Source organism: Rutidosis leptorrhynchoides, chromosome 2 (genome assembly GCF_046630445.1).
Source record: "Rutidosis leptorrhynchoides isolate AG116_Rl617_1_P2 chromosome 2, CSIRO_AGI_Rlap_v1, whole genome shotgun sequence".
Lineage (NCBI taxonomy): Eukaryota > Viridiplantae > Streptophyta > Magnoliopsida > Asterales > Asteraceae > Rutidosis > Rutidosis leptorrhynchoides.
In genome coordinates, this window is record NC_092334.1 from 130102451 (window position 1) to 130174539 (window position 72089).

The 72089-nt window shown below is 34.2% G+C and overlaps 3 protein-coding genes and 1 pseudogene across 7 annotated transcripts; all 4 read right to left on the minus strand.

Moving 5' to 3' along the window:
* Positions 1 to 13115: 13115 nt before the first annotated feature.
* LOC139891401 (mitochondrial import inner membrane translocase subunit TIM17-2) lies at positions 13116 to 15895 on the minus strand. 2 transcript variants are annotated; one of them, XM_071874364.1, is made up of 2 exons: positions 15843 to 15895; positions 13116 to 14087 (listed from the first exon to the last, which is right to left on the minus strand). In XM_071874364.1, exon 2 carries the CDS (start codon positions 14075 to 14077, stop codon positions 13394 to 13396), a length of 684 nt encoding a protein of 227 aa, XP_071730465.1. In that variant the 5' UTR covers positions 14078 to 14087; positions 15843 to 15895; the 3' UTR covers positions 13116 to 13393. The 2 variants fall into 2 exon arrangements, with proteins under 2 accessions (XP_071730465.1, XP_071730466.1); XM_071874365.1 differs by having other exon boundaries at positions 13116 to 14077; positions 15843 to 15886.
* A 910-nt stretch (positions 15896 to 16805) lies between these two features.
* On the minus strand, positions 16806 to 26112 carry LOC139891402 (pectin acetylesterase 8-like). 4 transcript variants are annotated; one of them, XM_071874367.1, is made up of 12 exons: positions 25951 to 26112; positions 19533 to 19615; positions 19246 to 19378; positions 19056 to 19135; positions 18887 to 18973; positions 18514 to 18638; positions 18317 to 18377; positions 18144 to 18197; positions 17631 to 17708; positions 17454 to 17559; positions 17226 to 17338; positions 16806 to 17115 (listed from the first exon to the last, which is right to left on the minus strand). In XM_071874367.1, the coding sequence occupies exons 1-12, from the start codon at positions 26084 to 26086 to the stop codon at positions 17026 to 17028; spliced, it is 1146 nt and encodes a 381-aa protein (XP_071730468.1). In that variant the 5' UTR covers positions 26087 to 26112; the 3' UTR covers positions 16806 to 17025. The 4 variants fall into 4 exon arrangements, with proteins under 4 accessions (XP_071730468.1, XP_071730467.1, XP_071730469.1 ...); XM_071874366.1 differs by having other exon boundaries at positions 17226 to 17371; XM_071874368.1 differs by having other exon boundaries at positions 16806 to 17125; positions 17226 to 17371.
* A 1745-nt stretch (positions 26113 to 27857) lies between these two features.
* Positions 27858 to 30741, minus strand: LOC139888269 (uncharacterized; annotated as a pseudogene).
* A 436-nt stretch (positions 30742 to 31177) lies between these two features.
* LOC139891403 (pectin acetylesterase 8-like) lies at positions 31178 to 40774 on the minus strand. The gene is made up of 12 exons (XM_071874370.1): positions 40610 to 40774; positions 40417 to 40499; positions 39905 to 40037; positions 39723 to 39802; positions 39539 to 39625; positions 38980 to 39104; positions 38822 to 38882; positions 38678 to 38731; positions 38500 to 38577; positions 38298 to 38403; positions 31527 to 31666; positions 31178 to 31426 (listed from the first exon to the last, which is right to left on the minus strand). Exons 1-12 carry the CDS (start codon positions 40734 to 40736, stop codon positions 31337 to 31339), a joined length of 1164 nt encoding a protein of 387 aa, XP_071730471.1. The 5' UTR covers positions 40737 to 40774; the 3' UTR covers positions 31178 to 31336.
* Between the last annotated feature and the right edge of the window lie 31315 nt (positions 40775 to 72089).

Sequence of the window (72089 nt, forward strand, 5' to 3'; positions counted from 1 at the left end):
TCTGTAGAATTTCAAATAGATCTAGTACCAGGGGCGGCACTAGTGGCTCGTGCTCCATACAGACTTGCACCATCTGAGATGAAAGAGTTACAAAGCCAGTTACAAGAATTACTAGACCGTGGTTTCATTCGACCGAGCACTTCACCGTGGGGAGCTCCGATTTTATTCGTCAAGAAGAAAGATGGATCCTTCCGAATGTGTATAGATTACCGTGAATTAAATAAGTTAACTATCAAGAATCGGTATCCACTACCGAGAATTGACTACTTATTTGATCAACTGCTAGGATCATGTGTTTATTCGAAAATCGACCTAAGATCGGGCTATCATCAACTACGCGTCAAAGAAGAAGATATTCCGAAAACTGCTTTCCGGACACGCTACGGTCATTACGAATTTTTGGTCATGTCGTTTGGATTGACGAATGCGCCAGCTGTATTCATGGACCTCATGAATCGAGTTTGTAGTCCGTATTTAGATAAGTTTGTTATCGTTTTCATTGACGATATTCTCATCTATTCCAAAAATGAGCAAGAGCATGAGCAGCATTTAAGGTTGGTATTAGAATTGTTAAGAAAAGAACAGTTATACGCCAAATTTTCTAAGTGTGCATTTTGGTTGAAAGAAGTGCAATTTCTTGGTCACGTTGTTAGTAGCAAAGGAATTTAGGTTGATCCAGCTAAAATTGAGGCCATTGAAAAGTGGGAGAGTTCTAAGACACCAACACAAATACGTCAATTTTTGGGTTTAGCCGGTTATTATAGAAGATTTATTCAAGATTTTTCCCGAATAGCTAAACCATTAACAGCGTTAACGCAAAAAGGGAAGAAGTACGAATGGACTTCTGAGCAGGAGAGTGCATTTCAATTACTGAAGAAGAAGTTGACTACGGCGCCTATTTTATCGTTACTTAAAGGGAACGATGATTTTGAGATATATTGTGACGCTTCGCGACAAGGTTTTGGTTGCGTCCTTATGCAACGAAAGAAAGTTATTGCGTACGCATCCCGACAATTGAAGATTCACGGGCGAAATTATACGACGCATGATCTAGAACTGGGAGCAGTAGTGTTTGCATTGAAGATATGGAGACACTACTTATATGGGGTTAAATGCACTGTGTTTACCGATCATAAAAGCCTTCAACATATTTTCGATCAAAAACAGCTGAACATGAGGCAACGTAGATGGGTCGAGCTGATAAACGACTACGATTGTGAGATTCGCTATCATCCCGGGAAAGCGAATGTAGTGGCCGATGCTCTAAGTAGAAAGGAATGAGAGCCAATTCGAGTACGAGCGATGAACATAAAAATTCGCATGAATCTCAACTCACAAATCAAAGAAGCTCAACGAGAAGCTCTTACTAAAGAAAACATAGGAAATGAAACAATAAAGAAGTATAAGAAGCAATTCATTATACGGGGAGATGGAATTCGATATTTTGCAAATATGGGTACCAAAGTTGGGTGGATTAAGGAAGATGATATTGAACGAGGCACATAAGACAAGATACTCGATACATCCTGGAGTTGGAAAGATGTATCAAGATCTTAAGACGCATTATTGGTGGCCTAATTTAAAGACAGACTTTGCAACATATGTCGGGGAATGTTTAACTTGTTACAAAGTCAAAGCAGAACACCAGAAGCTGTCAAGGTTACTTCAACAACCAGAAATCCCAGAATGGAAGTGGGACGGTATTACCATGGATTTTATCACGAAGTTACCCAAGACTGCATGGGGTTATGACACCATTTGGGTAATAGTTGATCGTCTCACCAAATCTGCACATTTCTTGCCTATAAAAGAAATGGATAGAATGGAGAAACTATTACGATTATACATAAAGGAAATTATTTCAAGGCATGGAATACCTATTTCCATTATATCCGATCGTGATAGTATATTTACATCAAAGTTCTGGCAATCACTACAAGAGGCCTTGGGAACTCGTTTGGATATGAGCACCGCATATCATCCACAAACTGACGGGCAGAGTGAAAGAACAATTTAGACTCTTGAAGACATGCTTAGGGCATGTGTGATCGATTTTGGAAACGGATGGGATAAATATCTACCATTAGCAGAATTCTCGTATAATAATAGTTATCATGCGAGCATTAAAGCTGCACCATTTGAAGCACTGTATGGAAGGAAGTGTAGATCCCCTATCTATTGGAATGAAGTAGGAGATCGACGATTAACTGGTCCCGAGATCATACACGAAACTACTGAGAAGATAATACAAATCAAGGAGAGATTGAAAACAGCCCGTAGTCGCCAAAAGAGCTACACCGATGTCCGAAGGAAACCATTAGAGTTTCAGATCGGTGACATGGTTATGCTAAAGGTGTCACCTTGGAAAGGTGTAATACGTTTTGGCAAAAGGGGTAAACTGAACCCAAGGTATGTAGGCCCGTTCAAGATCATCGAACGCATTGGACCGGTAGCTTATCGACTCGAGTTACCACAACAACTCGCCGGAGTACATAATACGTTTCACGTTTCAAACCTTAAGAAGTGTCTTGCAAAAGAAGACCTCACCATTCCCCTTGAATAAATCCAAGTCGACGAGAAACTACAATTCATAGAAGAACCAGTCGAAATCATGGACCGTGAAGTTAAACAGCTCAAGCAGAGCAACATACCAATCGTTAAGGTTCGTTGGAATGCTCGAAGGGGTCCAGAGTTTACTTGGGAATGAGAGGATCAGATGAAACAAAAGTACCCACATTTGTTTCCCGAGAACGCAAAATAGGTACAACTTTAAAATTTCGAGACGAAATTTATTTAACGGGTAGGTACTGTAACGACCCGGATTTTTCCGATCGTTTTATACATATAAGATTAATATTTACATAAATTAAACATTACCAACATGATAAGCAATCCAAATTGTTGAGTCTTGTGTTTTTGAAAAGAGTTTTACACAACGTTTGACCGTCCAATTTGACCGATGATATCACGAACTATATAACATACGATAATTATACGATTGTGTACATATACGTATTTATACATATTTAACATTATCTAAGGATGGTTTAACATATCATTGTGTACTAATAACAATGAGTTATAAGTATACTTTGAGACTACTAACTTAAGTTTTCAAAACGGTAACTATACGTAACGTTCTTTGACATATATACCTATAATCTATAATGCTTATACAAGTATCGTATAAATACGTATTTAATCACTTTTAAAGGGCTTAAATACATAAAACAACATAAGTATATTCATAAAAGATAGTTATATTTGAATTCTCGTTCCATTTCCTCAAGATTTCTACACGTATACTTAGGGTATATGTACCCGTATTATACGCAGCTTCTAGATGTATTTACTATTGATAAATACCAATTATTAGACCTCAATTATCTGCTCTTAGCAGCCATTGTTAGTCAACAACATGTGGGATCAATTAGGAAGACTTATGAGCTAAAAAAACAAACTTAAGGATTTTTTTTTCTATATAACAAGTAAATTCGTTTTTATGATTTCACCCCATTTTTCCATTCCATTTTCTCATACTTACACTCCAAATTCTCTCTCAAAATACTCCTAACATCATACTTGATCATCTCCAAGCATTTTCACCATCTTTTAGCTTCATAATCAAGGTAAAACTATGTTTAAACTTTGATTCAATTCATGTAAGTTATTTATCTTAAATCAAGATATAAACTTACTTACAACCTTTGTTTCTTTTCATGATTTCACTTCTTAATCTTTCAAGTCATCAAGAACAAGTTCATATCTTGTTTACTCAGTAACTTTCTTCATCATACTTGAGGTATAACATTTGTTCATCATCTTGTTCAATTATAACTATCTTATTAAGAATATACAAATCATAACAACAAGAACATAGTTTGAATGATTTTAAACTTGTTCGCAAACTAAATAGATCCTTCTAACTTGACTTTTAAAACACTTCAAGACCTGTAATATATCATAATGATATGCCAACTTAACAAGATACAACTTGATTTTACAAAGAACACCTTAAAACTGAATCTACATCGTTGGAGTGCAACCGGGGGCTGTTTTGGGTTGGATAATTAAAAACCATCTTAAACTTTGAATTGGAAGTTTATATTCTGGAAAAATGATATTTCTTATGAATATGTTAATATATAAAAATCGCATGGTGTAACTCAAAGTGTAAGTATTTTTGTAAAAATGATCATCTAGGTGTTGTTTTTACAACGGAAATGATCACTTTCATAAGATTCACCAAAGTTTGACCTATAACCTGTGATTTTGAATGCAAACTAAGGTATTTACAGTTCATATTCATAAATAATGGCTCGATCCAAGGAAGTGGCAAGTTGAACCAACAAAAACGGAGTTGTATTGAAGAAAATGCGGCTAAAACAAAATTGGGTATCCGAAGCTAGTTTAGCTACGAAATTAATTGGAGTAAAACTAAACTAATCATGTCTTTGCTAATTAATATGATATTTTATATATATTTACTTATGATTTGATTTTATATATTTCAGGACCACCCGTAAACAACACGAGAGGATTAATTATAAGACCTCATGATTGTACGCAACACGTCATTTGACAACACGGTACTTTATGTACACAACACGTCATTTAACAACATGGTACCATGGGTCGAGATTAATTCCGATCAATACGAATACGATGGGGTCTTTATTTATTTTATTGAGCAACTAATTGTGGACCACTAACATCGGACTGCTAACTACGGACTAATAGATATTAAAAGTATTATAAGTATATATGAAACGATTATTTGAAAAGAAAATATGTTGATATATTATATATATGGTTAGGTTCGTGATATCTATCGGAGACCAAGTCGTGTTAAATATCTTCAAGGCAAAAGTGAGTATATAGTCCCACTTTTAAACTCTAAATATTTCGGGATGAGAATACATGCATTTTATGATTTACGTTATGGACACAAGTGATAAAAAATATATATTCTACGTTGAGTTGTACCACTAGCATACTTCCCTGTAACTTGGTAACTACTATTTACATGCGGTATCGTAAACGCGAATTCTGTTGATAGATCTATCGGGCCTGACAACCCCAACCGGACTGGACGACCAGTATTCAACGGTTGCACAGTAATTCATTTCGGTAACTATACTTGGTACGGTGTAGTAAGATTTCATAATAAAGGGAATATGCGACGTTGATTAAATGTTAAGTATGGTTATCAAGTGCTCAACCACTTAGAATATTTTTATTAAAACGTTTGTGTATATGAAATCTTGTGGTCTATATTTATAACGCTGCTAGCATTAAACCTATATCTCACCAACTTTATGTTGACATTTTAAGCATGTTTATTCTCAGGTGATAATTAAAAGCTTCAGCTGCATTATGCCGAATTTAAGCAAGATTTGGAGTATGCAAATTTGTGTCAAAAATAAAACTGCATATCGGAAGATTTGTAATGTGAAATATGTTGGAAATCGTACTGTTATTATCAAATGTAAAGTTTGTAAGACTAAGATTATCGCTAAACGATAATCATCATTATGTTGTTTAAGTTTTTGGTTATAATAAAGTTTATGGTTTGTATCATAAAAACGTATGCAGATTTTTTTTTAAAAATGTCACATATAGAGGTCAATACCTCGCAATGACACCAATGAATACGTGACATTTATATTCGATATGAACGGGACGTCTCAACCAGGATCATATTTGTCGATATCCTCTGAGTCACTGTCGGAACTTGCACATCTCTTGCGAGATGTTTCGGATGAATGACTACTTCTGACAAGAGTAAGTTTGTTGAGTGGTTCAAGCGATGGCCCATGAGAGAGATGATGAGTGATCTTTAGATGATTGAATAACATGCTGAGATGAAGACCGTAGGGAAGTCCTCTTGTGGTTTCGGTGAGTACCTTATTCATTCTTGAAGCCATAAAAAAGCTACATTGATGAGTTCATCACATTTGACAGCCCACATGACGAAGATTTGCGTGGCATGAACATTAGCATGATTTTCTCCTCTACAGTAGATGTTGTGATCTATTATTTTGTTCCATATGTTGTATCTGTGTAATAGATCCCTTGCCATCAAGCCATGAGTAAGAATTTCAGAGTGGTCGGCGTTGGAGTTGCAGAAGTGATTTAGAAAGTCGGTTGCTTGAATGTATTCAGGTAGATTTTCTATCTTGTGTTTCCTACTGTAGAAGCAGTGTCCTTCAGTAGTAACATTCAACATTGTACCGAACTCCTTCAAGGTGAGTTCGTACCAGCGATTCCCTAGATGGAATTTTACTATACCATCTTCAAAACTGTAGTTGGCATAGAATTCTTTCACAAGCTCTGGATAGACCAATCCATCAAGGAAGAGAAATACTGTTAGTGACATATGCGAGAATTTATCTACAGCATCAGGAAAAGCTTTGCAATTGACTACTCTTCCTTCTATGATTTTCCTTTTGCAGATCCATTTCTTGTTGCAAGCAATTTTTGCCTTTGCATTTGTAGGCGGTTCATAGATCCCTTGATCTCTTGATTCGGCATCTCTAGTTCTTGCCATTTTCTAAACAAAAACACTTCAATTTAAATCAAAGTGATCGTACAAATGACACAATTGTGTTATCAGTGTTTTGCAAACTTTAGCTAATCATAAGTACACTAGTGTTCTTGTGTTAGTTTTTCTTCACATTCTTACCCTCTTTTGGTATGAATGTGTTTGCAACTATATGAACAAGTGTCTTCACATTATTCATACAATACAATGATTTGCAAACTTAATTATCATCAATACCTGGTGTTTTGATGTCAACATTCTTCACATTCTCACCCTCTTTTGGTGACAATGCGCTTGCACTTTAGATTATTAGTGGTTTTCATAATGTTTACATGAATTTGTGTTTTGCAAGTTCTAGTTTCATCACTTATCAATTGCAAACTTGATTTTTCATCAACACAAGTGTTTTGATGTTATCAGTTTCTACATTATTAATTATTCATTAGTGACAATGTGTTTGAATCATGTGAACAATTAACTTATGAAAACCTAATCTAGTTGTATGATTAACCCTAGAATTCAAAGTCTTAAATTGATACAATGTTAATCATGATTTTAAAGGTTTTTTTTTTTGAAATTTTCATGAACACAATTGATTATTAGCATCAATTTGAGTGGCAATTTCGAATTATGGTTTCTTCAAGCAATGTTTGAAGAATTCATCATACTAACACAATTGAACAAGGAGAATTCATAGGTTAATCTTGACGAGATTGAAGATTAGAGATGAGAAGGAGTAGATTCATTTGTGTGCGGTCGGAGATCTTGAGCCGTGGAGGAGAGGGAAATAAAAACAATTTTTGAATGAAAATACGGAATGAGTCAAGAACAAGGTTTAAACACCCGTCAGTACCTGTCCGGTCGAACTACGGTCGACCGTAGGGTGGACCGTGGTATTTTTTGTGGTCTGCCGTGGGTTGACAGTGCAGCAGGGAATAGTGGATTCTTGTCCGTTTCTTCACATCGAGCCCGTTTTGGCGATTTTGTCAATTTCAAAGAATACTTAAGGACAAGCTTCTTTGCTTAACATTGTATAATCACATCCAACCGATGTTTCATCATCAATGACACGTATGAAGGCATGTATATATATATTTATATATATAGTTACACATATATTATACAAATAAGGCACATTGTCCTACAACTAGCATGCAATCCATTCAAGTAAGCATCTATTCCTAAATTAAGCATAATCTTACTGAGAAATTCTTTAAACTATTTGGAGAACGTGCAATTTTGAAATTGTGACACATTGACTTAAAACATATTAAGTTTTAAATGCACAATCCTCTTTTCTTAGTTTTGATTATTGTTTCTCATTTATCTTAAGATTATCCAATCCTTGACTTATTCCTCCTATAGACTTGCTAGATTTGTTTACCCTTCCTAGGTTTTCAACTTTCTTGATAATTGACCTTGGACTTAGAGTACATTGTTTGTGTTTATTAGAATTGTGACTAGTTTTTAAAACAATTATGTCTTTAAAACAATTTTTATCAGTTAAAGGTCTTTTCAAATAATTGTTTTCATCACTTAAAATTTTGTTGAGTTGATTTATATTTTGTAATTCTTTTTCCAACAATTTTACTTTGTCACAACTTCTAGTATACACAAATTTTACCGCTTTGTACTCATCTAGCAAATATTCATAATTAGAAGGATAGAATACATGTACCTCATTGCCTTGAACGCTGAGTTTTCGCCTTCTTCTTCTTGATAGCATGAATCAATCTCATCCTCACTACGAGCATCTTGACATGGAGAATATCTTGAACCCATGAGACAAAAGTCTTCATTTTCATCTCCATCTTGATCAACCAACCAATTCTCATCAAGACATTCATGTCTTGTTACCTTTTCTTCTAACCCATTCTTCATTGACCAACTTGAGCCTTCTTCAATTGAGTACATAGTGAATCCCAACATCCCTTTGCACTTTCACATGAAAGCATTTTAACCCTTTATTCATTAGGAAGAATTCTATGAGGTAGTGTTATAACATCAATTTGCTTTTGCACTTTATTCACTACTTCACTATTTTGGAATGTTGAATTCACCATGTTTGAAGATTCTTGAGAACCAAAGTTTCCTTCCTTGATGATTCTCCACATGTCATAATCTCTTGATTTGACATAGATCTCGAATCTTCTCTTCCACACATAGACATTCCTTCTATCAAAGATTGGTGCTTATTAGCCAATCTTTCAAGATATGCCATCGTTTGAGTTGATCCCAAGAACGTTTGACTCGAGTTTTTGCCCAAAATAATTTTGACTAAATCAAAAATGTTACTAGAGCAAATGTACGAGCAACTGCTCTGATACCAATTGTAAGTAACTAGGGGGGGTGAATAGTTACTTAATGCGATTTTAAAAACTTTTTCGATGATCACTATGGTATGAACGATACTTGATCATGTTAGTCAACTCAAACTAATGTGTGGTGTGTTTACGTTTGTAATGATGCGGAAAGTAAAGTAAAGAACATAAACACAAGGATTTATAGTGGTCTGGGTGGATGTTAACTAATCCACCTTAATCCACTTCCCGATTCACTAATCGGGATTTGTTGCTTCACTAAGCACTTTTCTCCAAATTCAGTGGAGATCCGATTTACAAGCCTTGTACTTCTCCTTAAACCACAAACCTAATCCCTCTATCCCTTTGAAGGATTACCTCCAATTTAGATCAACTTGTCTTCATCTTGGACAAGTATTAATCTCCAACGAGATTAATCAACTCCCTAGTTCCCTTTAAGGAAGATGATAGCTAAGCTAGCATATGCCTCTAATTACAAAGTACAAAGACTCTCCATTTTCTAGTGATGATAATCCTAAGACAATTCTAAGAATTATTGCATCAATATGCAAACTTACAAAGATTAGAATTTGAAAGTAAGTTTACAATGACCCCTTTTATAATCTATGAGATTATAAAACTTCTCTTGCTTTAATCACAAACATACGTTGAAGTATTATGTTCTTGTGTCTGATGAATTTGAGTTATAGCATGCAAGAGGTCCAAGTCTTCAAAGTTCTTCAAGTCTTGCTATTTATATGGAGAGAAAAAAAGTCAGCCTTGTCTGCGGCTTGACTCACGGTCGACCGTGGGTCGACCGCACGTGCTCCAGTCCAAAATATGTATCCGTTGTATAGCCGTTTGAATCAGTTTTAGACATCACTTCTTGGACACTTTACTTCATTTAACACCTGCAAAAAGATAACCAACATCCTATATAAGTACTATATGCAATAAATGTCCATTTACCTTGGATGGATTGCTTTGATAGTGACGTATCATGTCCAAAGTGGAAATTCTAACATTCTTGGATACAAGACATGATAATCATTTGGGGCAATTTCAGTTTTGTCATAATCCTTTATTTGTCATTAACACATTTGCTAAATCTCTATTGGTTGGTCAACATGTCATTGATGACACAAACTCACTTTAATCACAAAGCATGCTAGTATTCAAATTCGAACTTGTTTGTAATTAATTAAGCGTGTTAATGATGTCTTGACAAATTAAGCATGTAGTAACAATTAAGCATGTTGCAAGACATCAAGTTAATCAAGTTTAAACTTATTCATAAACTTAATTTTAGACTTAAGCAAACCTATGTGTGTTAATATTTTATTGCCTTTTAAGTTTACTAGATTATGACATTTTACAATTATCCAAGTAACACATGCATATCTTGAAGTAGTTCAAATACTAGTTCCATCTAGTAACAAATAGCAAGACAAGTTTGATACATATACAAATTAACTTACTACTTATCATTTAGGACTTAGTCAAATAATCAAGTAATACACATGTACTAATAAAAAGTAGTCAAGTATGTTCATGTAATGACTAGCAAGAGATAATTAAGTAATCTTAGCATTAAGCATATAGTGATATCATAGCATTAAACTAAGACTAAGAAGTTTTACTTGAAAAGTGGCATTTGCAAGATTAATGTATAAGCACACATTAATATCCAACACATGTACAAAGAAAGAGCAAGTCTTGATTGGGACTTGGTGACCATTCTAAGAATGTCTAGATATATTTTAGATGTACATGTTTTCCTAAAAAACTTATGTGTTTTCCTTAATCTAGGCTTAATCGTCATTAAGGTGTCATTAGGCGTGATTAATCAAGATTAGTGTTCTAGTGACCAAAACTCCTTTGGAAATGAAAGAGGCAACTATCCTAAGCATGTTTGAACATGTTTCATAAATTATAGATGCCCGAAAGTGGTCAAACATTTTTCGATCAAAATCCATACAGAAGGTTTCTGCGGTCGACCCACGGTCAGCCGTGGAGTCGACCGTGCATCCCTGATTTCGTAAATCTGGGTGCAGGTCTCCACGGTGTGACCTGTGGTCGACCGTGGTTCAGCCGTGTTCCCTGTTTTTCATTTTAGGCTTTCTTTGGTTTTTGGTCTTTTGCTTGATCAAGTGTGGATTAGTGAACTTGATGATTTATGTCAAGATGTCTACCATCATCTTTAGTTATGTGCATATGTCATCATCACAACACTTATTGTTATAGGTTAAGATTAGTATAGTCATTAAGCATAATCCCATGTTAACCCACATTCTCCCCCAACAGTAGCATTTGCTGATTAGATAATCAATGCTCGGGCTTATTGTGAAAAAAAAAAAAAAACGTGATGCTGATTAGGGAATCCCTTTTTGGTTTGTTGTTTGAAGGCCTTTTTTTGCATACGTCATGATATTCGCGTCTGACGATACACTTGGCCAATTTTTTTTGTAAGTTTATTGTTAACCTGATATAATTATCTTGATGTATTTCGACATCTTACTCCATTTTCTGGTCAATTGATCGGCTCGCCGAGGCTCGTTTACTTGTGATTTGTATTCTTTTTGGATGGTGCCCCAAAAAATCCACTTGTTTGAAAGTTTCTGATCTCGTTGTTTTGAGTAGCGCGGGATCAACACTCGGTCAAAAGCTTGTTTTCGTCGTCGGACCATGCAACTTCACCATTTTTCCTTTTTTACCCTTCCGGTCAGGTTGGGTTTCTTCTACTTTTTCGGGTTCGGGTTGACCAAACAACTTTCTTATTTCACCAAATCGGGTTGGGCTGGGTTTTATCTGAAGTTGTGTGAATAGGTGTATTATAATTTGGTCGAAAAGTAGGTTGTTGGAAAAATGCGAATTGTGACTAATGTGGAAATTCCCGCTACTGTATTGTAGGTATGAATATGGATTGGTCATATGAATTATTATGCTACATGTTTCATCATTTTCGTTTTTATATTACTCCGTCCTTTTTAATTTTTTAATTGTACTCCTTTATGATATTATTATGTTTATTTAATTATTATATTATTTATGTTTATATGTTTATTCTTATGTCAATCAACTAAGCCTTTATATTTATTACTTTTTTTTATATATCTTGGTTGCTAGTAGTTTGTTGATGGTAAAAATAATTTGTAAGCTTCGTCTATACGATTTTTTTAATTTAAAACTATTATTTTATCATAAGTTATTGACATAGTTTTTTCTGTTAAATATTGCCTTGTATACATCAGATACATCATTATAGATAGATATAACTAGAAAGTTACCGACCGCGCGTTGCGGCGGTGGCGTTCGGGTCATAATGTGAGTGGCGGGAAAATTTACTCGTGGCGAGCAGGAAGAAACGGGCTGTCGTTGTGTTTAGCGTTTTTTAAAAGGTATCCGTTTCGAAACGTACCTTTTATCGTTTTGTTCATAAAATTATTTCGATTACGACGCTGCTTTCGAAAAAATTTAACTCGCGCCGAGCGGGAAGATACGGGCTGTCGTTGTGGTTAGCGTTTTTTAAAAAGTGTCCGTTTCGAACGTAGTTAGTTTCGTTTTGTTCACAAAAATATTTCGAGTTTAACAGTGTGGTCGGTGGAATTTAACTCGGAGCGAGGAGGAAGATACGGGCTGTCATAGGGGTTGGGGGAGTTTTTTATTTTAATTAAGTAAATTGACGTTTTACCCTCCTGGATTTAAGGGTAGTTTATGTAAGTTGTCGATAGTTGGAGGGTTTTTTGCATTTTTTGGGTGAAGTTTTGTCAAATGTCGTTTTGACCAAATTTTGGGCGGGGTTAGGGGTCAAACGACCAAACTTCCCACGATTATTAGTATATATGGGGTCAAACGACCAAACTTTCCACGACTATTAGTATATAACTATTAGTATATATGGGGTCAAACGACCAAACTTTCCACGACTATTAGTATATAAGGGTAATAATAATAGATAGATATGTAAATTATTAGATTACAGCTTTTAGATATCAGCTTTAAAGATATTATCTAATGGGCATCACAATCCTCGTCAACTATAATCTACTCCGTACCAAACTTTATCTTGATAAAATAATAAAAAAACGTTGGAGTCATTGACTGTAGTTTTATAGATGGGCAGTGATATCTACACAACCAATTTTTACAAATACACAACCAAACATGCTTGACAGTGTTGTACTGTACAACACTGTAAAACATGTTTGGTTGTGTATGTGTAAAAATTGATTGTGTATATATCATCACCCTAGATTTGGTTCACAGGTACATAAATTAAAATTTAAATAACTGCATATAACATATCCTACAAACTAAGCAACATAAATAATACTCGATATAGTAAGTACGAAATACGAGGGAGACGAGAGACGGCCATTCCTCTACCATAAGGCAAAGAAAGTCATCCCTCAACGTCCTACAAACAAAACTTGTTCGATTACAGTAAGGTAACCATGCACTACGGAAACCCACATATAACTTTATCGATCCCAGATTTCAAAAAACAGCAAATGCAGCATGAAAATCGTCATGAAACCTTTATCGCCGCTTATTTGTATTCAAAAGAAGGCGGGTTTGGAGCATCAAAACTTTCTAGAACCTGTGTTTTTGCATCACTGCTTGGGACATTCTCCTGTTGCTTATCACCACCAAACAGTCCTCCAAACCATGATGATGATGATGATGATGATGATGGCGATGATGTCATACCATCCATGTTCACTTGAGCTTGATTAGGTAAATGTCCCATTGAAATAGGCGGTACCCCACCCATGTTAGACGGCATGGCCTCTTCCATTGGAGGGAAATTTTGAGGTGCACTCATGATCTTATTTAACATGATTCCAGCTCCCTCAATCATAGCAAGTAACACTCCACCGAAAACTGCTGACCTGGACGCCGCACCGAGTCCCTGACGCATACTGAGGAAACCGCCTGTTGCCGCACCGGCTATAATCGAGTTCCAAGGGTCCTCTTTTTGGCGGACATAAACCATTGTGCAATCAAAAGTTGAGAAAAGGCCGCCCCAAACTGCAAAACTGCCACCAACACGTGGGGCATTCATTCGAACGGTTTGAACTCCTCCGGTTAAGCGTTCACCTTTTGGTGAGTTGTAGGTGCCTTTTATGAAGTGGAAGGCTGCACCTCCAACTGCACCCATGCCAAAGGCTCCACCTACGTCGTCAAGTATACGGTCGGGACATGGTTCACGAGAGGTTTCTGGTGTTCCCATCTGTCAAAGACTAAAGTTTGGAAATTAATAAGTGAAAATGAAAAATGATGCCAGTAGAAATATATTTATATATTTAAATCTTAATAAGATGATGAGAAGCATGAACTAGTGAAAATTGAAATTGTCCAATCATAACGGTTGTTCAATCATTTTAAACACAAGTTGATTTACTCAAGTTAAAATGTGTTCATTGTTCAACGTCAAGTATAGCTACTTGATCCAAATGAGAAAAAAAAAGTATACTATATTGTAATTCTATCTTTTTGTAATGTCAACTTGGGTAAAAGATAGCAGGATATTTGATCGCAAAGATCACCTAAACAATTAAACCTGCTTTTATTTACCGAAAAGCACTTACTTTTTGAAATGCTAAACATTGGCAGGCAAGAAAAATAGAACGTCTATAAATGTCATTTGAAATATTGCAACCATTATTATCAAAACTGTCGTAGCTTATGAGACTGACTAAGAACTTATGGTCCAACTTAGTAGACAGTTAAGGTAAAGTGTTTTTCTGGTTGTAGTTAACATTACAATCAAGAAATTGTACCGATTAAACTCGGGACAAATTTCTCAAAATCCGGTTTCGTGATTAGCATTCTCATTTTAGTTAGTTGTAAGAGGTTTCTCTTGTTACTACATACTTTGTTAGAAGACGGTTTAGTAAAACTCGTAATATACACAACTATAAGGTAGCAAGCAAAAGCTAGTTCAAGCTGCTACAACTCACTAATTATTTAATACATAACCGACCAGAACCAGTTTGATACGATTTTGTACCACACATTAATGTCATGACTAACTTAATAATCAGAACATTTCTAATATTTAAGGATTTGGATTGCAATTAGAGTTCAAACTCTTTCAATTCAATCATATCGAAGATAAGGATCGTAAATCATACAATCAACAAACCAGGTTCAATTAGTGTTGGTGTATGTAATCCCTAGTTCTTAGTCATTTATCGTTTTAATACATTTGGTCATGTAATAACGTTTTGTGACTATTGATTTGCTATGTGTATGTGCGCTTTAATATTTGTATTATCAATAGTTAAACTGCATCCACAGTCGACCGAGTGTGTTGACACTCGACCGACTGTGTCACACACTCGACCGACTGTCTAACACAGTCGACCGACTGTGTCTGATATGCAGTATATATATACGGGTCATAACCTCCTTTATGAGGTTACACATCCTAATAACCCTAAATTGTCTATTATGCGTCCCAGTTGATCCCAACACCAAATACCACCGAATAGCATCGTTTAAGTGTCATTTTAATCTAGATTAAACCCTAGGTTCGACTAATTCGACCCCAATACGACCCAATTCTCGGTTTACCTTCGTTCTAGTGATTTCCGCCACTAGATCAGATTACAGGCATCGTAAGATCAATAGAAACATCGTCTACAATTAGTCTAAAAAATACAATCTGTATATAGATTTTTTGAGAAATATGAACCCTAATTTCTTTGGATACAATAAGGGTCACCAAAGACTTGCGTGTTATACGAAACAAGAATAGAACACAACACTTAATAACTATGTATCGGATCGTGACTTAATTATCTAAAAACTTAACATAATTTTTAACACACATGAGCAAATCTATATCTAAATATTAACCTAAATCAAATCAAATCAAATCAGCATCAGCTCAAATAATAGCTAAAAGATGATAATTAGAAGCTCAAAAATCAAAAAAATATGAAAATTACATATTAAAAATATAATTAGGAAAGTGATTATGAAGAATCTACCTGCGTTTGTATGAAGGGAACGGGTTTCAGGGGAAGATGGTGTAGTGTTGGGCCAAATGCTACAAAACGCAAAGTAGTAAACCCCTAAAATGTTTCATAATTTACAACTTGTCCCCCTTAACTTTTGTTTATTTGTATTTTGACCAAATAATAATAATATTTTTTAATTTTGCATTTGAAGTTTGTTTCATCACATTATTTGGTTTAGCAGATTGTTAACAGTTATCATCTCACTAATCAAATTCTTGTTTCTCGAATTTCCACTAAAATCACCGATTGCAAGCAAGGTTGAAAAAGACGTGAACCGGATCGAGATGGTCGGGATAAACATGGAGACCGGGTCGAGACAGACATTGACTTTCATATATATATAAAAGTATATAAACACATATTTTAAAGAAAAAAACCTTCGATGACCGGTTTGTACCTATAATCGTTATTATCGTTAATATATTACAAAAATCTAACACTAAACTACGTCAATTTTGATCAATTTGCCAGACTTTTGACCGATTTTAACCGATTTTTTTACTTTTGACCGGCGTTGACCTGACCTTTCCCGCATTTGACCCGACTTTTGACCGTTGATCGACATATTAGAAGACGGGACGGGGTCAAGATGGGCTACTCACAAAAACATCGCAACGGACGTCGCAACGGATGTCGTTTACAACACTGACAGGGTTAATGTCGTTTGGGTATAAGGCCCTTAAAAATGTATAGGTGGCAAAATGAAGTGGTTTGTAAGTTGTAACTAATCAAAATCACCTCGTATTCGATATGGGTCCGGTTGTGTTGATCTCGAAACTGTTTTTGTCCAGATTCTAAAATTGACTCCTCATACTGGTCTTTTGGTTTCATCATTTGAAGTTCACCGAGCTAACTTTGTATCAAGATCAAATTCAACTTATCTAAAATCAATTTATATATAAAGGTTTATACATGTATGTAAATGTAATGCTTTAATATAAAAAGTTGTCACTATAAACCATTTGTTATGATAAGTAACAAGATAACTAACTGGTAGACCATTAAACAACTTATGTTTCACTATTAACTTCATTTTCTTTGTATCATATCCTAACATATTTTTTTCTGAATAAAAACCAAAAGCTCTGAATGAGCACTTGCCCATGCTGTCCTCATACTTGCATCGTCAATGTGATTGATCATCGAACGAAACCTAACAATAGTGAGGTGACACATTTTTGTTATCAACCTTTCGAAACTCACTTTTGTCGTAAAACCAATCACCAACTGCACCTGACATGGTCTGCAAAAATCTCATTTTAAGAAACAAAACGACGGAATATCAGTTTTTTTTTTTTTTTTTTTTTTTTTTTTTCAAGTAGCAAAATTTTACGACCAAGTAAACCACATTACCTTGTTGCCCAATTTCAAAGCAGGATCACCTAGCCATGCCGATTGGGTTTCAGATTGGCAGTGAGTGTAGCAAGTATTGATAAAAATCCCATTAGTTGCCTTTTTAGCAGTGACTGAAACCGCCTTTAAAAAATCAGACTTAAATTCTGTAGTTCAAAGAGAAACAACAAAACCTTAACGATATTCAAATCGAACAAGTCTACTAATTAAGTTAATTGCATTGATTACCTTCAAGTCGTTTGATTTGTGTCGCAGAACATTCACTCAAATTTGTCTTGCACTTGGTGAAGCCACCGTTAGGATCGGCTGCATTCGGTGACAATATGTAGTCCACCTAAACACAGTAATTCAATTAAAAATAAAAAACTACAATAAAAAGTCATGAACTATGTTTATGAAACTTACTTGCCATGTATCGTAAGCTGAGTTCAGTATGAAAATAGGTGTATTAATATAAGGCGTAACGAATTGTGGGTAGAAACACTGCAATAACAATACAAAATTCAGCATTTAAGCAGGGGCGAACTTATGAAGGAGCAGGGTGGGGCGCCCGCCCTCAGTGAATTTGCAATTTTTAGTACAAATTTTTTCGGTTTTTTGATTTTGCCCCCGGTGGATATTTTTTTGCCCCAAACCTTTCATATATTGCCCCAAAACCTTCATATTTTACCACAAAACCTTCATATTTTACACCAAAACCTTCGTATTTTGCCAAAAAACCCTCCAAAGTTTGCTGAAAAACTCTATATTTTGCCCTAAAACCTCTATATTTTGCCAAAAAATCGCTACGTTTTAATTTTTTTTTTTTGCGCCCGGTGAAAAAATTTACGGGCTCCGCCACTGCATATAAGTACTAATCTAAATCAAAATAGATATGCAAAAGATGAACAACCAAAGTAGTAGGATACGAGAGCTTACTAGACCAGGTTTCATACTTGATGTACATCCAGAAGGTAAACGTTTTGCTGATTCCTAATTAAAACCGTAACAAGTCAGTTAGTTAGTTAAGTCAGTTAGTTGTTAATAATACGTACTGTAAATTTTTTTTTTTTTTACTTGATATTATATTGTGGGAGCGAGAGAGCGTGTACATGTAATGTAACTATTCTGTCATAGTATTGTGATGTAAGATACTTTCCTGAAAGGTCTTTCCTGTTAAACCGTAACATTAATATATATAGTTAGCAACATATGCATATGGATTAGAATTAAAATTAAAATTTTGTTTAAATGGTACAATAAAAGTGCAACTTTCGATTTATTAATGAAAAAATGATGATTAACTTACACATGAGCAAAATAACCAGCATCAGGAACACATTTTACTCTAGTACTTGATGGTAAAAATCCTCTAAATTTGTCGCAGTTGAGTATTGAAGCCAACGCACCAGCCGAGCACCCAGTGAGAAGAGCCTATCGACATTTTATTGTTACTCATTTAGTATAAAAGGTTAACTTTTTTAGAAATCTGCTAACGACAGCCCTAAGAGTTGTCGTTAAGATGCATAAAAACTTGTACATGGCGGTTACGTTTGACTTTAATGTGGCACTTATTGAATTTTACTAGCTTTTTATGCACCTTAACAACAGCCTGAATTTTATGCACCTTAAAGGCTGTCGTTAGTATTTTTTTAATGAATAGAAAGAGAGGGTTAGTTTACATTCTGTGCATCCTTCATTCCAAGGGTCAAAAGCTCCTCTATTATAACATCGAATACTCTTGCACCTCGAAAATGAAGGTTATTGACCTGTAAGTATACAAACGTTAACGTTAAACTTGTGCTTTGATATCATTATGCATGGTTTATAGAGGACTGAATGAATGCTTACAGGATCGACTTTATCCACATCTCCGGTGAATGATGATCCGTCACAGTATCTCATGTATACTCTGTTCCAATTATAAAAGTCTGAAACCACAAAAGATCTTGATTTTTTAGCTTCATTTTCAATTACTGGTTCAATAATAAGCAAATATGTAAGAGTTGACTTGATGAAGTAAATATTGATGAATTCGTACTTGGATTCAGGTTTTTTTGATTGCTCAAGATCCCAGTGAAGTCGAATTCGGACATAAACTTAGATGATCCTAATCCGTTGCTCATATTTACCCTAGCGATACAATCTTGTACTGAATCACACCATCCTCCCCACTGAATACGATATCATCACACGAAAGGGGTTGAGTTACGGTTAAAGTTTGTGTTCATTAATTAACATTAACATGTTCATAATTTTTTACTATTAAGTTTATGAGTTTCTACCATTTAAAGTTTAATTAAAAGTCATGGCTAATTAATTACATACCTGTAAATCAACTAACCAACTGTTGACACCATCTCCAAACCCTTTATCAAGCTGGTAGGCTGGTGGGCTACCATCCAAACAAACTGCACCCATCAACTTCCTTATTTAGTTACAACTTTCTAAAATTAGAAATATAATATAAATACCTTTAAAAGTTTAAATTTGGAGACATTATTAATAAGGACAACTTAATGGGATTAGACTGTTATAATAATAATAATAATATAGATATGGATAGTCAATTTTGGTGTATACATATAGTCAATTTTGGTACACAAAGTATGTATTTTTATATTGAGATTTTAGGCTATAAATACTCATGAATGCAAGCATTAAAATGGCACCATTTCTCACACTTACAAAGTGTTTCTTTCTTTCTCTCCATTATCATCTTTGTTCTTACACTTCATTATTAGTATTCTAAATCAAGAATCAAACCACTAAAGGTAGTTATAAGCCTACTGAATTATAACATCAAGAATCAAACCACTAAAGGTAGTTATAAGCCTACTGAATTATAACACGTTATCAGCACGATAATCTTAATACTAAATATGGTTGGCTCTGCCACCAAAATGATATATGGTCGGTTATACCACCAAAATGATATCTGGTCGGTTATACCACCAAAATGATATATGGTCGGTTATACCACCAGAATGATATAGGTCGGTTATACCACCTGAAAAAATATATGGTCGACACTGTCGCCAAATTTTCATTTATGTTTACTAATATTTATATTTTTGTTATATAACATTTATTTATGATTGCTTACACATGGTCGACACTGTCACCTACTTATCATTTATGTTATATTAAATTTATGTTTAATGTTTATATACTTATGAATATAAATTGACTCTAATTTATCATGATGTTTGTTTTAATTTTTGATAATAGAAAATGTCGAATCTGGAAAAGCTTAAATTTACTCCTTTAGAATCAACTGGAAACAACTACATGCCATGGGTTATAAAAGTAAAAATGCATCTTAAATCAATGGGCATTCTTGAAACCATAAATGAAAACAACACTTGTTCTGAAAAAGAACAAGCTACGGCATGTTGCTTTATTCATCAACATATTGATGAATGCTTACAAAATAATTATGTGACTGTAGAAGATCCCCTTGTTTTATGGGAAGGTCTCAAAAGCAGATTCAATAATCAAAGAGAAATTTTACTTCCAGCTGCAATGGAACAATGGAGAACATTAAGGTTCCAAGACTTTAAGAAAGTAAATGAATACAGCTCAGCTCTGTATAATACATGTTCACAACTTAAATTCTGTGGACATGAAATTAGTGATGCAGACATGATGGAGAAAACTTTCTCCACAATGAATGCTGCAAACATCACAGTGCAAAGAAATTTGAGAATGCTAAAGTTCAAAACATATCCTGAACTTAATTCATATCTCTTAGTTGCAGAGCAAAATGATGAGCTATTAATGAAAAATCAGCAATCCCGTCCTACTGGTACACTTGCAATCCCTGAAGCAAATACTGCAAATAATTATAAACAGGGACAAGGACGCGGGCAAGGTCGTGGTTATAATAACCATCACCATCATCATGCCAAAAGCCATAACTATGGTAGAAACCATCCTTATGGTAATGGTAATGGGCGTGGACGTGGTCGTGGTCGTGGCCGTGGTGGTCAAAGAAATAGTAATCCACGAAAATATAAATATCAACCACAAAACAAGCCCATTAAACAAGATGTTGAAGAAAATTCTTCTAAAAATTCTGAAGAATCTTGCTACAGATGTGGTAGAATGGGCCACTGGGCTAATACTTGCCGAACATCTAAACATCTTGTTAAGATGTATCAGGATTCGCTGAAAGGTAAAGAAAAGGAAGTAAATTTTGTGGATAATATTGATCCAACAGTCACTGAGAAACCATCTGATTTATATGAAGATTTCTTGAATGTTTAAGCTGTGTGTCTTTTGAAAAATAAACGATTTAATATCGTCTGTCTTTGTCATTATGTTTGCTAAATGTTTCAGTACTATCTATTTGCGTTTAAAATATTGTGTAATATTAATGTACTCACTATTTATTTCTTATATATGAAGTTCAATATGAATTTTGCTGGAATACAACATCAATCAAGTGGTGGAGATCTCTGTATAGCAGACAGTGGAACTACACACACTATACTTAAATCCGAGAAATATTTTAATGATCTAAAACCAACGGAAGGAACTATACATACAATATCAGGACCTGCTAACTTGATAAAAGGGATAGGAAAGGCAAATTTCATACTACCAAATGGTACAAAATTTTTAATAAATGATGCCTTATTTTCTCCCAAGTCAAGCAGAAATTTATTGAGTTTCTCCGACATATACCTTAACGGGTATGATTATCAGTCAGTGACAACAGAAAATGAGAAATATTTAAGTATCACTGACAAGAGTCATGTGGTTGAAAAACTGCCAAGACTTAGTTCTGGATTACATTATACACACATAAATGTACCAGAAATACATATGGTAGTTAACGAAAAATATATTGATCCTGGTGTATTCAGTTTATGGCATAACAGATTAGGCCATCCAGGATCAACAATGATGAAAAGGATTATTGAATGTACTCATGGACATCCACTAAAGGATAGAAAAATCCATCATGATACAATGGTTCCATGTACATCTTGCTCTCTTGGAAAATTGATAACTAGACCCTCACCACTTAAGGTTGAGAAAGAATCACCAATGTTTCTTGAAAGAATTCAAGGTGATATATGTGGACCAATTCATCCACCATGTGGACCATTTAGATATTTCATGGTTCTAATAGACGCATCTAGCAGATGGTCTCATGTTTGTCTGTTATCAAGCCGTAATGTGGCATTTGCAAAATTTCTTGCCCAAATTATTAAATTGAGAGCTCATTTTCCTGATTACACCATTAAAAGGGTGAGACTTGATAATGCTGGTGAATTTACATCTCAAGCATTTAATGACTATTGCATGTCTATAGGAATTGTTGTTGAACATTCTGTTGCTCATGTGCATACACAAAATGGTTTAGCCGAGTCATTGATTAAACGTTTACAGTTAATCGCTAGACCATTGATAATGAGAACAAAACTCCCTGTATCTATATGGGGTCATGCAATTTTACATGCTGCTGCATTGATTCGCATCAGACCAAGTGCAAGTCATAAATATTCCCCCCTACAACTTGCTTTTGGTCAAGAGCCAAATATTTTCCATCTTAGAACATTTGGTTGTGCAGTGTATGTTCCAATTGCGACACCACAACGTACAAAAATGGGTCCTCAAAGGAGGTTGGGAATATATGTTGGATATGAAACATCTTCAATATTAAGGTATATTGAACCTATGACAGGTGACGTTTTTACAGCACGTTTTGCTGATTGTCATTTTAATGAAACATTGTTCCCTAGATTAGGGGGAGAAATGAAAAATAAAGAAAATGATGTTTCATGGTGTGAACCTCAATTAAAGTATCTTGATCCTCGCACAAAAGAATGCGAGACAGAAGTTCAAAAGATAATGCATATACAAGAACTTGCAAATCAATTGCCTGATGCATTTACAGATACAAAAACGGTGACAAAATCATATATACCAGCAGTAAATACTCCAGCTCGAATTGAAATTCCAAAAGCTGGCAATAACGTCACTCATGAATCTTTGCCACGTCAGAAACGTGGAAGACCAATCGGTTCAAAGGATAAAAATCCTCGAAAAAGAAAATCAGCTGATAATGAAGTAAAAGAAAGTGTTCAAGAAGAACCACAAATCAGTACTCCTACTGCAGAGGAGATTGATGATGTCAATACAGAAATTGCAATCAATTATGCATATTCAAAAATATTATGGAACCGAAATGAAATGAAAAATCTTGATGAGAAATTTTCATTTAATGTTGCATATGACATCATGAATAATGATGATGATCCAGAACCAACATCTATGGTTGAATGTCAAAATAGACATGATTGGGCTCAATGGAAAGAAGCAATACGAGCTGAATTAGAATCACTCAATAAAAGAAAAGTTTTCGGATCCATCATTCTCACTCCTAAAGATGTGAAACCTGTAGGATACAGATGGATTTTTGTCCGAAAAAGAAATGAGAAAAATGAAGTTACAAGGTATAAAGCTAGACTTGTAGCTCAAGGTTTTTCTCAAAGACCGGGAATTGATTATGAAGAAACTTATTCTCCTGTTATGGATGCAATTACTTTTAGGTACTTAATCAGTCTGGCAGTTTCTAAAAATTTAGAAATGCATCTCATGGATGTTGTGACTGCTTATCTATATGGATCACTTGATAGTGATATATATATGAAGATACCTGAAGGATTTAAGGTACCAGAAGCATCAAATGCAAAACCCAAAGAAATGTATTCGATTAAATTACAAAGATCTTTATATGGGTTAAAACAATCGGGACGTATGTGGTATAACCGATTAAGTGATTACTTGATAAGCAAAGGGTATACAAATAATCTTACTTGCCCTTGTGTTTTCATTAAGAAAACAACATCCGGATATGTGATCATAGCTGTTTATGTTGATGATCTTAACATCATAGGTACAAATAAAGAGATCCATGAAGCCATTCAACTTCTAAAGAAAGAATTTGAAATGAAAGATCTCGGAAAAACCAAGTATTGCCTTGGTTTACAAATTGAGCATATGCCTAATGGTTTACTTGTACATCAAACAACATATACTGAAAAGATTTTGAAACGTTTCAATATGGACAAGGCAAAACCATTAAGTACTCCTATGGTTGTTAGATCACTCAATGTTGAAGCTGATCCATTTCGTCCATGTGAAGATCAAGAAGACATTCTTGGACCAGAAGTACCATATCTTAGTGCAATTGGAGCTCTTATGTATCTTACAAATTGTACAAGACCTGACATTTCTTTTGCAGTTAATTTGTTGGCAAGGTTCAGCTCTGCTCCTACCAAAAGACACTGGAATGGGATCAAACACATATTTCGATACCTTCGAGGAACTACTGATTTAGGATTATTTTATTCTAACGAATCAAAACAAGATTTGGTTGGTTATGCAGATGCAGGTTATTTATCTGATCCACATAAAGCTAAATCTCAAACTGGATATGTATTCCTAAATGGAGGTACTGCAATATCATGGCGTTCTCAAAAACAAACACTTGTTGCTACATCGTCAAATCATGCCGAAGTGATTGCATTACATGAAGCTACTCGAGAATGTTTTTGGTTGAGATCAATGACACAACTCATTACTGATTCTTGTGGACTAGAACGCGATAAAAGTCCAACAACTATCTATGAAGATAATGCAGCTTGCATAGCACAGATGAAAGAAGGGTATATCAAAAGTGACCGAACAAAACACATACCACCTAGATTCTTCTCATACACTCAAAATCTCATTAAGGACAACCAGATTGAAATGAGATATGTGCAATCTAGCAAAAACTCTGCTGATCTTTTCACGAAAGCACTTCCAACTGCTATTTTCAGAACACACGTTCATAACATTGGCATGAGACATGTTCAAAAGATGTAACAGCTGAAGCGATGTCTACTTGAGGGGGAGTCAACTCCATGCTGCACTCTTTTTCCCTTAGCTAAAGTTTTTTCCCACTGGGTTTTCTTTAGCAAGGTTTTTAACGAGGCAGTAATTTATAGTTGATCTTCAACAAAATAAAATTGCTATCCAAGGGGGAGTGTTATAATAATAATAATAATATAGATATGGATAGTCAATTTTGGTGTATACATATAGTCAATTTTGGTACACAAAGTATGTATTTTTATATTGAGATTTTAGGCTATAAATACTCATGAATGCAAGCATTAAAATGGCACCATTTCTCACACTTACAAAGTGTTTCTTTCTTTCTCTCCATTATCATCTTTGTTCTTACACTTCATTATTAGTATTCTAAATCAAGAATCAAACCACTAAAGGTAGTTATAAGCCTACTGAATTATAACATCAAGAATCAAACCACTAAAGGTAGTTATAAGCCTACTGAATTATAACATAGACAAAGTTAATCAATATACTGAGAGTAATTAATTATTATGGTTACTAAAGCAATGGACCTCTGTAAACAATTTCTAAACAGGATAATAAACCACACAGAAACAGGTGTTTGATAGTTTGAAAAATAAAAATGTATATAAACAGTAAGCTACGCTTCAAGTTTGAAAAAAGATCAAACTGTTTCACATCGGTTTGATAAATAACTGTATGCATTATAAGCTTAAGGTTGTGACTAATTAATATACGATTTTTACTTGTAATATGAAGATATCCGATTAGTACATTACTTTAGCTTTGGGTGCGTTACAGTTTATGCCGGTTTAAACTAGATTCTGCACACAACAGGCCCATAAATATATAAAGGTGAATGAATAAGTACCTGCTCCTTTGGCCACAGCACTTTGAAGAATAGTTAAATTCACTGCCTCAGAACATTGTAATATTAGAAAAATCATAAAACTTAATAGTAATATTTTGTATTTAAGCAGCTCTCTTGTAGTTGATATAACAGCCATTCTTGTATGTAGTCTTCTTACACACCTCAAATGCAATATTTGAACTTCACCTTCCATCATTTTATAGCTTTGCACTATTTGTGGAGTAAAATATTGGTCTTTTGGAAGTGGCAAGTCATGTTTGACTTATTTAAGGGAGGTGATAAATATATATCAAATATCAAATATCAAATAATATTATTTATAGACCATAATTATTCTATTGTATACTTGTATTGTGAGCTTTAAATGTTGTACAATGCCTTATATAATTCAATACGGGGTATTGATAAATTCAACATCATTTTACTTCATCCACTACAACTGTACATTAACAGGTTGTATAGTACAACATGTTAATGCATGATTTATGGTGAATGAAATAAAAATGATAGTTGTATATATATCACCACTCATTTAATATATATGTTATATATATTCTCCCTTTATTATTAGACGATTAAATGATTGACTTATGTATCTACCTAATTTAGCCACTAAAAATGATAAATAATTTCTCAAATAGGTGTCATCATCAACTACAATAAATCCAAAACAATGAGAATGGCATTTTTGTCCGATTAACTTTTTTCTACTAACCTATAATTTGTTAAAACTAATTATTTGTCAAATTTATCTATAGGGTCATACAAAAAACACCCGTGCACACATAATTATCTCAAATTTTTTTATATAGTAACACAAAACATACTAAAAATCACATTAAATTCATGTTTACTTAAACAAACCTTCACCTTGATCGTGGTGGGACCATTACCCATGACGGTGAAGACGTGGATGAAGACGAAGTGATCACTCCACTGTGAGTCATCCATAGACTATGTTTAGAAATAACGTACTCCACGTCCCATGCTTGAATCATTGTTACTTTTGTTTTGGTTTTATACATGTTAGCTTCAAATATACGTATTGATAACTTACCATTCTTATAAAAGATTTATCACTTTTGATTTTCATTCATTAATTTTGTTATTGTGATATCTAAAATGTATGTGATAGTAATGAAACATCTTAATTGGTTTACCCCACTCAAAAACTCGAAAACTACTTAGTAGATTCAGATTGAAATAATTAAGTACTTCAATTAATTTCATTTCATAAATATAAAAAATAACCAAAGCACTTTGACAAATACCCATTGTTGCTCAATCTTCCTTTGTGATCGAAAATAGGAAGTCACTCTCAGGAATTCATTGATACTGATAATGACTTTGCCAAGTTCGAAGTGTCTTAGAAGTCGAGGCTCGCTATGTGAAAACTATTTGCATCCAACTCTTACGGTATGTGTTTGATGAGTTTCCATATAAAACATATGATTTAGATGTTTATTGGATCTACATCTTTGGTAAGTAAAATAAAGAAATATTTGCTCTTTTTGAATATTTTATATTTTGAATAGAAAAAGTCTTACTCATTTACTTCCATAGAATATATATTATATATTTAATATTTAATATAATAATAATAAAAATCAATTAAAGTTTAGGCTATTAAAAAAAATTCAACTTTTAATAAGGAGTGATAAAGATTCTTATTCTTAATTCTTTGGAACTTTGTTTATCAGTCCATGAACGATCGTCACGGGATACTACGAGACAGGGTCGTCTCAATGATTTTGGAGGCCCTGTTCGAGACAGTAAATTGAGCCCCATTATAGACGTTCAAATTTTTTTTTTTTCATACATATAAAAAGATAATACTTCTAAAATTCTTAAAAAAAACGTAACAATTTATTTTATTCACAAATAAGTTTTATTTCATTATACTTAAACTATTCTTTAAATAAAACTTCTCTCCTAGCATTTTTGGAAGCAAAATTATTGATCAACTCTTTATAGTCAATACTCCCTAATATATCCTTCTCAATAGCTATCATTGCCAACCCATTAAGTCTTTCGTGTGACATGGTAGACCGGAAGTAGTTTTTCAACAACTTCAATTTTGAAAAACTTCTTTCCGCAGATGCCACAGTTATTGGAATAGTCAACAACACTCGATAAGCGATTATGGCATTAGGAAAACAATCGATCTCTTTCAATTTTTTCAAAACATCAATAGGTCTCAAAGTTTCATTTGGGAAGAACGTTTGAAGCAACCTTAGCTCCATATATAGTTCATTTGCATCAATATCTGATTGTGATTGTTCATTATTCTTAAGAGCATCCTCAAGATGACTGCAACGCACCTTAAGATCTTCATCATCAATGTACTTTAATTTGTCATATGCAAACAAAAAACCAAAAATATTTTCATATTCTTCGTATTGCTCGAATCTTGTTTTAAGAGATGCAATTGCCTGATCAACAATATACAAGAAATAATTAACTTTAAATGACTCCTCAGGAGATAATGGAGTATCTTGATCCCTTAAGTTCTCATCAAATTGTTTTTTCCTGCGAATTACACGCTTTTGAGGAAACACAGGATCAATACCCAATTCAATGGCTATTTTCGTAGCTTCAGCAATTGCTTTACAAAGCCCTGTGTTTCTATATCCCTCAAAGTAAGTCATTAACCCCTTTACTTCTTTAATAGCAACATCAAGAATCATATCCTTGGTTTGTAACTTTTTGCTAATTAAGTTTACGATGAACAATATTTCATACCAAACAACCACCGACACAAAAAACTCAAAATTACCGAGCTCATTTGTTGCAAGAGATTTAGCTTCACTTTGGATTTTAGAATCATTGTCCTCTTCAGAAACTTGAAGTAAAGCTTCTCTTATATCCAAAATCTTAAATCTAATAGCTTTGACACTATCAATGCGACTTTCCCAACGTGTGATAGATAATGACTTAAGAGTCAACCCGTGAACATTATCTTTCAAAATTCTCCACCTCTTAGAAGAATTCGCAAATATTGTGTAAATGCGTTGTATGATACCAAAAAAATCTCTACCTTTCCCACAAGTATTAGCCATGTCACATAACGCGAGATTAAGACTATGACAACCACATGGTGTATAAAATGCTCTACGGTTTATATCTAGAATTTTTTTTGTACACCTATATGTTTTCCCTTCATATTTGATCCATTGTCATACCCCTGACCACGTAAATCATCAATATCAAGATCAAGATACTTCAACTCATCACAAGTAACTTTAAAAAGTCCCTGGCCAGTGGTATCATCAACTTTCAAGAATCCTAAGAAGGATTCCTCAACACTAATACACTGTGAGGAGACATTTACATATCTCAATATAAAAGACATTTGTTCTTGATGACTACTATCTGGGGTACAATCAAGTATCACAGAGTAATACTTTGCTTGCTTTATTTTATTAATGATTTGTGATTTAAGAGATTGAGCAAGTATAAGTATTACCTCATTTTGGATGTTATGACCAAGATAATGAACATGAATCTCGTCACTCGTGATACGTCGCACATGCTCCTTTATAACAGGATCAAACTCTTCAATCATTTCAATCAAACCCAAAAAGTTACCATTGTTATTTTGATACAACCTCTCGCTGCTACCACGAAATGCTAAATTATGTTTAGCAAGAAATTTAACAATTGATATAATTCTTAGTAGAACATTTTTCCAGTGATTTCTCTCTTTTTCGAATAGTGCTTGAGCCACTTTATCAATCGTCTCGTTAGCCTTCAATCTTTCACGCATATCAAACCATGAAGCCATGTTCTTCATATGATCAAAGCTAACTTCATGCTCTTTAAGCCTGTTAAGATGTCCCCAATCTGAAAAACCCTTGTTCACTAACTGACCTTGTATATCTCCTTTTTGAAAAACTTTACAACAGAAACAAAATGCTTTGTCAAGTTCTTTTGAATATACAAGCTACTCTCTATCACACTTCTCTTTATTTGCTAAAGTTCTTGTATATGCAGCTGAAGTGAATCTTCTTTTGAATTTATTTTTAGGGCCTTTTTTAATAGAGTTGTCTCTTTTGGGACCATTAGCTACCAACAACTTAATCATATCTGTACTAAGCTTATCCCATTCTCGTGGATCAAATATATCAACATTATGAAGATCAACATTTTTTGCGACATCATTATCATCATCGGGGTTGAGGTCATCGGAATTCTCACTAGAATTGTCTTCATTAATATCCACATTCTCAGTATTAGTACGATTAACAACATCATTTGTATCAACACCAAGATCATTAAGATTAACATCACTTTTATTTCCTTCACCATTAGCATCAACACCGTGATTAACATCAATATTATTATCATCACCAATATTATCAGAAGATAATTGTGGTTTCTTTTTGACAAACTTATCTAAAGCCCCACTTTGAGACTTAAGTAGTGCCTCAGCTCTTTTTCGTTTTACATGTTTTTGATATCCAGAATCACGTTTAGGAGCCATAAGTTCTGAAAAAATTAAAATAATAAGTAAAAAAAATATCTAACTAGTAACTAAACCCTAAATATTGAGGTGATTACTGATTAGCAGATTAGGTAAAACATTATATAGAATAAAGGGATCATAACTAAATAGTCTTAAATTAAATAATACAATCACACAAAATAATTATGTATAATACTTGGAATAAAGATGAAAAATACTTACGATGTAGGCTTGTAGCGGCTAGTGAATACGGTACCGACGTCAGAGAGTTTCGTAAGAGAACGATGTAAATAATAAATTGGTAATCCGTGTAGTTATTTGAGATTGAGATTGAGATTTGAGATAGTCATTACTTGGGCCAAATTTTATTGATTTGGGCCCTATCAGTTTTATTAGAGATTGGTGTAATTAACTAATGGACCAAATAATAATAGATTATTTTTTTAAACTTCTAATTGTAAACTTGCTTATTATTATTAAATTTATTTTTTTTAAATAATATTTCGCTTCTGTATATAAAAATATGTATGATTATTTTTAAAAATTTTGAGCCCCTATACAATTTTGGGCCCTGTGCGGTTGCACACTTTGCACATGCTCCGAAGACGCCGCCCCTGCTACGAGATTTAACTAGGGGTGAGAAAAACCAGATCGAAAACTCATATAAAATTACTTAAGTCGGTGTTTATTTGGTACCACTATTTGCTTGATTAATTTAATTATGACATTTTGCATTAAGTACAAGGAAACATTTACCATTTATTATCTTTGTAGAGCACAATTTATTTCACTAAGTACATGATTATTAGTGTCTATAACAATCTTACATACGTACACATTTATTTTAGAAGCTACAAGTCGCAAACAAAGTAACTATTTAAGCCATTTTTGTAGTATATATGTGATGATCTGGAACGAAGCCTAGCAATAGTGTGGCAACACATTTTGGGTATCAACTTTCATGAACTCGCTCTTGTCGTAAAACCACTCACCAACGCCTTCCGCAATAGTCTGTAGTACTTCGCGTTTTAGGACAAAAGAACAACAAACGTTTGCATATATTGTTGAGCTATATTTAGAGAAAGCGTGAAACTCGAAGAATTTTTGTTACCTTATCGTCCAACTTTGTAGATCCAAGCCACATTGATTGGGTTTCGGATTGGCAGTGAATGTAGCAAGTATTGATAAACATACCTCTTGACGAAGGCTTACCAGCTTCTGAGACCGCACCTAAAAATTCTGATCGAAATTCTATACCACAAAAAGGACGAACAAAGATTTAGTAATTTGCATAACTAGAGTAAAAAAAACTATGCTTGTTTGATTGATTTTTTAAGACCACAAATGAAAATTCATGACGCAAGATCCATGTTGTTAGATATACGAATGACAAATATTGTTAAAAGCAAAAAAGTTATATAAATAATAATCAATTAACAACAACGATAATAACCACAGTAATGCACTATAACAGAAGAAACACAAATTCTTTGAGGCACCCGTGGTTACATCATCTAGAGGTGCAATGTTGAATCCAAGGTATTTTGGTTTGTTCTGCTTACATGGTCAGTATCTGAAGTGATGTGAGTATTTGCTTATTTATTGGGTTGCTTTAGATATTGCTATTATTGATCAGAACTTAATAATTTCACTTTCGCACAACTAACGATGATAGTATTAATTGGATCGAATTGAATTGAAAAAAAATTTGTTTTGTGTGGATGAGAGCTGTGCAGAGCAGAGATAATAATAATATTTTTGGGATGCCCACAAGGTGTTTCTTAAAAGTCCTCAATGAGTTTTATCTTGGCTTCATGGTTTTAATTATATTACGGTGTATGAGATTTTTGCATCTGTCTTTTTAGCTATGTGTTGGTTTATTTTGGCTAGTAGAAGATATGTTTATCCCACATTGGTGGGAGGAAGATGTGAGGGGTGAGTGACTTGGTTATATAAGAGGGGCTAAGTCTTCATTCCAAATCGCACCAATCAATACACTTTAAGTATTTGATTATTTCTTTCTTTCTTACCCTTGTTTGATAGTTGTATTAGTTAAATATTTTAGAGAGTGTAGTTGGCTTAAGAGAGTCGTCTATATCATTGTAACAATTTGTGATATAGTGTATTTTCTCTCTTTGGGGGCCGGTGGTTTTTCTCCTGTTTTGGAGTTTCCACGTTAAATCTTGTGTTGTGTATTGTTCTTATTTCTTTACTATTATTGTTGGGCTGGGTGGTGGGAATTAGTGAGGCCGTAATTTCCCAACAACTGGTATCAGAGCGTCAGGTTTGACGGGGGTCTCGGTTATAGGAGTCGGAGTATGCTCTGTGGTTGCCACGGGAGTGGATCGTCCACATCAGAAACGAGTTCTATTGATCGTATAGGGTATCTGGTTAGACAATATTTTTTCTGATTCGTAGTAATAGTTGGATTTGTTAGTGGCCTAGTTGTGGATTTCCGATTTAAAGGGTCCTGGCTACCTGCTACATCTTTTGGCTATTCGAAACGTGAGTAAAATCAGAGAAAGTGTTGTTTATAGGATACGGATACGATGTCGAAGTTCAGTCCAATGAGGTTTGATGTAGAGAAATTTGATGGGATGATCAATTTTGGCTTATGGCAGGTTCAAGTCAAGGATGTGTTGATTGAGTCCGGTTTACACAAGGCTTTGAAGGGTAAACCCACCCTTGTTCCTGGCAGTGATTCTAGCAGTAAGTTTGATGAAGAAGAATGGGATGATATGGATTTGAGGGCAGCAAGTGCGATTCGTTTGTGTCTTGCAAAGAACGTGCTTGCAAATGTGCACGGGTTATCAACGGCAAAGGAGCTTTGGGTTAAACTAGAGCAGTTGTACCAGGGCAAGGGCATCTCAAATCGGTTGTGTCTTAAAGAACAATTTCATACTCTACGTATGGATGGGGGTTCAAAGATTTCAGATCATCTAAGTATTCTTAACGGTATTGTTTCAGAACTGGAGGCTATTGGAGTTAAAACAGATGATGAAGATAAAGCTTTGAGGTTGATATTATCTTTATCATCGTCTTATGAACACATGAAACCTATTTTGATGTATGGGAAGAAAACTCTGAAGTTTGAAGACGTTACTAGCAAGCTCCTATCCGAGGAGAAAATACTGGAAGGTAACGGGGTCTCGTCATCAGGAGATACGATAGTGTTGTGTTCGGATAGGCAGAAGAGAAACTCTAGAAAGAATCTGACATGCTAGAAGTGCGGGAAGACTGGACATGTAAGGGTTAATTGTCCCGGTGGAGCTAATCCGGCAAATGGCTCCAAAGACGCTAACATTGTCTCCGTTGTTACGGAGAGTGACGAATTCCTCTGAAGTCACGTCATCCTCATGGTGTGTCCGCGCCACCGTGGAAAGGGATGTTCGTTAGCGGTTCCACAATTACACATGGGCATTGGTTTGGCATTTATGCAGGTTGTGTGGTGGAAACTGATGTTGTAGCTGATGGGACTTTCGGAAAAGCCAAACAGGGAAGTTGCACCATAAAGTTTCAGCTGGTTGTTCAACAACATGTGCCGAGGTGAAATGCTTGGAATGTGATATTCTAAGTGCTATACTCTTAATGGTGGAGTATGATAATTCTTGTTAAGAGTTATGATTGTCTGTGATGACAATGATTGTCGGTTTAGACAATGTTTGATGAAGATGCAAGTTTTGTCTCTTGGGAGATAATGTCAACGGCATAAAGATGAGGATCTTGAAGTTGTCGTCGAGGAAGCGTCTACATCGGTTATCCTTGCAATGTGGAAGCATGGTTATCTTCTTCTATCCAAAAGGTGGAGATTTGTTGGTTTATTTTGGCTAGTAGAAGATATGTTTATCCCACATTGGTGGGAGGAAGATGTGAGGGGTGAGTGACTTGGTTATATAAGAGGGGCTAAGTCTTCATTCCAAATCGCACCAATCAATACACTTTAAGTATTTGATTATTTCTTTCTTTCTTACCCTTGTTTGAGAGTTGTATTAGTTAAATATTTTGGAGAGTGTAGTTGGCTTAAGAGAGTCGTCTATATCATTGTAACAATTTGTGATATAGTGTATTTTCTCTCTTTGGGGGCCGGTGGTTTTTCTCCTGTTTTGGAGTTTTCACGTTAAATCTTGTGTTGTGTATTGTTCTTATTTCTTTACTATTATTGTTGGGCTGGGTGGTGGGAATTAGTGAGGCCGTAATTTCCCAACACTATGCACTACAACTAAAGTTTGTATGTAGCTATGTCACATGCCGCTGTGAAGTTTCATTGTCCCTTTGTGGGTCTTAGTGGCTGTCAAAATGGGAGTGGAAATGGGCTTGTTAGAAGTTCTCTTATCAAGCATCTTAGTGTCGTCATTGTGGTATTGATGCGCGGGATATCACTCGACATTCTCTTACTTCTATTTTGGGTGTTTATACTGAGGCTGATGTTACCTTTAGGCGTATGGGGATTTGGTTATGTGGTGTTTGCTACAAAACACACACGGTACGTGCTAAGTGCCGTCATGGTAGGGGCCCAGATGTGCCTCCCCTCGATGAGGGAAATGGTGTTGTTCGTTTTGTACTTCATAATTTTACCAAGCCACTAGCCCCCTCTTCTCCTGCTCGACTTTGTATTGAGGATGGTTCGGTGCGTGATCATAACGATGGTTTTGATGTGGCTCTCCTTGATCGTTTGTTCTCTAAGGGGTTTCGCACGGTTAAGTCTATCCCTCCCAAGTGTCGTTTGGGGTTTTCTCGGATTTTGAAAGGTGCTCTTGATAAGGTGGTCTCTAAGCCTGATGACATTTCTAGTTGGGTCTCTTTGTTGGTGTTACCCCTTTGTACCCTTAAAACCTTTCGGCCACGGAGTTGTCGTGAGTCTAGGTCTTCGATAAAGCGTCGGCATCAGGAAGAGAATATTTTCCGTGCTATTTGCTCTTGGGGGACAGCGGGTGGTAGTTTACAGATTGTGAAGGAGTATTTGGCAGAGGAATCTCCTATGTTGTCAGTGGTTGATGATGAGGTCCTTGATTTGGAAGAGCTTAATATTAAGCAGTGTCGTAGGAAGATTTGTGATGGCCATTACACCGCTGCAGCTCGTGTTGTTTCTTCATCAGGCGTTGCTCCTTATAATGACGCCACGCTGGCGGACTTGCTGTCTAAGCATCCTTCTTCTATAGCTCCATCCTTGCCTGATATGCCGGTTGATCACCTACACCTCGTTACGACTTCTGCTGTTGTTTTGGGCCAGATTAAAAGTTTTCCTCGGGGCACATCATGTGGTAGGGATGGTTTACATGCACAACACCTTATGGATTGCTTGAGTGGTGCTGCTGTGGCAGTCTCAGATGAGCTGGTTGGCTCTATTACCGGGGTCGTTAATCTCTTTCTAGCTGGAAGGTGCCCTATGGAATTAGGAGAGTATATAGCTAGTGCTCCCCTCACACCGCTTGTCAAGCCCGGCGGTGGTATTCATCCTATAGCTGTGGGTACTGTTTGCCGACGTCTTGTTTCGAAGGTTGGCGCTGCTATGGTTGGCCAGTCTTTGGGAAGTTACTTCGATGGTCTTCAATTTGGTGTTGGTGTTTCTTCAGGTGGTGAGGCTATTCTTCATGCTGTGAATCGGTTGACTGAGGATCGTGGCTCTGATGTTGGCCTCTCTATGTTATTAGTTGATTTTCAAAATGCATTCAATCTTGTTGATCGTACGTTCATGTTACGTGAAGTTCGCCGCCTTTGTCCGAGCATTTCTCAGTGGGTTGAATTTTGCTACTCTAATCCAGCAAGATTGTATTATGGGAACCACACCTTATGGTCTTCTCAGGGGGTGCAACAGGGTGATCCCCTTGGTCCGCTGCTTTTTGCTTTGGTCTTACAACCCTTGGTTTCTAAAATCAGAGATAATTTTGAGGTTTGTCTTCAGGCGTGGTATTTGGATGATGGCACTATTATTGGGGACACTTTGGTGGTGGGGAAGGTTTTGCATTTGATTATGGGGGATGGGCCTCGTTTTGGGCTACATCTCAACGTTGAAAAAACAGAAATTTTCTGGCCTACGGAGGACCCTCGCAGCAGGCAAGTAGGTGTCTTTCCTCCTAATATTGCTCGACCTTTAAATGGTGTTAAGTTGCTTGGGGCCCCCGCAAGTTCCGATCTTGGTTTTAGTAGTGAACTGGTGATGCAAAGGGTGACCAAGTCCATTGCGTTTATGGATAAGGTTGCTAAGCTTGATGATCCTCAGTGTGAGTTGTTGTTGCTTAGGGCATGTACGGGAGTTTCTAAACTCTACTTTACCTTGCGTACTTGTCCTCCTAGTATATTTGAGGCAGCTCAACGCGCTTTCGATGGAGCCCTTCGATCTTCCTTAGAGCGTATTGTTACTGCTTCAGGGCCTGGGTTTGGTGATTGGCAGTGGCGGCTTGCCACCTTGCCATTTGCATTTGGAGGGCTTGGTGTTTATTCTGCGGGAGATGTTCGTCATTATGCTTTTCTGGCTTCTCGATTACAGTCTACTGGGTTGCAGACCAAGCTCCTACGTCATGCGGGTATTGTTGGTCTTGGTCGTGCTTTTGAAGATGCATTGGGTCTGTTTAATAAAACGGTTGGGTTTGATATTTTAGGTAATCAGAGTGAGGTCGCTGCCCCCATACTCATGAAGAAATTGGCAGATGTTTATTTCACAAAGGTTACCGCTTCTGCAGAATCCACTTTTTCATTATCTCCCCGACAATCGGCCTTATGGAAATCGCAGCAGGGTGATCACACCTCTGCTTGGCTAAGGGCAGTCCCTATTTTGGGGTTGGGTCAGACGATGAACGCAAAGACTTACCGATGTGTGTTGTGCTACCGGTTGGGTGTTCCATTGTTCTCTATCTCGACGGCATGCTCTGCCTGTTCAAGGGTTTTTACTGGGGATATTTTCGGGGATCACGCGGTGTCTTGTGCTGGTATGGTGGGTATTAAGCATCGACATAATGTTATTCGGGATTCCCTTGTTGATGTTTGTTATCGATCTGGGATTTCAGCGAGAAAGGAGGTTGACATTGGGTTGTTTGGAGGGAACGACAGGGCCCTCAGACCTGCAGATGTGTTACTTTATTCCTGGGATTGTGGTCGCGATGTTTGTGTTGACTTGACAGGGTCTTCTCCTTTGACACAGTCTGGGCTTTCTGACTTTGTCCCTGGACGTGCTGTGGTTGATGCGGCTCGTCGGAAGCGGGTCAAGTACGAATCTAGCTGTCAGGCGATTGGTTATGGTTTCATTCCTTTCTCATTTTCTTCCCTTGGGGAATTAGAAAAGGATGCTGTTTCTTTGCTAAAGCGGGTTCAGAAGAGTTCGATGTCGCAAGATATTAGTGCCGGTGCTGCTGCTCATATTTTTACTAGGATAAGTTTTGCTATTGCTAGAGGTGTGGGGGGCCCAGATTGTCTCTAGGCTTCCCACTAATTTTTTGTAAGTTTTAATACTTTTAAGTTTATTATTTTTATTATAATAATAATAATAATAATAATAATAATAATAATAATAATAATAATAATAATAATAATAATAATAATAATAATAATTGATACTGTAGTAATAATTGATAATGAAATTTTAATATAATAATAATAATAATAATAATAATAATAATAATAATAATAATAATAATAATAGAAGTTACACTTTTGGTCCTCAGTATATTATGTTTGCATAATTAAGTGCATATATAAATAAACTTGTTTTTTTAGGCAAAATCTAGACTTGGATCTAGAGATTCTCATGTCTCAACCATCAAACTAGCCCCTTTAGGTTTCATATGGTTGTTGTTTCACCCCCTTCATGTTTATTTACATTTTTCCAGTTGTTAAAAGAAGCAAGTTAATTCAAGCAAGAAGTAAGGTAATTGCGTTAATCGATCACCTTCAAGTCGTTTGATTTGGTCTGTCGAACATTGAGTCAAATTCGTCTTGCACTTAGTGAACTCACCATTTGGATCGGCATCACCAATTGCCAAGATGTTGGATACCTTATAATAACATAATAATTCAAAAAGATTAAACAAATGAAAATTTTATGTATTATAATCGAATCGAATATTATGAAATATAGACGTATAACTAACCTCCCATGTATCATAAGCCGAGTTCAGAATGAAGATAGGTGTACTAATATGAGGCATCGCGTATTGAGGGTAGAGACACTACAATATCAATGAAATCTTGACCTATCAATATCATTATGAACCTAAACAACGGTAACGAAACAACAAATGACCAATTCGTAAGGATATGTTCGCTTACTAAACCAGGTTTCATCTTTGAAGTGCATCCAGAAGGTAAATTTTTCGCAGATCCCTAAAATAATAGAAAAACAATTTAGTACTTTTTTGTTATTACAAAACGAAGTAAACACTTCGATAAAAGTGAGACCTAAAGAGAGCATACATGTAATGTAACAACATTCTCATAGTATTTTTCAAAGTGGTGCTCTCCAGAGAGGTCTGTCCTGTTAAAACATAACATGAATTACAAACATGTGTATTAGAAGCGTGTTCATAAGGTATAATTTCAATTTAGTGTACGAAAAATGATCATTAGCTTACACGCGGGCAAAAAAACCAGCATCGGGGACGCATTTGACTCTAGTATCTGATGGGAAGAATCTTCTAAACTTGTCGCAATTCAATATTGCAGCCAACCCGCCAGCGGAACAACCAGAGAGAAGAGCCTACGATAAACGTCTTGATTTAGTAAGAACTAAACGAAAGTAGTACTCCCTCTGTTTCAAAAAAATTGTTCACCTTACTATTACTATTTTTGTTAGTCCTAAAATTATTACCTCTTACTCTAATAATAGAAGTAATAGAAAACGATTTAGGTTCCAAATATGCCATTTTTATTATTGGAAATAATGTATTCAACGTATTACTCTTTATAACAACTTTATTTAATTAAAATTAAAATAGCTCATTAAATAAAGGGCATAATAGACAATTCGCATATATATATATATATATATATATATATATATATATATATATATATATATATATATATTTCAAAGTTAAATTAGACACTTATTCTTAGGCGAGAGAATATATATAATATTGCATAAATTATTAGTAAAATTTGTCAATAGATAGAAAAAGATTAATAGGTTACATTTTGAGCATTCTTCATTCCAATGCTCATGAGCTCCTCAACTATGACATTGAAGATCCTTGCACCTCTAAAGTAAAGGTTATTGGCCTGCATAGAAAGGGCAACAAATTATATAAATAATAAAACTTTAATAACTATGGAGTATTGTTTTCATTGAATAATAAGGTTAAGTTAATTAGCTCACAGTATCAACTTCTTCTACGTCTCCAGTAAACGATGCCCCGTCACAGTATCTCATGATAACCCTGTTCCAATTATAGAAACCTGAAATAGATAGCCTCTTTCACATTTAGATACAAAGTAAAGCGTAAAAGGTGAATATACTGTATTTGATATTAATTCGACGCTCAAATATGTGATTCGTACTTGGATTCTGATCTTGTTGATTGCTCAAAATACCGCCGAAGTACAATTCTGGCATCAACTTGGATGATCCTAGTCCGTTGTCCATAGTTTTCCTGTAAACGCAATCTTCTATCGAATGGCACCATCCCCCTCCCTGATACAACATCATGTACATGTAACGCGTATCTTATTTACATGCATACTTACAATATTAAAAAATAAAAAATTCTGATGCAAATGAAATAAAAACAAATAGTACTGTACTATGCACAACTTGATAAACTATTACTTTTATTTTAGTGCATATCAAATAGTCACCTTCTAAAATCATGATTGTAACAAACATGTTTTAATATAGTTAACTGCCATAGTTTACCACGCATAGTAGGTAAATTTTTCGCCATTTAATTTGTTAATTGTTAATCGACACATTCGCTATACTTGAAATGCAAATACGTAGAGTACTGGTCCTCTCTAAGTTTAGAACATTGTAGTTTTAAAAAATAGAAGTCGTCTCGACTAGTTAAACATACCTGTATATGAACCAACCAGTTATTGACACCATCGCCGAATCCTTTATCGATCTGGTATGCAGGTGGGCTCCCATCCAAACAAACTGCAAATGTAACAATACTCGTTACTTTTTTTTATTTATTTATTACTTTACAACTTTTTATTATTAGGAAAAATAATTATGATCATAAAAGTTTATGAAACAACAAGTACCTGCTCCTTTGGCCACAGCACTCTCAATTATGGTAATTCCCCCCTCTAAAGTTTCTAATTTTAGAAATAATATCACACAAACTGTTACTATGTATCTAAGCCACTCTCTTGATCTAACTTGAAACATTTTTTTTTTTGTTATGTGGTAACAACAGTTATAGAAGAAATGTTGTATGTTTGAATGTATGTGTTTTTGTGTGCATATATATAAACAAATGTGGGGGGTGTGAAATGGGTGTGTGTACGTGTTTTTGGAAGCTGGTCAGCAACGTTATATGAAAAACAACAGGGTATGGGTCAAGGGAATGTGATATGTGCAAGTATTTGTCATGTTATTACCCTTGAGTTCATAAATTTGTCATGTCATTATCTTTGAAAATAAGTAGAGATGGTAAAAAAATTTATTCGATGTCACGACCGTTTCATCAAATAATAATAACATTTGTTTGATTATAGCAATTACATGATGGCTTAGACCATTTTTAATGATGTCGACGTGATGAGGTGTGATAGGAGTTTTTGTGAATTATAATGCTAATGTGATAATTGTGATAGAGTAATTACGTGAGATAGGATATAGAAATCAATTTGATTGGTAGATAGTTTAAATTCTTAAATCTCATTGGTTGAATACACCATCACACCACCTTTTCTTTTCGTGATGCTCCCATCATGCCAACAATATTTCCATTCCATCACGCTGCATTGTGGTGTGATGGTGGCGTGAGGGTGGTTTTTGGCCCTTTAACGTTGCGTTAATAATGGTCTTAGTGGTTAGCGTCATTATATCATTATAAGAAGTCGACTTTTAAAATCTCAGTAACAAAATATTTTATAGTAATCAGAGAAAGACTTGAAAATTATAACGAGATGACTCGCTTAAGTCGCTTATATCTAATATCTAAGTAAAGATATTTGCTCTCAATGAGTAATCAGAATATAATATTGTTGCTAATTCTCTTCATTGGATTTAAGTTAGATCTTTAAAGTGTTGGATCAAAAGGACTTTAGGGTTACAACATCCTCCATCTTTCTTTTAATTATTTTCTATTATTTTCTAGCTTTTTTTTTTTTTTTTTTTTGAAAGGCAAACTCACACACGCCACTTCACGAATTAACCACGAAATATATACACAAATTGTCTCAAACATGACTTGAATCCTCAACCTCTTGATTGAAAGAGCCACCTCGATACCGCTGGACCAATGGCCCTTTGGTTTTTCTAGCTTTTTTTAAGATAATTATCGTTAGAAAAACAAGTTGATTCTAAACGAACACTCTCTTTATTAATTTTTCAACTGCCTTAAATCTTAATTTCTTTTGATAAATACTCCGTAGGAGATAACAATATGATTTTGGATAATGTAAATAACGAAGGCACTACTCATTTTTATCTTGCTAGTTTCTTTTTGTCGTGTAAGATATTAAAACCTTTAATAGGTATGTGGCACTTATGTTCGGGTTGACTAGTTTTATGGTTTTGTAATGTGAGTGTAAGTACAAAATCAATCAAATTGCATTCAACAATGCAAATTGATAACGTGGTGGAATATATATTCATCAAGCCACTATAGATAACATAATTTCTAATTAATTACTAATTAGAAATAAGAAACGGGTGTTTATGGTGGTTGAAGCATGAATGGATGTTTAAAATTTTCACTAAATCAAGATAAGGTGTAGTAATCACAATTTGTGCTCTTAATGCTCTTTGCAATATATAACATGATATTGATTGATACAATATTAAAATTAAATAGCTATAAGTACGATCAGATCATATCGACTAGGATCGTTACAGATAATAACTTTTTCGCTTATAACATCATGTTATTATTGTGGTTACATGGCATGTTAGTTTTCGGTATTTAATGGATTTCCATGTATATTAATTATTACTTATTAGAATTATGTATCCGGAGGTCACCTAAATAAACAATTAAATTTATTTTTATATGTCATTTATATATGAATTTTGTAGATGACTCAAAGTCATTACATTTCGTATGTATCAAATCGGTTAAAAAAACATAATCAAAAGAATGTAACAGAGTGGCTATGTTTTTGGATAATTTATAATATTATAAAATAATAGTACTACTCTTTCTAAAAAAACTGTTCACCTTTCTATTTATGTTTGTCCTAAAATTGTTATCTTTTTTTTTTCTAAATAAGTATTAAATATAATTAAATTTTCAATTATGTGCCTTTTAATTTTGAAAATTTAACTTTAAATATATTAATTAATTTATTAGTTACCCTTTATAACTAAATGAAATGAATGATAGATTGGACAATTCATTACTATATCTTAAATCCAACAAAAAGTCAAACATGACTTTTTTTAGGACGGATGAAGTAATTAATAAATAAATGGCTCTTTGTGTCTTCTTTTTTTTTTGGACATCAGTTTGGGATCACCCGGTGAGACTTAATTACTCACGCATTTGTAGTGACCCGAACTTTTTCATGTTTATATATATTAAATGAAATTGATATTTACATGATTAAGTGTTTTCAACATGTTAAGCAATCAAACTTTTTAAGACATGATTAATTGAAATAGGTTTCATATAGACAATTGACCACCCAAGTTGACCGGTGATTCACGAACGTTAAAACTTGTAAAAACTATATGATGACATATATATGATTATATATATAGTTAACATGATATTATGATAAGTAAGTATCTCATTAGATATTTTAACTATGAGTTATATACATAAAATTGAGTTTATTGATTTAAGAAACTCGAAACGATATATATATAACGATTATCGTTATAACAACGTCTTACTAAATACATATGAATCATATTAAGATATTGATACACTATGTTTAATCATGATAAATGATAAGTAAACATGTCATTATGTATATTAACAATGAACTACATATGTAAAAACAAGACTACTAACTTAAGGATTTCGAAACGAGACATATATGTAACGATTATCGTTGTAACGACATTTAAATGTATATATATCATATTAAGATATATTAATATATCATAATATCATGATAATATAATAATTTAACATCTCATTAGATATAATAAATATTGAGTTAACAACATTTAACAAGATCGTTAACTTAAAAGTTTCAAATCAACATTTACATGTAACGACTAACGATGACTTAACGACTCAGTTAAAATGTATATACATGTAGTATTTTAATATGTATTCATACACTTTTGAAAGACTTCAAGACACTTATCAAAATACTTTTACTTAACAAAAATGCTTACAATTACATCCTCGTTCAGTTTCATCAACAATTCTACTCGTATGCACTCGTATTCGTACTCGTACAATACACAGCTTTTAGATATATGTACTATTGGTATAATGTGATGCCCCGTACTAAATCAACATGTACGGACCATCAACAACAGGATCATTACAAGGTCAAACACTATATGCTGTTTCAAAAGAGTTTGCATTCATAATAAAAGTGATGTCTTAACCAACATCAAATGATTAACAACCCAAAAGTATGCTTCTACGAATAGCAAGCATAAGTAATAGTACGTGACCCATAGGTCGTTACAAAAACATCGTTTCAAAAGTATCATGTTTGAATGCAAAATAACTTTTCATGCGGTGACATCTCTAATAAGCGCAGCGGGTGTCTACAAAGCATGACTAGTACAGCGGAAGCAAGCAAACCTTAAGCACCTGAGAAAAACATGCTTAAAAACATCAACACGAATGTTGGTGAGCTATAGTTTAAGTATAACAGTAATGTAAGGTAGGCCACGAGATTTCAGTGCTACAAAGAGCGTTTCAAAACAGTAATCCAAATCAGTATGATAAAGTATATGTTTAACCGTGGGCACTCGGTAACTAACTTAACGTTTAATAAAATATCACCCCCTGAAAGTACACTTGGCAAGTGCGTATATTTACGAAGTATTAAACACCCGTTAAATGCTAGCGCGACTAGCCCGAGTGGGAATGTCAAACCCTATGGATCCATATCTAAGATTCGCGTTCACGGTTCAAAAACCAATGATTAAACGTTACCGAGCTAAAGGGAATGTTTATGCTGTTGTATAACCCACCCATATATAAGTTTAAGTACTCGTGCCTAGTATGTAAAACATAAAATCCGCATGTATTCTCAGTTCCCAAAATAAGTTAAAGTAAAAAGGGAATGCTATAACTCACAATGATAAAGTAGTAGTAACGATGGTACGGGAAGTGTGCAAGTAAGCGGTCTGAAAGTCCTCAACCTAAGTAAAATATTACTAAGTCAGTAAATCGTCTCAATAGGTTTATAAGTATTTAAAATAGGTCTTAAAGATCATCATCATTCATCATCAAATGAAAGGTATAAAGTAAGTTTTTGTTCAAGGAAAGAGTTTAAAACAAGGGCTGACTTCGGTCAGTCGCCACGGCCTCTATACCTACTGAAATAAGTTGAGACCAGTGGCCATGGCTCCGTATATGAGTCCTTTAGTTGTGGTAAAACTTACAGAAGCAAACTCGTCTTCGTTTGACCATGACGATGGTCTGAGTGCGAGTAGGTCAGAATTTTTCAGCACAACGTTAAAAGGACATAGTGACGATCGGAGGGCCATAAATCCTAAACCGTAACTCGGATTAAGACGAGTCCTAAATGAAAAGTTATCTAATCGAAATGAGCTATCTGAATATAATCTTTACAGTAGCCCAGGTCGTACTGATCAGACCCAGAAAACAGAAGACAGAATGTTCCGGTGGGTTCTTGGTGCTTGATGTTCATCACGGTTCTCATCCTTGATGCATATAGCTTCAAGTGTACAACTCGTTGATGGGTTTACATCATCTTTACCATGTTTTGACCATCATAACACTAATGCAAGTCTAAGATATGTAGCACAACTCAATTAAGTGTTGTAAGTAGTTTGATGAACCAAAGTTACATCAAAGTCTTAGATTTAACACATACATGAAATATAAAAGTAATATTGAACTATAAACTTGAAAGTAACTAACTAATCAAGATCTTGAGTTGTAGAACATAGTTCTTAGTTTGATCTTGAAGATCCAAGACCTAAAAGTCTAGATCTAAAGTTATTAAGTTAAATCCTAAGTATTAACACTTGAATCTTTACTTTCATGAAACCATAAGTTATGAAACTTATATTTTCATCTTGTAAAGTGTATGTAAGCTTTCAAGTTTTTGTTTATGACAAAATAAGTAGACCATAAGCTATAGAGCTTAGATCCATCACAAGTATATGAAGTTATAACTAGAAAGTTACACTTCCTTGTTCTTGAACTTATAAAGTTATCTTTAGTTCAAGAAAAATGAGATCAAGACTAACTAGTAGTTCTTGACCAACCAAGCCAAAATCACGAATTGAATGTGCAAGGAAATGGAGTAATAAACTAAATAAACAAGTAGTAAGTTCATGGTTGTTCATACTTTAAAGATTCAAGCCAAGATCTTGATCTTTAAGAAAGTAAACTTTAAGTTTACAAACATGGATTCAAGTATGATTTTACAACATGAACTTTCTTTCTTTAAAACATTAAGTGTAGAACATAAACTAGAAAGTTTATGTTCTTGTATGTTCTTGAAATAGCAAGATAATATGAAGAATCAAACTAAAGAGTTTTGGTTCTTAACAACATGTAAGTAAATAACAACAACAAAGTTCAAGTAACTTAAACAACAACAAAGAACAAGTAATCAAACAAGTAAATGATGATGATTATGATGGTTTATGTTTCGGTTTTAATAAAGAAAAAAGGAAGAAGTATGAAGCTTGCTACTTACAAGTATTTGAGAGAAAAAGAGAGAATGAAGAGTAGTAAATGAAGTGTGTGTAAGTATGTGTGAAGTGAATGGAGTATGCAAGATAATACTAGTAGATATGTTATCACAAAAAAAAAAAAAATGAACCATCCCTTTACCCATGTACAAACCGTAGGCCTAGGCCAAAAGGGGAAGGAATCAAAGGCTTATTTCATATATTGGGAGATGGTGAGAGCTCAAAGTAGTAATAAAGCTAAGTGGTGTTGGAAAGAGTTGCAAGTATATTAGTAACTAGATTCCTCACAACTTAATTAATCTAGTTTAGTTTTAAAGTGATACTTGCAAGATAGTAACGGGCTAATTAACCCATTAAGTGTGTAGGGTGGGCTTCTAAGTCCATTAACATTAATAAAAGCCCAAGTTTAAGTAATTAACAAATTAATCCAACAAAGCCCAAGTAATTAACTAATAACCATAGTTAATTAAAAATGATTAATAAAAATTAATCATGAATGTAAATAATATTTGAAAATATTATTCGTGAAAAGTTTGTGTGTCACAAAGACGTGTCGGGCATTCAAAAGTCATGGACGGTAACAAGTAAATGTAATAACATACATTCATTTAAACACAAGTATTAATAATAATATTTATTAATTAAACGTTGGGAAAACCAGGGTCGTTACATTACCCACCTGTTAAAGAAACTTTCGTCCCGAAATTTTAAGGAGTGACCAACAATGGTACCGTATTCGAATAAGAAGGGGCGTATCAAAGTTCCGTGAGACTCGTGGGCTCAGAAGTAAGTTATTTACCTTGAAAGGTACTTCGGCGTATGAAAGTAAGAATAGGCATCTGCCGTTAATTAAGTCTCTTGTCCTAAGTGATCAACAAATTGATTTCATTTCTGACTAACATGAGTATGTCATCTGAATGTATATCCACAAAAGGAAAGATGGTGTGTTTAGCCTTACAGGCATCTTCAGTGAGCTGGATGCATGAAATGCATCATGAATGTTTCTAAACTCATTTAAAACATCGAGCGTTCATGTCGTAATATAAAGCTGACAGGTAGAATGGAAAACATGGTGATCACAACCATGCGCTTTGATGTCTGGATAGTGTTAGTCACGGATTTTACAAAACCCCTTGATTTCGGAAGGAGGCCATAAGCATAAGGAACCCGATATTTAAGAACGTTTCATTTGAATAAATGAGTTGAAATTTTAGCTGGAAGTGACCAATCAGACTTGCAAGCCATAATTATTTATAGTGTCTTTAGGACGGTCTGAACGAAAAATGAAAGGTATCACCCATCTTACCACACTTGTAGGTGAACTTATCCTTAGATGAAATGAAAGCACAGTTATGTAATGTAACTTCATCCTTTCAGTTACATGTTGAAGTTGGGGTTAACGTTAACTAGAGCAACATACAGTTGCAACCAATGAAGGAAGGAACATATAGAGTATCCATATCAGTGTCGTAAATGTTTTAAGCAGTCCCCTCCCAAGGGATAACAAGATTCATAGGTTCTCAAAGTATCTTATATTACATTTCCGAAAGAAAGTCGCACGAAAGGTGTGGTCTTTGAACGAGAGTGAACTCTTCGAGTGGTTCGTTCTGAATTTATCCGTGTACTTAAGGGGATGTGCGGATGAGAAGATACGTGAACCCTTGGTCCTAACGAATGGTTTACTCCGAGTGAAAAGAATCTCCAAAAATGATTCTTGTGTCTCAACATACTGATTCATAGAGATGAGGTTTACGAGGGTGTTGTGATTTGCCGTGAAGTATTGAGAACAGTAACCCACCTAGTACCTTTCCTACAATAAGGTGACCAATGAGTGTACCTCAGAAAACTGATTTATCGGCCCGCGTTTTTGTCATGTCTAGCTTTAAAAAGAACATTTTATGGGTGCAAAGATTTTCTAACAAACTTTATAAAACCGCCATCCAAAGTGGCTCAAGAGTTTGTTTTTTTTTTAATTTTTTTTTTTTAACAAGGATCTTAATAGTAAGTTTCATCTCTAACAGAGGGCGAGAAAAAGTGTGATCCATACATGGTGTAGTCTAATATGAAAACCTTTAATAAAATCAACTAAGGGAGTTTTGAAAAACAAGACCTTTAACCGTTTGTTGTGACAACGTAAATGGAACGAAGTTCCTAGTAAATTTAGAAGTAGGTACAACGTGTACCATTTTGCACAAAACTATTTGACTTAAGTTGAATAACTCGGTAAAGGAGCGGTTTTTAAATAATTTGAAGATATAACTTAGTATCAAAATAAGTAAGTATAAATTTATGCATATATGATTTTATAAATCGTATAAGTGGCAGAAAAGTTTTTAGTACTTTCATTGTCTGTAAATCTTGTGAGGACCGCACAAATAAACTACGTGTAAAAATTTTGATAATCATAGTTTTTTTGTATTTCAAAGGTTGCGAGTTGAAAATGACTGAGTGGAAAAGCTTTGAATCATAGGGTGACCAGTTACTAGGTAATGAAAACTAATGACATAAATGTAGTTTCGGTAATTATCAGGACGCGAGTCTTTGGGCCAAAAATATTTACATGCGAAGCCGTTGCTAAAAGTGAGGTACGAAGGATAGAGCACGAGGATGAGAAGTTAATTGCTTCTTGAATTTGCAAAGTGCCCAACAGGTTATGCCTAATAATAAAGTTAGAGTACTGATGGTGTTCATATCACTGAATGAGAGTTTCTTAGAATAAGTTAGGATTTAGAGTTATGTAAGAAAGAGCATTGTTCCAACAGGTGTGGCGAATAAGATCCATGAGGTAACGCAGTGATTTTTTAAATGGTTTAAGTGTCAGTGGATGCCCAAAGGCTCTGAATGACGTGGCAGAAGTGTCTTCAACACATACACACATGAATCTCTCAATTGCGACGGTTGTAAAGCCCTTATGATGACTTGGATACGAATAACACGAAAAGTTTTATATCATAAGCAACGAAAGTTTTATAGAAATTGTTTATGGTGACAATGTAAGAGAAGAAATGAAGTTCTTAGTAGATTAGGGTTATGTACAACACGTACCGTTCAAAGTATAATATCTTTTGAATGAAAGATTTGATTTGTAAATGTGAAAGTAAAGTTTCATATGTATTTGTTAAAAATAAGTAATCATTTACTTTATTTTATATAACGGGTACGATTTCAAAATTTTGCATGAATGGCAAACAAAATAAATTTATTTTTATAAAGCTTTGAGAGGATAGCACAGTAAAATAATGTGTGTAAAATTTTGGCAAACAAAATTTTCATATTTCGGAGGTTACAAGTTGGAAAAGATTGATGAGGATCGAGTAAAAGACTTTTGAAAATTTCGAGTGATATTTGAGGTAATAAAACCATTGAATTTATATGTGATTGACGACTATTAGTAGGGCATAAGTCTTTTGACCAAAAATGCCTAAGTGTGAAGTTGTTGCTTATAAGTGAGTTACGAATGAGAGTGTATGAGGATGAGAGTTAACCACTCATTGATTTTAGGAAAAATTTCGAACTGGTATGACTAATATCGAGGTAAGAAGGATGATGTTGTGGTTATCATCGAATAAGAAATTCCTCGTAATAAGTTAGGATTTAGAGTTGCGTAAGAATGAGTATCAAATGAGATTCTTGGGTAATCTTTGATATAGAATTTGAATTGCTGAAGTGACGGAATACAATTTCCCTTAAGTATCGTTGTGCAAGTTCGTCCATTTTATCGGTTTCTTTCATGGCTAGAAAGTGAGCAGATTTGGTGAAGCGGTCAACAATAACCCAGATGGATTTCAGCTTGCCCTTCTCGCGAGGTATACGAATAAATTTTCCTCATTATAAATAAATTCCGCTTTCATCCTTGAAAGTTAGTTCGTTCCAACTATTTCATCAAGTTTCCTAACTTGATGGGTATTAAGTTAATCTTAAAGTTCATCCCCACTATTGCATCCAATTTCCCAAATTGGTGGGTGTTAGGTTAATCTTAGGGTTCATTCCAACCAATCTTATTATACTGCTGTGAAAATTTTATCAATCTTCTCAAATAACATATGCATGTACGTAGGTAACTAATCTTTTTCAACTACTACATTAAAACTCCCAAGTTTGGTTAACATGAGGTCATCTCCAAATGACCCACCTGTTAATCTTAAAGTACTACCTTAAATTATTCCTCTATCTCCGCCAGCTTACCATTTGCTGGTCCTATAGAATACTTAACTCTCATGGTTGTTAATGGCTTATTATTCATAACGCTAAGGTGCTTAGATATAAGGTTTCTATCGTTCTAGTATTAAACAACTCCGAAACAATAAAACACTGTGATGAAACGTACCCTAACCAAAATCAGGATCCATGCGAGTTTCCATAACTGAGATAACGAGTCCTCTACCGCAAGTTAGTACAAAGTTTTTCCTATTTGAGAACTTTTTCCTTAAACGTCCAGGGTGTCGATCTCTATAACAAATTTTCGGGTTATCAATTTTGCAATCAAGGCCCTTCTTGTACAGTATCTGGGCTACGTGGTTATCCCTTCCCTACCTTTAACAGACTATAATGCGTATGCTCAAATGATCCCAGCCAAAAATTTCCCTGGATCACCTCATATTTCTCATGTAGTAACATTGGAACTTCTGCATGATTTACTTCAATATAATCATGCTGGCCTGGTGTCATTATATTTTACTAAATCGTACGTTCATTCCAATATCACTACACATGGTCAATGTAACGTGATCACTTCAAGTTCTACTCAATTTCATCTAACGGTGCTTTATCTGTGTTGTCTAAAAACAGAATCGACATAACTAATCTCACAGTTTCTCGATGTGGGTGCGTAGGTTCCGTAGATCATGTATTAATGCCTAAGTGTCCCGAAGTTTCTTCAAAATGTTCGGGTTCAGGTAATGTCGTTAGGTTCCTTTCTAGAAATTCAATCTGGGTCTCGTGTCGAGTTGTTCGTGTAGCAAGTAGTAATACGATATGTCTTGAAGCGACTCCCAAGTCTTTGGGTATGGCTGAGCATCAATGAAAGACACTATGAGTTTGTAAAAGGAGACTGTAGTGACCCGAACTTTTCCATGTTTATATATATATATATATATATATATATATATATATATATATATATTTTTATATATATATATATATATATATATATATATATATATATATATATTAAATGAAATTGTTATTTACATGATTAAGTGTTTCCAACATGTTAAGTAATCAAACTTGTTAAGACTTGATTAATTGAAATAGGTTTCATATAGACAATTGACCACCCAAGTTGACCGGTGATTCACGAACATTAAAAACTTGTAAAAACTATACAATGACATATATATGGTTATATATATAGTTAACATGATTTTATTATAAGTATGTATTTCATTAGGTATTTTAACAATGAGTTATATACATAAAAATAAGACTATTAATTTAAGAAACTCGAAAACGATATATATAACGATTATCGTTATAACAACGTCTTACTTGGTACATATGAATCTGATAATGCTAAAAACGAACATATATTTCATAGCATTATTCGTCAAGAAAGACAAGCTTTTAGTTGCAATTGTCCTATTTACAAGTGATATTCGTTTAAATAATAAAAGGTGAAGACAAAAGACAGATTTGACGAATTGAAGACGCAAACGACCAAAAAGCTCAAAAGTATAAAATACAATCAATGAGGTTCCAATTATTGATAAGAAACGTCTCAAAATTACAAGAGTACAAGATTCAAAACGAAAAGTACAAGATATTAAATTGTACGCAAGGACGTTCGAAAATCCGGAACCGGGACCAGAGTCAACTCTTAACGCTCGACGCAACGGACTAAAAATTACAAGTCAACTATGCATATGAATATAATATAATATATAATTAATTCTTAAAATTAATATATATATTATATTATATTTAAATAAACGTCGGCAGAAGAAAACAACCAAAAGTGGCTCTCCCCAGCTGGCCATGCGATCGCATGGCCTGGAAGGCATAAATCCATGCGATCGCATGAGCCCCTTTTCCAGATCACAGGCCTATAAAAATCGAGCTTTGGTGCACCATTTTTCAATCAATAATATCAATCTCTCTATCTATATACGTAGTATATATTTATATTTATATTTATATTTTAATTTTAATTTTAATTCTAATAATAAGGGTATGTTAGCGAATGTTGTAAGGGTGTAAGTCGAAATTCTGTCCGTGTAACGCTACGCTATTTTTAATCATTGTAAGTTATGTTCAACCTTTTTAATTTAATGTCTCGTAGCTAAGTTATTATTATGCTTATTTAATCCGAAGTAATCATGATGTTGGGCTAAAAATATTAAAATTGGGTAATTGGGCTTTGTACCATAATTGGGGTTTGGACAAAAGAAGGACACTTGTGGAAATTAGACTATGGGCTATTAATGGGCTTTATATTTGTTTAACTAAATGATAGTTTGTTAATGTTAATATAAAGATTTACAATTGGACGTCCCTATAAATAACTATATACACTCAATCGGACACGATGGGCGGGGTATTTATATGTACGAATAATCGTTCATTTAACCGGACACGGGAATGGATTAATAGCCACTAGAATTATTAAAACAGGGGTGAAATTATGTACAAGGACACTTGGCATAATTGATAACAAAGTATTAAAACCTTGGGTTACACTCAGTCGACATCCTGGTGTAATTATTAAACAAAGTATTAAAATCTTGTTACAGTTTAAGTCCCCAATTAGTTGGAATATTTAAACTTCGGGTATAAGGATAATTTGACGAGGACACTCGCACTTTATATTTATGACTGATGGACTGTTATGGACAAAAACCAGACGGACATATTAAATAATCCAGGACAAAGGACAATTAACCCATGGGCATAAAACTAAAATCAACACGTCAAACATCATGATTACGGAAAGTTTAAATAAGCATAATTCTTTTATTTCATATTTAATTTCCTTTATTTTATATTTAATTGCACTTCTAATTATCGCACTTTTATTTATTGTTATTATATTTAATTGCAATTTTAATTATCGTACTTTTTAATTATCGCAAGTTTATTTTATCGCACTTTTATTTATCAAAATTTCATTATCGTTATTTACTTTATGCTTTAAATTAAGTCTTTTATTTATTTAATATTTTACATTTTGTTTTAACTGCGACTAAAGTTTTAAAATCGACAAACCGGTCATTAAACGGTAAAAGCCCCCTTTTAAAATAATAATATTACTTATATATATATATATATATATATATATATATATATATATATATATATATATATATATATATATATATATATATATATATATATATATATTCGTATTTTTATAAATTAAACTAATATAGCGGTAAGCTTTGATTAAAAGATTTTCCCTGTGGAACGAACCGGACTTACTAAAAACTACACTACTGTACGATTAGGTACACTGCCTATAAGTGTTGTAGCAAGGTTTAAGTATATCCATTCTATAAATAAATAAATATCTTGTGTAAAATTGTATCGTATTTAATAGTATTTCCTGCTAAAATTTAATAGTATTTTATACCCCTTAGCTTTAACGATCAGAATCATATTAAGATATTGATACACTTGGTTAATTATGTTAAATGATAAGTAAATATATTATAAAGTGTATTAATAATGAAATACATATGTAAAAATAAGACTACTAACTTAATGATTTCGAAACGAGACATATATGTAACGCTTATCATTGTAACGAAATTTAACTGTATATATATCATACTAAGATATATTATATATCATAATATCATGATAATATAACAATTTAACATCTCATTTGTTATAATAAACAACGGGTTAACAATATTCAACAAGATCGTTAACCTAAAGGTTTCAAAACAACATTTACATGTAACGACTAACGATGACTTAACGACTCAGTTAAAATGTATATACATGTAGTGTTTTAATATGTGTTCATACACTTTTGAAAGACTTCAAGACACTTATCAAAATACTTCTACTTAACAAAAATGCTTACAATTACATCCTCGTTCAGTTTCATCAACAATTCTACTCGTATGCACCCGTATTCGTACTCGTACAATACACAGCTTTTAGATGTATGTACTATTGGTATATATACTCCAATGATCAGCTCTTAGCAGCCCATGTGAGTCACCTAACACATGTGGTAACCATCATTTGGCAACTAGCATGAAATATATCATAAAATTACAAAAATATGAGTAATCATTCATGACTTATTTACATGAAAACAAAATTACATATCCTTTATATCTAATCCATACACCAACGACCAAAAACACCTACAAACACTTTCATTCTTCAATTTTATTCATCTAATTGATCTCTCTCAAGTTCTATCTTCAAGTTCTAAGTGTTCTTCATAAATTCCAAAAGTTCTAGTTTCATAAAATCAAGAATACTTCCAAGATTGCAAGTTTACTTCCAAGTTTTCTAAATCCATTCCAAGTAATCATCCAAGATCAAGAAACCTTTGTTACTTACAGTAGGTTATCTTTCTAATACAAGGTAATAATCATATTCAAACTTTAATTCAATTTCTATAACTATAACAATCTTATTTCGAGTGAAAATCTTACTTGAAATTGTTTTCGTGTCATGATTCTGCTTCAAGAACTTTCATGCCATCCAAGGATCCTTTGAAGCTAGATCTATTTTTCTCATTTCCAGTAGGTTTATCCAAGGAACTTGAGGTAGTAATGATATTCATAACATCATTCAATTCATACATATAAAGCTATCTTATTCGAAGGTTTAAACTTGTAATCACTAGAACATAGTTTAGTTAATTCTAAACTTGTTCGCAAATAAAAGTTAATCCTTCTAACTTGACTTTTAAAATCAACTAAACACATGTTCTATATCTATATGATATGCTAACTTAATCATTTAAAACCTGAAAACACGAAAAACACCGTAAAACCGGATTTACGCCGTCGTAGTAACACCGCGGGCTGTTTTGGGTTAGTTAATTAAAAACTATGATAAACTTTGATTTAAAAGTTGTTATGCTGGGAAAATGATTTTTATTATGAACATGAAACTATATCCAAAAATTATGGTTAAACTCAAAGTGGAAGTATGTTTTCTAAAATGGTCATCTAGACGTCGTTCTTTCGACTGAAATGACTACCTTTACAAAAACGACTTGTAACTTATTTTTCCGACTATAAAAATATACTTTTTCTGTTTTGATTCATAAAATAGAGTTTAATATAAAACCATAGCAATTTGATTCACTCAAAACGGATTTAAAATGAAGAAGTTATGGGTAAAACAAGATTGGATAATTTTTCTCGTTTTAGCTACGTGAAAATTGGTAACAAATCTATTCCAACCATAACTTAATCAACTTGTATTGTATATTATGTAATCTTGAGATACCATAGACACGTATACAATGTTTCGACCTATCATGTCGACACATCTATATATATTTCGGAACAACCATAGACACTCTATATGTGAATGTTGGAGTTAGCTATACAGGGTTGAGGTTGATTCCAAAATATATATAGTTTGAGTTGTGATCAATACTGAGATACGTATACACTGGGTCATGGATTGATTCAAGATAATATTTATCGATTTATTTCTGTACATCTAACTGTGGATAACTAGTTGTAGGTTACTAACGAGGACAGCTGACTTAATAAACTTAAAACATCAAAATATATTAAAAGTGTTGTAAATATATTTTGAACATACTTTGATATATATGTATATATTGTTATAGGTTTGTGAATCAACCAGTGGCCAAGTCTTACTTCCCGACGAAGTAAAAATCTGTGAAAGTGAGTTATAGTCCCACTTTTAAAATCTAATATTTTTGGGAAGAGAATACATGCAGGTTTTATAAATGATTTACAAAATAGACACAAGTACGTGAAACTACATTCTATGGTTGAATTATCGAAATCAAATATGCCCCTTTTTATTAGGTCTGGTAATCTAAGAATTAGGGAACAGACACCCTAATTGACGCGAATCCTAAAGATAGATCTATTGGGCCTAACAAACCCCATCCAAAGTACCGGATGCTTTAGTACTTCGAAATTTATATCATATCCGAAGGGTGTCCCGGAATGATTGGGATATTCTTATATATGCATCTTATTAATGTCGATTACCAGGTGTTCACCATATGAATGATTTTTATCTCTATGTATGGGATGTGTATTGAAATATGAAATCTTGTGGTCTATTGTTACGATTTGATATATATAGGTTAAACCTATAACTCACCAACATTTTTGTTGACGTTTAAAGCATGTTTATTCTCAGGTGAATACTAAGAGCTTCCGCTGTTGCATACTAAAATAAGGACAAGATTCGAAGTCCATGTTTGTATGATATTGTGTAAAAACTGCATTCAAGAAACTGATTTCGATGTAACATATTTGTATTGTAAACCATTATGTAATGGTCGTGTATAAACAGGATATTTTAGATTATCATTATTTGATAATCTACGTAAAGCTTTTTAAACCTTTATTTATGAAATAAAGGTTATGGTTTGTTTTAAAAATGAATGCAGTCTTTGAAAAACATCTCATATAGAGGTTAAAACCTCGCAATGAAATCAATTAATATGGTACGTTTTTAATCAATAAGAACGGGACATTTCAGATATGTCTTCCCGACTTCTCCAATGCCTAAATATAGAAGTGTCGTTAGGTCGTCGAGTAGTGGTGAAGAATGAAAGAGATGAGTGACGGTCATGAAAGCGTACATGGTATGTGTCAACTGAACAGTCTTCTAGATTGCGTGAAGTAATGTTTTGATCTCTGGAATGGTGGGGCAGTAGTAACAGGTGGATTACACTACTAGTTCTTAGGATTAGACGAGTGGGAAAGTAGTTCGGGAAAACATCTAAACCGGGAAAGATAAGTTCTCCAAGTCGGTATAGCGAATAGTAGACATGTAGCAAGAGTGTAATCAGGCATAACAACTACAGCAGCCTAGATCGTCTACAGCAGCACGTAGCATGGCAATAGTAACGGTATCATACTGAGGTAACGTGCTAAAGGCAGATAGTAGCATGCAGTAATATAACGCAGTAGCATGCAATCGAAAGCAGATAATATCATGCAGTAGTGTAAACAAGTGGCAGTATACGATATATGGCAGTAAAAGCAAGCAGTAGTATGCAGTAAGTTCAGTGGAAACAGGTAGACTAGCAAGTTGTAGATTAGTCCTATTAGTGAATCCTACTCGGGTCGGTCTTAGACTCACTAATGCAACCTAATTCCCTACAACCAATGCTCTGATACCAAAAGTGATGCCCCGTACTAAATCAACATGTACGGACCATCAACAACAGGATCATTACAAGGTCAAACACTATATGCTGTTTCAAAAGAGTTTGCATTCATAATAAAAGTGATGTCTTAACCAACATCAAATGATTAACAACCCAAAAGTATGCTTCTACGAATAGCAAGCATAAGTAATAGTACGTGACCCATAGGTCGTTACAAAAATATCGTTTCAAAAGTATCATGTTTGAATGCAAAATAACTTTTCATGCGGTGACATCTCTAATAAGCACAGCGGGTGTCTACAAAGCATGACTAGTACAGCGGAAGCAAGCAAACCTTAAGCACCTGAGAAAAACATGCTTAAAAACATCAACACGAATGTTGGTGAGCTATAGTTTAAGTATAACAGTAATGTAAGGTAGGCCACGAGATTTTAGTGCTACAAAGAGTGTTTCAAAACAGTAATCCAAATCAGTATGATAAAGTATATGTTTAACCGTGGGCACTCGGTAACTAACTTAACGTTTAATAAAATATCACCCCCTGAAAGTTCACTTGGCAAGTGCGTATGTTTACGAAGTATTAAACACCCATTAAATGCTAGCGCGACTAGCCCGAGTGGGGATGTCAAACCCTATGGATCCATATCTAAGATTCGCGTTCACGGTTCAAAAACCAATGATTAAACGTTACCGAGCTAAAGGGAATGTTTACGCTGTTGTATAACCCACACATATATAAGTTTAAGTACTCGTGCCTAGTATGTAAAACATAAAATCCGCATGTATTCTCAGTTCCCAAAATAAGTTAAAGTAAAAAGGGAATGCTATAACTCACAATGATAAAGTAGTAGTAACGATGGTACGGGAAGTGTGCAAGTAATCGGTCTGAAAGTCCTCAACCTAAGTCAAATATTACTAAGTCAGTAAATCGTCTCAATAGGTTTATAAGTATTTAAAATAGGTCTTAAAGATCATCATCATTCATCATCAAACGAAAGGTATAAAGTAAGTTTTTGTTCAAGGAAAGAGTTTAAAACAAGGGCTGACTTCGGTCAGTCGTCACGGCCTCTATACCTACTGAAATAAGGTGAGACCAGTGGCCATGGCTCCGTATATGAGTCTTTTAGTTGTGGTAAAACTTACAGAAGCAAACTCGTCTTCGTTTGACCGTGACGATGGTCTGAGTGCGAGTAGGTCAGAATTTTTCAGCACAACATTAAAAGGACATAGTGACGATCGGAGGGCCATAAATCCTAAACCGTAACTCGAATTAAGACGAGTCCTAAATGAAAAGTTATCTAATCAAAATGATCTATCTGAATATAATCTTTACAGTATCCCAGATCATACTGATCAGACCCAAAAAACAGAAGACAGAATGTTCCGGTGGGTTCTTGGTGCTTGATGTTCATCACGGTTCTCATCCTTGATGCATATAGCTTCAAGTGTACAACTCATTGATGGGTTTACATCATCTTTACCAAGTTTTAACCATCATAACACTAATGCAAGTCTAAGATATGTAGCACAACTCAATTAAGTGTTATAAGTAGTTTGATGAACCAAAGTTACATCAAAGTCTTAGATTTAACACATACATGAAATATAAAAGTAATATTGAACTATAAACTTGAAAGTAACTAACTAATCAAGATCTTGAGTTGTAGAACATAGTTCTTAGTTTGATCTTGAAGATCCAAGACCCAAAAGTCTAGATCTAAAGTTATTAAGTTAAATCCCAAGTATTAACACTTGAATCTTTACTTTCATGAAACCATAAGTTATGAAACTTATATTTTCATCTTGTAAAGTGTATGTAAGCTTTCAAGCTTTTGTTTATGACAAAATAAGTAGACCATAAGCTATAGAACTTAGATCCATCACAAGTATATGAAGTTATAACTAGAAAGTTACACTTCCTTGTTCTTGAACTTATAAAGTTATCTTTAGTTCAAGAAAAATGAGATCAAGACTAACTAGTAGTTCTTGACCAACCAAGCCAAAATCACGAATTGAATGTGCAAGGAAATGGAGTAATAAACTAAATAAACAAGTAGTAAGTTCATGGTTGTTCATACTTTAAAGATTCAAGCCAAGATCTTGATCTTTAAGAAAGTAAACTTTAAGTTTACAAACATGGATTCAAGTATGATTTTACAACATGAACTTTCTTTCTTTAAAACATTAAGTGTAGAACATAAACTAGAAAGTTTATGTTCTTGTATGTTCTTGAAATAACAAGATAATATGAAGAATCAAACTAAAGAGTTTTGGTTCTTAACAACATGTAAGTAAATAACAACAACAAAGTTCAAGTAACTTAAACAACAACAAAGAACAAGTAATCAAACAAGTAAATGATGATGATTATGATGGTTTATGTTTCGGTTTTAATAAAGAAAAAAGGAAGAAGTATGAAGCTTGCTACTTACAAGTATTTGAGAGAAAAAGAGAGAATGAAGAGTAGTAAATGAAGTGTGTGTAAGTATGTGTGAAGTGAATGGAGTATGCAAGATAATACTAGTAGATATGTTATCACAAAAAAAAAAAAAAATGAACCATCCCTTTACCCATGTACAAACCGTAGGCCTAGGCCAAAAGGGGAAGGAATCAAAGACTTATTTCATATATTGGGAGATGGTGAGAGCTCAAAGTAGTAATAAAGCTAAGTGGTGTTGGAAAGAGTTGCAAGTATATTAGTAACTAGATTTCTCACAACTTAATTAATCTAGTTTAGTTTTAAAGTGATACTTGCAAGATAGTAATGGGCTAATTAACCCATTAAGTGTGTAGGGTGGGCTTCTAAGTCCATTAACATTAATAAAAGCCCAAGTTTAAGTAATTAACAAATTAATCTAACAAAGCCCAAGTAATTAACTAATAACCATAGTTAATTAAAAATAATTAATAAAAATTAATCATGAATGTAAATAATATTTGAAAATATTATTCGTGAAAAGTTTGTGTGTCACAAAGACGTGTCGGGCATTCAGAAGTCATGGACGGTAACAAGTAAATGTAATAACATACATTCATTTAAACACAAGTATTAATAATAATATTTATTAATTAAACGTTGGGAAAACCAGGGTCGTTACATATATACACTCCAATGATCAGCTCTTAGCAGCCCATGTGAGTCACCTAACACATGGGGGAACTATCATTTGGCAACTAGCATTAAATATCTCATAAAATTACAAAAATATTAGTAATCATTCATGACTTATTTACATGAAAACAAAATTACATATCCTTTATATCTAATCCATATATCAACGACCAAAAACACCTACAAACACTTTAATTCTTCAATTTTCTTCATCTAATTGATCTCTCTCAAGTTCCATATTCAAGTTCTAAGTGTTCTTCATAAATTTTACAAGTTCTAGTTTCATAAAATCAAGAATACTTCCAAGTTTACTAGCTCACTTCCAATCTTGTAAAGTGATCATCCAACCTCAAGAAATCCTTGTTGTTTACAGTAAGATATCATTCCAAATCAAGGTAATACTCATATACAAACTTTGATTCAATTCCTATAACTATAACTATCTTAATTCGAGTGATAATCTTACTTGAACTTGTTTTCATGTCATGATTCTACTTCAAGAACTTTGAAGCCATCCAAGATCCTTTGAAGCTAGATCATTTCTTGTCACTTCCAGTAGATTTACCTACTAAACTTGAGGTAGTAATGATGTTCATAACATCATTCGATTCATACATATAAAACTATCTTATTCGAAGATTTGAACATGTAATCACTAGAACATAGTTTAGTTAATTCTAAACTTGTTCGCAAACAAAAGTTAATCCTTCTAACTTGACTTTTAAAATCAACTAAACACATGTTCTATATTTATATGATATGCTAACTTAATGATTTAAATCCGGAAAACACGAAAAACACCGTAAAACCGGATTTACGCCGTCGTAGTAACACCGCGGGCTGTTTTGGGTTAGTTAATTAAAAACTATGATAAACTTTGATTTAAAAGTTGTTCTTCTGTAAAAATTATTTTTCTTATGAACATGAAACTATATCCAAAAATCATGGTTAAACTCAAAGTGGAAGTATGTTTTTCAAAATGGTCATCAAGACGTCGTTCTTTCGACTGAAATGACTACCTCTTACAAAAATGACTTGTAACTTATATTTCCGACTATAAATCTATAATTTTTCTGTTTAGATTCATAAAATAGAGTTCAATATGAAACCATATCAATTTGATTCACTCAAATCGGATTTAAAACGAAGAAGTTATGGGTAAAACAAGATTGGATTTTTTTTATTGTTGTAGCTACGGGAAATATTGTAACAATTCTATACAAATCATATCCTAGCTAACTTATATTGTATTATACATGTATTCTAATATAATCTTGGGATACCATAGACACGTATGCAAATGTTTTGACATATCATATCGACCTATGTATATATATTATTTGGAACAACCATAGACACTCTATATGCAGTAATGTTGGAGTTAGCTATACATGGTTGAGGTTGATTCCAAAAATATATATACTTTGAGTTGTGATCTAGCCTGAGACGTGTATAAACTGGGTCGTGGATTGATTCAAGATAATATATATCGATTTATTTCTGTACATCTAACTGTGGACAACTAGTTGTAGGTTACTAACGAGGACAGCTGACTTAATAAACTTAAAACATTAAAACGTATTAAAAATGGTGTAAATATATTTTGAACATACTTTGATATATATGTACATATTTGTTATAGGTTCGTGAATCGACCAGTGGCCAAGTCTTACTTCCCGATGAAGTAAAAATCTGTGAAAGTGAGTTATAGTCCCACTTTTAAAATCTAATATTTTGGGATGAGAATACATGCAGTTTTATAAACGTTTTACGAAATAGACACAAGTAAATGAAACTACATTATATGGATGAATGATCGAAGCCAAATATGCCCCTTTTGCTTGGTAGCCTAAGAATTAGTAAACCGATCTACTAATTGACGCGAATCCTAAAGATAGATCTATTGGGCCTAACGAACCCCATCCAAAGTACCGAATGCTTTAGTAATTCGATGTTTTTTTTTATCATGTCCGAAAGATTTCCCGGAATGATAGGGGATATTCTTATATGCATCTTGTTAATGTCGGTTACCAGGTGTTCACCATATGAATGAATTTTATCTCTATGTATGGGATGTATATTGAAATATGAAATCTTGTGGTCTATTATTATGATTTGATAATATATAGGTTAAACCTATAACTCACCAACATTTTTGTTGACGTTTTAAGCATGTTTATTCTCAGGTGATTATTAAGAGCTTCCGCTGTTGCATACTAAAATAAGGACAAGATTTGGAGTCCATGCTTGTATGATATTATGTAAAAACTGCATTCAAGAAACTTATTTTTGATGTAATATATTCTTATTGTAAACCATTATATAATGGTCGTGTGTAAACGGTATATTTTAGATTATCATTATTTGATAATCTACGTAATGTTTTTTAAACCTTTATCGATAAAATAAAGGTTACGGTTGTTTTAAAAATGAATGCAGTCTTTGAAAAACGTCTCATATAGAGGTCAAAACCTCGCGACGAAATCAATTAATATGGAACGTTTATAATCAATATGAACGGGACATTTCAGTTGGTATCCGAGCGTTGGTCTTAGAGAACTAGAAAATTGCATTAGTGTGTCTTACCGAGTTTGTTAGGATGCATTAGTGAGTCTGGACTTTGATCGTGTTTTTCTTCAAAAACGATTGCTTAACATTTTTTTGTTGGAAACTATATATTATTAACATGTAAATATTATGTGATATATTAATCTCTTAACGTGTTTGATATTGTGTGATAGATGTCTACCTCTAGTACAAATCCCATTGATTCACCTAATAATAATGAAGAATCGAATATATTTTGGGAAGATTCACAAATTTCTGAAGAGGAACCGGAAGAGGAGGAACCGGAAGAAGAGGAACCAGAAGAGGAGGAATCGGAAGAGGAGGAACCAGAAGAAGAGGTTTCGGAGGAAGAAATATTGATACCTATAGTAAATCGATTAAATAAAAGAAAATCCTCAACCAACGGACCAAAGTTAATAATGGTCAATGGTGTTTCCGCCGAGGAAGCAAAATATTGGGAAGATTACCAATTTTCCGATGAATCGGATCCCGATAAGGATTCCGATGATGTTATAGAAATTACCTCGACCCAATTTAATAAAGCTAAAGAAAATAATAAGGGAAAAGGTATAAAAATAGAGAAACCCGATTCCAACCCCGATGAACTTTATATGTATCGGCAACATCCGTATTTCCTAAAATGTAACAATGACCCGGGAACCTCTAAACCACCAGGTTTTTCTAAAACATTATGGAAAACGACGGCTCGTATTAGAGGAACACCATATATTCCTAGAAAATTAGGAAAACGAACCAAGTCCGAAGAAGAAGAAACCAGTGATTCGGATTAGAGGGTTGTAATCATGTTGTGTATTATATGTATTGTAGTGTGCTTGTACTTTTATGTTCTATGTAAAAATTGCTTGTATTGTTTGTTAATTATCTTTTAAGAATCTAATCCTTGTCTATTTTACAGTATAAAAACAAAATGGACGTTAAGGGTAGACAACTGAATATTTTAGAAGACCTACCAGAGGATATGATTGAGGAAATCTTGTCTAGAGTCGGTCAGAATTCATCAGCACATTTAGTTATGGCGAAATTAACTTGTCAAACATTTGAAAGACTTTCCAGAAATGCCTTAGTTTATAAAAGGCTTTCCTTTGATAGGTGGGGTATATCACATTGGGGAGACCGTAAGTTACGCCGTGTTTTCTTTAAAGCATTAAATGCGGGGAACCCAAATGCAATTTTATGCTACGGGTTAAGAACCTATTTTGACTCAACATATCCCAACATAGGATTTCGTGAATTAGAAAGAGCTTCTAACATGCAACATAAAGAAGCATGTTATGCTTACGGGTTAGTGATGTTCGCTTCTTACCAAGGTGAGAAAAAGAACATCGGATTGCAGATTTTAAATAAAACCTTCCCACAAGTGACGGATTCAGTAGTTGGGGTGAGAAACAATGTTTTTAGATTATTACGGGGCTGTTGGACATTACGAAACCCTCGTCCTTTTGACAACATTACAACATGCTGCCTAGCCAATGGTCATAACGGTTATTTTCCACAAGATCAAGGATGGGAAGTCGTCTTAGTAAAACCTGAATGCATGACTTGTTTCTGGACTTATGAATTACGTGTCTTTATTTCTTTTGCTGAACAACTTGCGTATTAACTAGAATTGCCTTCATAGCTGCCGAGTAGCAAAGTTATTATGTGCTATATTTCATCCTATATGTATTATAGTGGTACTGTAAGTTTGTAAAATATTGTATAAAGTTTGAACGCGAAATATTATTGTAATAAGTTTTTCATATAGAATCGTAGTAGTTGAATTGTATAATAGCTACTAAGTATGAACTTAACGGGTAGGTACTACCCGAATTAAAACTATAAAATGCTAATATGAAGAAAAAGCTTTTATAAATGAGTTCATATTATGCTACGAAATACTATTGACTACTCTTAATATACTGTATGATTAACTCTATTCGGTTGGCTATTTTGAAGGAAATGGCACCGACTACTCGATAAACCATGAATATGAGCGAAGAGGAATTTCGTACATTTCTTGCTGCAAATATAGCCGCAGTACAGGCTGCGCTACATACCAACAATAACTTTGAATCTAGCAATGTAGCTAACGGCGCAAGAAATCGTGTAGGATGCTCCTACAAAGAATTCACTGCCTGCAAACCTTTGGAATTTGATGGAACCGAAGGACCAATTGGATTGAAACGGTGGACCGAGAAAGTCGAATCGGTGTTTGCCATAAGTAAGTGTACTGAAGAGGACAAAGTTAAGTACGCTACGCATACCTTCACAGGTACTGCGTTAACGTGGTGGAACACCTATCTTGAATAGGTAGGACAAAATGCTACTTACGCACTACCATGGTCGGTATTCAAGCCATTGATGAACGAGCAGTACCGTCCTAGAAACGAAGTTAATAAACTCAAGGCAGAACTTAGAGAGTTACGAACACAAGGGTTCGATGTTACCACATATGAACGACGATTCACAGAGTTGTGCCTATTGTGTCCGGGAGCATTCGAAGATGAAGAAGAGAAGATCGACGCATTTGTAAAAGGGTTACCAGTTAGGATCCAAGAAGATGTGAGTTCACACGAGCCCGCTTCTATACAGAAGGCAAGTCGAATGGCTCATAAACTCATAAATCAGATTGAGGGAAGAATTAGAGAACAGGTGGCCGAAGAAGCCAACACGAAACAACTCAAGAGGAAGTGGGAGGAAAACGGTGACAAGAGTCACCAGTACAACAACAACAATTACAACCAAAATCGCAACAACTATCCCAACAACCGCAATAACAATCGCAACAATAACCGCAATTCTAACAATAACTACAACAAACAGCCCAACAACAACAACTACAACAATTATTTCAACAACAATAACAATCCCAACAACAACCTCAATAACAACAATGGCAACAAAAACCAAAAACAGCCATGTCATAGGTGTGAAGAAAATCATCAGGGGTTTTGCACGACATTTTGCAACAGGTGTAAAAGAAATGGTCACAGCGTGACAAAGTGTGAGGTCTACTGACCAAAGTTTAATAGAACTAAAGGAACAAATAATGTCGGAACAAGTAATGCCGAAACGAATAGTGTCGGAGCAAGTAATACCAACGCTGTTTGTTATAAATGTGGAAAACCGGGCCACATTATTAGAAATTGCCCGAATCAGGGGAATACTAATGGGCAGGGCCGTAGAAGAGTTTTCAATATTAATGCGGCAGAAGCACAGGAAGACCCGGAGCTTGTTACGGGTACGTTTCTTATTGACGATAAATCTGCTTATGTTTTATTTGATTCGGGTGCGGATAGAAGCTATATAAGTAGAGAATTTTGTGCTAAATTAAGTTGCCCATTGACGCCTTTGGATAATAAATTTTTACTCGAATTAGCAAATGGTAAATTAATTTCAGCAGATAATATATGTCGGGATAGAGAAATTAAACTGGGTGATGAAACGTTTAAGATTGATTTAATACCAGTCGAGTTAGGGAGTTTTGATGTAATAATTGGCATGGACTGGTTGAAGAAGGTAAGAGCAGAGGTCGTTTGTTACAAAAATGCGATTCGTATTATGCGTGAAAAAGGAAAACCTTTAATGGTGTACGGAGAAAAGAACAACGCGAAATTAAATCTTATTAGTAGTTTGAAGGCCCAAAAACTAATAAGAAAAGGTTGTTACGTCATTCTAGCACACATCGAGGAAGTTAAACCTGAAGAAAAGAACATCAGTGATGTTCCCGTCACAAAAGAATTTCCCGATGTATTTCCGAAAGAATTACCGGGATTACCCCCACATCGATCCGTTGAATTTCAAATAGACCTTGTGCCTGGAGCTGCACCAATAGCTCGTGCTCCATACAGACTCGCACCCAGTGAAATGAAAGAATTACAAAGTCAGTTACAGGAACTTTTAGAGCGTGGTTTCATTCGACCAAGCACATCACCATGGGGAGCTCCTGTTTTGTTTGTCAAGAAGAAAGATGGTACATTCAGATTGTGTATCGACTACCGAGAGTTGAACAAACTTACCGTCAAGAACCGCTACCCACTACCGAGAATCGACGACTTATTTGATCAACTACAAGGCTCGTCTGTTTATTCGAAGATCGATTTACGTTCTGGATATCATCAAATGCGGGTGAAGGAGGATGATATTCCAAAGACTGCTTTTAGGACGCGTTACTGTCATTACGAGTTTATGGTTATGCCGTTTGGATTGACTAACGCACCAGCTGTGTTCATGGACCTCATGAACCGAGTGTGTGGGCCATATCTTGACAAGTTTGTCATTGTTTTCATCGATGACATACTTATTTACTCGAAGAATGATCAAGAGCACGAAGAACATTTGAGAAAAGTGCTAGAGTTGCTGAGAAAAGAAAAACTGTACGCTAAGTTTTCAAATTGTGCATTTTGGTTGGAAGAAGTTCAATTCCTCGGTCACATAGTGAACAAAGAAGGTATTCAGGTGGATCCAACAAAGATTGAAACCGTTGAAAAGTGGAAAACCCCGAAAACTCCGAAACACATACGTCAGTTTTTAGGACTAGCTGGTTACTACAGAAGGTTCATCCAAGAATTTTCCAGAATAGCAAAACTCTTGACTGCATTAACGCATAAAGGGAAGAAATTTGAATGAAAAGATGAACAAGAAAAAGCATTTCAATTGTTAAAGAAAAAGTTAACTACGACACCTATATTGTCATTACCTGAAGGGAATGATGATTTTGTGATATAATGTGACGCCTCAAAGCAAGGTCTCGGTTTTGTATTAATGCAACGAACGAAAGTAATTGCTTATGCGTCTAGACAATTGAAGATTCACGAACAAAATTATACGACGCATGATTTGGAATTAGGCGCGGTTGTTTTTGCATTAAAGACTTGGAGGCACTACTTATATGGGGTCAAAAGTATTATATATACCGACCACAAAAGTCTTCAACACATATTTAATCAGAAACAACTGAACATGAGGCAGCGCAGGTGGATTGAATTGTTGAATGATTACGACTTTGAGATTCGTTACCACCCACGGAAGGCAAATGTGGTAGCCGACGCCTTAAGCAGAAAGGACAAAGAACCCATTCGTGTAAAATCTATGAATATAATGATTCATACTAATCTTACTACTCAAATAAAGGAGGCGCAACAAGGAGTTTTAAAAGAGGGAAATTTAAAGGATCAAATACCCAAAGGATCGGAGAAGCATCTTAATATTCGGAAAGACGGAACCCGATATAGAGCTGAAAGGATTTGGGTACCAAAATTTGGAGATATGAGAGAAATGGTACTTAGAGAAGCTCATAAAACCAGATACTCAATACATCCTGGAACGGGGAAGATGTACAAGGATCTCAAGAAACATTTTTGGTGGCCGGGTATGAAAGCCGATGTTACTAAATACGTAGGGGAATGTTTGACGTGTTCTAAGGTCAAAGCGGAGCATCAGAAACCATCAGGTCTACTTCAACAACCCGAAATCCCGGAATGGAAATGGGAAAACATTACCATGGATTTCATCACTAAATTACCAAGGACTGCAAGTAGTTTTGATACTATTTGGGTAATAGTTGATCGTCTCACCAAATCAGCACATTTTCGGCCAATAAGAGAAGATGACAAGATGGAGAAGTTAGCACGACTGTATTTGAAGGAAGTCGTCTCCAGACATGGAATACCAATCTCTATTATCTCTGATAGGGATGGCAGATTTATTTTAAGATTCTGGCAGACATTACAGCAAGTATTAGGAACTCATCTAAATATGAGTACTGCCTATCATCCACAAACTGATGGGCAGAGCGAAAGGATGATACAAACGCTTGAAGACATGCTATGAGCATGTGTTAGTGATTTCGGAAACAGTTGGGATCGACATCTACCGTTAGCAGAATTTTCCTACAACAACAGCTACCATTCAAGCATTGAGATGACGCCGTTTGAAGCACTTAATGGTAGAAAGTGTAGGTCTCTGATTTGTTGGAGTGAAGTGAGGGATAGACAGATTACGGGTCCGGAGATAATACAAGAAACTACCGAGAAGATCATCCAAATTCAACAACGGTTGAAAACCGCCCAAAGTCGACAAAAGAGCTACGCCGACATTAAAAGAAAAGATATAGTATTTGAAATTGGAGAGATGGTCATGCTTAAGGTTGCACCTTGGAAAGGCGTTGTTCGATTTGGTAAACGAGGGAAATTAAATCCAAGGTATATAGGACCATTCAAGATTATTGATCGTGTCGGACCAGTAGCTTACCGACTTGAATTACCACAACAACTCGCGGCTGTACATAACACTTTCCACGTCTCAAATTTGAAGAAATGTTTTTCTAAAGAAGATCTCACTATTTCGTTAGACGAAATCCAAATCAACGAAAAACTTCAATTCGTCGAAGAACCCGTCGAAATAATGGATCGTGAGGTTAAAAGACTTAAGCAAAACAAGATACCAATTGTTAAAGTTCGATGGAATGCTCGTAGAGGACCTGAGTTCACCTGGGAACAAGAAGATCAGATGAAGAAGAAATACCCGCACTTATTTCCAGAAGATACGTCAACACCTCCAACTGCTTAAAATTTCGGGACGAAATTTATTTAACGGGTAGGTACAGTAGTGACCCGAACTTTTCCATGTTTATGTATTTTAAATGAAATTGATATTTACATGATTAAGTGTTTCCAACATGTTAAGCAATCAAACTTTTTAAGACATGATAAATTGAAATAGGTTTCATATAGACAATTGACCACCCAAGTTGACCGGTGATTCACGAACGTTAAAACTTGTAAAAACTATATGATAACATATATATGATTATATATATAGTTAACATGATATTATGATAAGTAAGTATCTCATTAGGTATTTTAACTATGAGTTATATACATAAAATTGAGTTTATTGATTTAAGAAACTCGAAACAATATATATAACGATTATCGTTATAACAAAGTCTTACTAAATACATATGAATCATATTAAGATATTGATACACTATGTTTAATAATGATAAATTATAAGTAAACATATCATTATGTATATTAACAATGAACTACATATGTAAAAACAAGACTACTAACTTAAGAATTTCGAAACGAGACATATATGTAACGATTATCGTTGTAACGACATTTAAATGTGTATATATCATATTAAGATATATTAATATATCATAATATCATGATAATATAATAATTTAACATCTCATTAGATATAATAAACATTGGGTTAACAACATTTAACAAGATCGTTAACTTAAAAGTTTCAAATCAACATTTACATGTAACGACTAACGATGACTTAACGACTCAGTTAAAATGTATATACATGTAGTGTTTTAATATGTATTCATACACTTTTGAAAGACTTCAAGACACTTATCAAAATACTTCTACTTAACAAAAATGCTTACAATTACATCCTCGTTCAGTTTCATCAACAATTCTACTCGTATGCACCCGTATTCGTACTCGTACAATACACAGCTTTTAGATGTATGTACAATTGGTATATACACTCCAATGATCAGCTCTTAGCAGCCCATGTGAGTCACCTAATACATGTGGGAACCATCATTTGGCAACTAGCATGAAATATCTCATAAAATTACAAAAATATTAGTAATCATTCATGACTTATTTACATGAAAACAAAATTATATATCCTTTATATCTAATCCATATACCAACGACCAAAAACACCTACAAACACTTTCATTCTTCAATTTTCTTCATCTAATTGATCTCTCTCAAGTTCCATCTTCAAGTTCTAAGTGTTCTTCATAAATTCTACAAGTTCTAGTTTCATAAAATCAAGAATACTTCCAAGTTTACTAGCTCACTTCCAATCATGTAAAGTGATCATTCAACCTCAAGAAATCCTCGTTGTTTACAGTAAGATATAATTCCAAATCAAGGTAATACTCATATATAAACTTTGAATCATTCCTATAACTATAACTATCTTAATTCGAGTGATAATCTTACTTGAACTTGTTTTCGTGTCATGATTCTACTTCAAGAACTTTAAAGCCATCCAAGATCCTTTGAAGCTAGATCATTTCTTGTCACTTCCAGTAGGTTTACCTACTAAACTTGAGGTAGTAATGATGTTCATAACATCATTCGATTCATACATATAAAACTATCTTATTCGAAGATTTGAACATGTAATCACTAGAACATAGTTTAGTTAATTCTAAACTTGTTCGCAACCAAAAGTTAATCCTTCTAACTTGACTTTTAAAATCAACTAAACACATGTTATATATCTATATGATATGCTAACTTAATGATTTAAATCCGGAAAACACGAAAAACACCGTAAAACCGGATATACACCGTCGTAGTAACACCGCGGGCTGTTTTGGGTTAGTTAATTAAAAACTATGATAAACTTTGATTTAAAATTTGTTCTTCTGTAAAAATTATTTTTCTTATGAACATGAAACTATATCCAAAAATCATGGTTAAACTCAAAGTGGAAGTATGTTTTTCAAAATGGTCATCAAGACGTCGTTCTTTCGACTGAAATGACTACCTCTTACAAAAATGACTTGTAACTTATATTTCCGACTATAAATCTATAATTTTTCTGTTTAGATTCATAAAATAGAGTTCAATATGAAAGTATAGCAATTTGATTCACTCAAATCGGATTTAAAACGAAGAAGTTATGGGTAAAACAAGATTGGATTTTTTTTATTGTTGTAGCTACGGGAAATATTGTAACAATTCTATACAAA

What these genes read in the sequence shown, in the direction of transcription:
- LOC139891402 (XM_071874366.1), bottom strand. Translation starts at nt 26,086, where the DNA reads ATGGCTGTTATATCAACTACAAGAGAGCTGCTTAAATACAAAATATTA. An exon ending in ACAGAATAGTTACATTACAT is followed by an intron (nt 18,198 to 18,316) that starts GTACACGCTCTC and finishes GGTTTTAATTAG; the next exon opens with GAATCAGCAAAACGTTTACC. An exon ending in CTTTGAAATTGGGCAACAAG is followed by an intron (nt 17,116 to 17,225) that starts GTAATGTGGTTT and finishes AGATTTTTGCAG; the next exon opens with ACCATGTCAGGTGCAGTTGG.
- LOC139891401 (XM_071874364.1), bottom strand. Translation starts at nt 14,077, where the DNA reads ATGGGAACACCAGAAACCTCTCGTGAACCATGTCCCGACCGTATACTT.
- LOC139891403 (XM_071874370.1), bottom strand. Translation starts at nt 40,736, where the DNA reads ATGTTTCAAGTTAGATCAAGAGAGTGGCTTAGATACATAGTAACAGTT. An exon ending in TGCTGTGGCCAAAGGAGCAG is followed by an intron (nt 40,500 to 40,609) that starts GTACTTGTTGTT and finishes TTACATTTGCAG; the next exon opens with TTTGTTTGGATGGGAGCCCA. An exon ending in CTACAAAGTTGGACGATAAG is followed by an intron (nt 31,427 to 31,526) that starts GTAACAAAAATT and finishes GAAGTACTACAG; the next exon opens with ACTATTGCGGAAGGCGTTGG.